The sequence below is a fragment of the Trifolium pratense genome, linkage group LG4, assembly GCF_020283565.1.
Source record: "Trifolium pratense cultivar HEN17-A07 linkage group LG4, ARS_RC_1.1, whole genome shotgun sequence".
NCBI classification, from domain to species: domain Eukaryota; kingdom Viridiplantae; phylum Streptophyta; class Magnoliopsida; order Fabales; family Fabaceae; genus Trifolium; species Trifolium pratense.
Genome location: NC_060062.1, coordinates 26,862,418 through 26,934,506, shown reverse-complemented (window position 1 = coordinate 26,934,506; position 72,089 = coordinate 26,862,418). Strand labels below are relative to the sequence as shown.

Sequence of the window (72,089 nt, the reverse complement as noted above, 5' to 3'; positions counted from 1 at the left end):
CCTAACAAGCGGTTGCGCTCATGTTAGGTTTACTCTCAAACACATGAATCTCAATAACTCCTAGAACCTCAATAGGCTTCTTATAAACTGATAAGATAAAAAAAATAAGAGAATAATAACAATAAGTTTTCTACTTTAAAAAAAATAATGAGTTTTCTTATAGAATCACCTAACCAATAATTTCAACTTTCAATTAAGTAGTACAAACCTAAAAATATTGATAAATAAAGAGCTATATAATCTCCCCATGTGATAACAAGCTGCAGAGTATAATGTTATGTTATAGATGCACCCTTGTTGAACCCTTCAGTCCTAACTTTCATTGTCACATAATGAAGAAAACAACTCATCATTCAAAAAGGAGATCTATAAAATTGGAACCCTAAGCAATGGAACCACAAAAATTGAATAACAAAATTCTGAAATTCAGATATTCCATAAAAACGTGAAAGTTTAGGTCATCGGGATAGAGTTTAATATCTTCACAATAGAAAGAAAAAACACTGAAACAAAAATAGATACAAAATGCAAAGAAACAAGTCTTTGAACAAATAGATACATAAGTGGCCAATAACTAAACAAAATCCAAAAACACCAAACCACAAAACACCCCAACAAGAACCACACCAGTGCAGAACTATAAATCAAACTACAAAACTACCAACAACACAACAGAACTACAACAAAAATTGTCCCTAAGAAGCAAAGAAACAATCTAGAAAAAACACAACAGATCGAGGACCACAATGAAACAGTTCCAACAACGATTTGAAAGCATGCTCAAAGGGAAGGAAGAAGAAGGGGAAAACAAACCTGAACGTGTATCAGGACGGCAACGATTTCTCCACGACAACAATTTTTGGAATTGGAACGATAATGATGTTCAAGAGAATGGTTTCTCTTTGGAGACATCGGTGAAGAGGTTGGAGAGAACGAGATCGCCGAGAGTGATTTAGGGATTTACGGTGAAGAGAACGATTGAAGACACTGGAGATCATGTTTTAGGGATTTAGGGATTTGTGATAGTGTGAGTGAGTTTTGATAAATCGTGTTAGGTAGTGATTTTTTTTTTCTTCTTTTTTTTGCAAAAGCCAAAACATTGCAACTGTTCACTTAACTGTCGCAAAATTCCCAAATTAAGCCAAAACATTACAACGGTTGACAAAACCGTCGCATCTACCGTTGCAAAATTTCAAAATTAAGCACACTGCAACGGTTCTAGCCAAATGGTCGCAATGCAAGTGTCGCAAAGTGACAATTTTCTTGTAGTGACAGTTTGTGCATCTCAACCTTGGGAAGAGCAAGGCTGCAAATTTGGTTTACAATGTCATGAGACATAGAGGAGAAGGAGTTGGCTATGAATATGGTAGAACATATTCAAAGCTAAAAACTTATCCCAAAAAGGTTAGAAAATCTTGGGTTTACTATGTTGTACCCCAAAGTGAAGAGGGGAAGAATTTTGGTGCTCTGGGGAATGAGGATGATGAACTGAGAAACCTGGAAGCTGATAGCTCAGAGGAACCAAGTTCCTCAGGATCTGGAAAGAAAAGCTCAGAAGATAGAAGCTGTTCAGAACCTGAGAATATTAAATCAGATGTTCTGAACACTTTAAAATCTGTAGCCTCAACTTCTGGAACCAAAGGAACTTCAGTACCTGAAGCAAATCAGCCTAAGAGCTCAAAAGTTGTTAAAAGAAAAGAGTCAAATCTCAGACCTCAGAAGCAACAGAAAACTAAGGTTATTTATGATTCTAGAATTAGAAGATACAACCAATCAAATCAATGGATTGGTAATCAATATAAGTTCTGGAATCATAAACAATCTAAGTCTTGGAATAATAACAATTCTCAAACAAAGAAAAAATTTCAAAAAGGTTATTATTCCAAACCAAAGTCCTTCTCTAATGATCAACAACATGGCAAGCATTTAAGGACTAACAAATATGGACCCAGAAGCAAATGGGTACCAAAAGCTGAAATCATGTATCATTCAGATTTACCAACTAGGAAAGGCTATGTCCTACCTAGAATGTGGAAACAAGTCCAATGCAGAGGAAGAAAAGCATATGTCTTAGACAAATGGCTTACAGGTTCTCAAGCCTGCAATCAGAACTTGAGAAATGAAGAAGAAGAGTACTGGGATGATTTTATCATTAACTGTGATGAAGAATTTTACCGCAATGATTAAAGTTGTTTATTGTAACGACCCGATTTTTAGTAAATCGATATTTTATATATTTGCATATATTTTGGGTTAGTGTTAAATATTTATTTACGCGACCTATAATTATTTATCGCGAACATAAGTTTGTGAGCGAAACCTTTGTCGTGTTAGTGGGCTTGGGCGTGTGATAGGGCTTAATGGGCCTAAGCCATTGGGCTTGGTTCATGACAATAGAGAGTGGTATAAGTAGCAAGTCAAACTAAGGAATAGTATCACAATTCATTTTTCATGAGAAGTTTGAAGTTTGTGAGCTTAGAAGCAAGAGCAAAGCTAAGCTAGGGTTTTGGCTAGGAGAGCAAGTAGAAGAACTCGAGCAAGGAGAAGAGATTTAGAGGCCAAGAATCATCATTCAATCTAAGGTGAGAGTGGTTAAGCATAAGCTTGGGTGATCCAAGAGAGGGGAGGTGTCTAGCCTCCATTCCTAAACTCTCTCATCCAATTTCTTTGGGGTTTGGGTGAAGTTTCTTTATCATAAACATGTCTTTTCATCTTAGTATGCTTAATGAACATCTAGGAGGGAATATGTATATGTTTGATGATGGTTTTGCATGTTTATGCAACTTTGCTTATTTTGCAAGAAATTGACATGATTTTGATTGTTTGATGTATTTGGATGTTTGGAAGGGATGATTAATGTTCCTTGATACCATATATGCTTGAATTAGCTGTTTACAAGAATTTATAACATGTCTAGATGGATTTTTGAGTGGATTCCATGTTAAACCGCCTTTGGAAAACTCAAGAACAGATATTTTTCTGGTATAGTTCGCTTAGCGACCAGGAGTTCGCTGCAGCGAACATGTTCGCTACAAGCTCGCTACCTGTTCGCCATGTACCTGTAATCCTCTGATGTAGTTCGCTACAGCGAACTGAGCTTCGCTTAGCGAATAAGTTCGCTACCTGTTCGCTACGGCTTCGCTTAGCGAATAGTACTGAACCTGCAACTTTTGTTATTGGTTGTAAGTGTAATTAGGCACTTGTATCATGGTTTAAGGGTATCCTTACATGATTGTTGATACATGTTTAATATTTGTGTTGTGTGATGGCATTTATATAAAATGTCAAAGAAGTATATGTATGTTTGTATATCGGGTTGTCCGATAAAGAAGAATATCAGTTTGTCTGATAAAGAAGTTTAATGGATTATGTTATCCATGTAGTGAGCAGTAGCTTCGTGCTAAGTGATTATCATATGTTTGGTAAATGCATGGCATTCATAAACTCATGCATTATTTAGGGATATCAGACTTGTCTGATAAAGAAGGATATTGGACTTGTCCAATAAAGAAGGATATCAATGGTAAGTTCCTTGATAAAGAAGATGGTACCACATGCATTAGTCGTGTCTAGGTTGGCATGACATTGAATGTTTGGCATTAGTCGCATTTGAGTAAATGTGCAATTATGTGTTATGTGTTACGTGAGTTCTTTGTATTGTCCGAAACGACGTGAAACTATCTGGTTGTGTATTTGTGAGTATGTGTTATCTGGTGTATTGCTTATTGAGGCATGTGTGTGAGTTAGTAATACGTGATAGGTTGAATATAGGTGCGTTTCTATATTCGTATGTATGTGATTATGTTTACTAACTCTCTACCTAATTGTTATGTGCTGGACCTTTGGGGGTTCAGGTATTCAGGTCGAGGTCTCGACGAGTTTTAGCTGCAGATCGTTTTGGTGTGGAGCACTTTTGGTGAGGAGCTAGTGTAGGCTACCTTTGTATAGTTTTGTTAAGTTTAGTTGGGTTGTGATGTGTATTAGTGCTCTGGTATGTTGTAACATCGAGTCGGGGATCGTTTGTATTCCGTCGTATATCGATGCGAACATCTTAACTTATGTTTTATGTAGATGATTTATCTTTTGAACTATTTTGTTCATTGCTTTGAAAATCCTTTATTTTAATGTTTTCCGCTGCGACGTTTCGTGTCATGTGCACGATCGTTTTATAAAATGTTTTCCCGTAGCGCTCCGGCTACTTATCTTTAAAAAGTTTTTAAGATCACGTTTTTAAGGGTAGTTAGTTCGGGGTGTTACAATAAGTGGTATCAGAGCAGGTCGGTTCATGTGAGCCATTAGGATTTTCTTTCTCTTGTATGAAGCATGTGTTGGGTACACTGTTAATACATTCTAACGTCGAGTTGTGATTCGTTCAGGAATCATGGCTGCTGCTAGGACCAACGCTCAGATTGCACAAGCTTTGACTGCTTTGACTACATTGGTGGTAAGGGATAATGACCCGGGAAGGGATAGTGAGAAAAGATTGGAAAGGTTTATGTCGCATAAACCGACTCTGTTTACCGGAGGCTATAACCCGGAGGGGGCTATCAAGTGGTTAGATGAGGTTGAGATCATCTTTGAAGCAATGAGTTGTTCTGAGGAGAACAAGACTACTTTGGGAACTTATGCCCTTAGAGAGGAAGCAATCGTTTGGTGGAGGAATGTGAGACTCAGGATAGGAGTGGACGGTGTTGCTATCGTTTGGGAAACTTTCAAAAGGGAATTTTTAAGGAAGTACTTTCCGGCTGATGTGAAGAATAAGAAAGTGATCGAGTTCATGGAGCTCAAGCAAGGAAATTTATCGGTCGCCGAGTATACGGCTAAGTTTGAAGCTTTGTGTGTGTTTAGTCCACACTACAACACGGTGGAAGCCGAAGAGGATAAGTGTGTCAAGTTCGAGAGTGGACTTCGTCCGGATATCAAGCTTTTGATTGGATTTTCTGAAATCATGGATTTTCCGACCCTTATGACCAAGGCAAGGATTTGTGATGAAGATAGCAAAGCCAAGACCAACTACTATAAGGTTCTGAATGATAGGAAAGGAAAAGGTTTGGATCGCGGTAAGCCGTATGAGAACAAGGGTAATGGAAGTGGAAAGAAGAAGCAAGGAAGTGGAAGTTGTTACAAATGTGGAGAGCGGGGTCATATGTCATATGATTGCCCGAGGAAAAGCGACAAGTGTTTCAATTGTGGACAGTTTGGGCACAAGGCCGATGCTTGTCGGGTGAAAGTGTTTTGTTTCAATTGTGGCGAGGAAGGTCACAAGAGTCCGGTATGCAAGAAACCGAAGATGCCGCGTTGAGGGTTCGTTCTCTGTTTTATCTCTTAGGAAATTTCGAGGGCGAAATTCTTTTAAGGGGGGTAGAGTTGTAACGACCCGATTTTTAGTAAATCGATATTTTATATATTTGCATATATTTTGGGTTAGTGTTAAATATTTATTTACGCGACCTATAATTATTTATCGCGAACATAAGTTTGTGAGCGAAACCTTTGTCGTGTTAGTGGGCTTGGGCGTGTGATAGGGCTTAATGGGCCTAAGCCATTGGGCTTGGTTCATGACAATAGAGAGTGGTATAAGTAGCAAGTCAAACTAAGGAATAGTATCACAATTCATTTTTCATGAGAAGTTTGAAGTTTGTGAGCTTAGAAGCAAGAGCAAAGCTAAGCTAGGGTTTTGGCTAGGAGAGCAAGTAGAAGAACTCGAGCAAGGAGAAGAGATTTAGAGGCCAAGAATCATCATTCAATCTAAGGTGAGAGTGGTTAAGCATAAGCTTGGGTGATCCAAGAGAGGGGAGCTGTCTAGCCTCCATTCCTAAACTCTCTCATCCAATTTCTTTGGGGTTTGGGTGAAGTTTCTTTATCATAAACATGTCTTTTCATCTTAGTATGCTTAATGAACATCTAGGAGGGAATATGTATATGTTTGATGATGGTTTTGCATGTTTATGCAACTTTGCTTATTTTGCAAGAAATTGACATGATTTTGATTGTTTGATGTATTTGGATGTTTGGAAGGGATGATTAATGTTCCTTGATACCATATATGCTTGAATTAGCTGTTTACAAGAATTTATAACATGTCTAGATGGATTTTTGAGTGGATTCCATGTTAAACCGCCTTTGGAAAACTCAAGAACAGATATTTTTCTGGTATAGTTCGCTTAGCGACCAGGAGTTCGCTGCAGCGAACATGTTCGCTACAAGCTCGCTACCTGTTCGCCATGTACCTGTAATCCTCTGATGTAGTTCGCTACAGCGAACTGAGCTTCGCTTAGCGAATAAGTTCGCTACCTGTTCGCTACGGCTTCGCTTAGCGAATAGTACTGAACCTGCAACTTTTGTTATTGGTTGTAAGTGTAATTAGGCACTTGTATCATGGTTTAAGGGTATCCTTACATGATTGTTGATACATGTTTAATATTTGTGTTGTGTGATGGCATTTATATAAAATGTCAAAGAAGTATATGTATGTTTGTATATCGGGTTGTCCGATAAAGAAGAATATCAGTTTGTCTGATAAAGAAGTTTAATGGATTATGTTATCCATGTAGTGAGCAGTAGCTTCGTGCTAAGTGATTATCATATGTTTGGTAAATGCATGGCATTCATAAACTCATGCATTATTTAGGGATATCAGACTTGTCTGATAAAGAAGGATATTGGACTTGTCCAATAAAGAAGGATATCAATGGTAAGTTCCTTGATAAAGAAGATGGTACCACATGCATTAGTCGTGTCTAGGTTGGCATGACATTGAATGTTTGGCATTAGTCGCATTTGAGTAAATGTGCAATTATGTGTTATGTGTTACGTGAGTTCTTTGTATTGTCCGAAACGACGTGAAACTATCTGGTTGTGTATTTGTGAGTATGTGTTATCTGGTGTATTGCTTATTGAGGCATGTGTGTGAGTTAGTAATACGTGATAGGTTGAATATAGGTGCGTTTCTATATTCGTATGTATGTGATTATGTTTACTAACTCTCTACCTAATTGTTATGTGCTGGACCTTTGGGGGTTCAGGTATTCAGGTCGAGGTCTCGACGAGTTTTAGCTGCAGATCGTTTTGGTGTGGAGCACTTTTGGTGAGGAGCTAGTGTAGGCTACCTTTGTATAGTTTTGTTAAGTTTAGTTGGGTTGTGATGTGTATTAGTGCTCTGGTATGTTGTAACATCGAGTCGGGGATCGTTTGTATTCCGTCGTATATCGATGCGAACATCTTAACTTATGTTTTATGTAGATGATTTATCTTTTGAACTATTTTGTTCATTGCTTTGAAAATCCTTTATTTTAATGTTTTCCGCTGCGACGTTTCGTGTCATGTGCACGATCGTTTTATAAAATGTTTTCCCGTAGCGCTCCGGCTACTTATCTTTAAAAAGTTTTTAAGATCACGTTTTTAAGGGTAGTTAGTTCGGGGTGTTACATTTATCATACAGCTCACCACTCAAGGATGAATCATGAATCATTCATGGTATCTGGACAGTGGATGCTCAAGGCATATGAATGGTGAAAAACGACTATTTTCAAAGCTAACTCTTAAAGAGGGAGGCTCTGTTGGCTTTGGTGGAAACCAAAAAGGGAAAATCATAAGTACAGGTACAATAGGTAATTCTTCCTTATCTATTAATGATGTTTGGTTAGTAGATGGACTTAAACATAACCTATTGAGCATAAGTCAATTTTGCGACAATGGTTATGTAGTTGTCTTTGATAAGGAATCATGTATTGTGTCTAAACAATCTGACAACTCCATTGTATTCAAAGGAATGAGAAAGAACAATGTTTATAAAATTAATCTTTCTGACTTGAATGAACAAAAAGTGGTTTGTCTTCTGACATTGAGTGAAGAAAAATGGATCTTGCATAAGAGGTTAGGCCATGCTAACTGGAGGTTAATCTCTAAGCTTAGCAACCTTGACCTTGTCAGAGGTTTACCAAAAATTAAATATCACTCAAACACACTTTGTGGTCCATGCCAAAAAGGAAAGATTACTAAATCATCTTTTAAACCTAAGAACATTGTCTCTACCTCAAGACCTTTGGAACTTCTTCACATTGATCTGTTTGGGCCAGTTAACACTGCCTCTATCAATGGTAAGAAGTATGGATTAGTAATTGTGGATGATTACATAGATGGACTTGGGTGAAATTCCTAAGAACAAAAAATGAAGCTTATGATGAGTTTAGCATCTTCTGCAAACAAATTCAAAATGAAAAAGGCTACACCATTTTAAAAGTTAGAAGTGATCATGGCGGGGAGTTTGAAAATGAACCCTTTGAAACCTTTTGTGAAAATTATGGCATATTGCATGAATTCTCTTCTCCTAGAATTCCTCAACAAAATGGGGTTGTTGAGAGGAAGAATAGAACTCTGCAAGAAATGGCCAGAACCATGATGCACGAAACAAAAGTAGCAAAGTTTTTATGGGCAGAAGCTGTAAACACAGCATGTTATGTTCAAAATAGAATCTATATCAGATCTAAGTTGAACAAAACAGCTTATGAATTGTTCAAGGGAAGAAAACCTGACATTTCTTATTTTCATCAGTTTGGATGTACTTGTTACATTCTAAACAATAAAGTCCATCTAAAGAAATTTGATGCTAGAGGTTATAAGGGTATCTTTATAGGATACTCTGAACGCTCAAAAGCATACAGACTGTATATTTCTGAAACACATACTGTGGAAGAAACTATGCATGTCAAATTTGATGACAAAGAGCCTGACCAAGTGTCAAAGCTTGTGGAAGGTTTTTCTAAATTTCAGCTATCAGAGGATTAGTATTCAGACATACCAAACTACTCAGAACATCCACTCTTTGAAGAACCTCTGAACATGATAGTTCCAACAGACTCTGAACATCAAAGTAATGAAACAGCTTCTGAACCTGCTGTTGATGAGTCTGAAGATGATGAACCCCCAAGAAACACCTTCAAATACAAATCATCTCATCCATAGGAACTGATCTTAGGAAACAAAGATAGTCCAAGAAAAACAAGATCTCAACTAAGAAGTGAGGAATCCTTGGTTGGTCTTATCTCAATGATGGAACCTTCAAAAGTTGATGAAGCTCTGAAAGATGATGCTTGGATAGTGGCAATGCAAGAAGAGCTGAATCAATTTCAAAGAAATGATGTATGGACAATGGTGCCCAAACCTTAAAACAAGAACATTATTGGAACAAAATGGGTATTCAGAAACAAGCTGAATGAGCAAGGTGAAGTGGTAAGAAACAAGGCTAGACTGGTTGCACAAGGGTATATTCAGCAAGAGGGGATTGACTACACTGAAACTTTTGCACCAGTAGCTAGACTTGAAGCTATCAGGTTACTTCTATCTTATGCTGTTAATCATGGAATAACTCTGTATCAGATGGATGTTAAAAGTGCCTTCTTAAATGGTTTTATTTCTGAAGAAGTGTATGTCAAACAACCTCCTGGTTTTGAAGATATCTCAAACCCAGAACATGTTTATAGACTGAAGAAATCACTGTATGGTCTGAAACAAACTCCAATAGCTTGGTATGATAGACTCAGTAATTTCCTTCTTGAAAAAGGTTTTGAGAAAGGGAAAGTTGACTGCACACTCTTCAGAAAAACAACCAAAGAAGATATTTTTAATCATTCAAATATATGTTGATGATATTATCTTTGGTTCTACTAATGCCTCTTTGTGCAAGAAATTTTCTAAGATAATGCAGGATGAATTTGAAATGAGCATGATGGGAGAATTGAAGTTCTTTCTTGGAATTCAAATTAATCAGAAGAAGGAAGGAACTTATGTTCATCAATCTAAATATACCAAGGAACTCTAAAGAAGTTCAATCTAGATGATTGCAAGATAATGAACACTCCTATGCATTCAACAACCAACATGAGCAAAACAGAAGATGAAGGAAAAGTAGATCAAAAGGTCTACAGAGGTATGATTGGTTCTTTACTCTATCTGACAGCCTCTAGGCCTGATATTTTATTCAGTGTCTGTTTATGTGCAAGATTCCAGTCAGATCCTAGAGAATCTCATCTTACTACTGTAAAGAGAATCTTTAGATATCTGAAAGGAACAACTAATCTTGGACTTCTCTATAAGAAATCCAATGATTATGTGCTAAATGGATTATGTGATGCTGACTATGCTGGAGATAAAAAAAAAAATTTGAACAAGCTGCTGGAGATAAAATTGAAAGAAAATCCACAAGTGGCAATTGTCAATTTGTTGGTGAAAACCTTATCTCCTGGGCTAGTAAAAGACAAACTACTATAGCATTGTCTACAGCAGAAGCAGAATACATTTCAGCAGCTAAGTGTTGCACACAACTACTCTGGTTAAAATATCAGTTAGAAGATTATCAAGTAAGCAGTCACAATATTCCTTTATATTGTGATAATACTGCAGCCATTCATTTATCTAAAAATCTTATCCTTCACTCTAGAGCCAAACATATTGAAATTAAACATCATTTCATCAGAGATTATGTTCAGAGAGGTATAATAGATATTAAGTTTGTTGATACTGAAAATCAATGGGCTGACATATTTACTAAAGCCTTACCTGTTGAAAGATTTGATTTTATAAAGAAACATCTGAACATGTTTTCAATCTCTGAATAAATTTTTTTTTGGCATCTAAGGTGTATGAGGTTATGTGTATCAGAACTTCTGCTTCAGAACATCTGAATGCAAAAGCTCTGAAGTACTTAACCCTGATAGAATCTTTTCAACTCAGAGGCTCTGACCTATCTAAGTGGAAAACGTTTAACATTCACTGCTGAACAGTTGTCCACTAAGATGGCAGTTACCAAATAATCCTTTACACGTGGCTTATGTATGTCCGGTAGTGGGTGGTTTATGATGACTTTTTGTATTCAAATTTTTGTCAATAAGCGTAACTTCCCAAATTTGCCATTTTTGTGTTAACTGTACGCATTTAAATAAAATTACACAATACACTTTCACACTTCTCACTCTCACAACATACACTTTTCATCTCTCTAAACCTCCAACAAAACTTTCTTTCTCTCTCGTTAGCATTAACCCTAACCTAAACCTTCATCATGTCTGCGTCAACTTCAACTAATCCAATCGCTATTCCTCCATTTATCTTCAAGAACATGGAATTTGTTGGGAACGAGATGGAATTCCAAGAATCCTTGTTAACTCTTTTGCCTGAGAAGATGGTCGACTTCAATAGCTTAAAAGTAAATGGATATGATGTGGAACCGTACTTTACTTCACAAGGTTGGAATAGGTACTTCGAGATGTTGAACAGTTCAATCTACCCAGATCTCCTTAAGCATTTCTGGATGAAAGCTAAGGTCTTCTCCAAGTACGAAGCAAAGCAAGAAGAACTTCTAGCTATTGAAAGAAATCCAAGTCTGAAAGGAAAATCTCGGAAGGAGATGGGTCTTCTTGAGTTTACTGGTACTCAGATTAGGTCAAATGTCTGCGGCATAAATCTCACTTTCTCAAAGGTTCACTTCAACGCTCTACTTGGGTTAACAAACTCTGGTATGATTTTGGACAATTTTGAAAAGGACACAAGATTCAGAGAAGATCTTCTGCACAGGATGTTTACAGATTTAAAACTGAAGGGTAAGGTCAAGGGAATGACTGGTGAGTGCAGAGTGCTGTTTAAGATTATCATATCATCTATTTGTCCAAGATTAGGTGGTACTGATACAATCTCCTGGCCTCATCGTCATCTGATTTATTTTCTTTTGACTCAAAGAAAGGTTAATCTGGGAGATTACCTCTTTGAACGAGTATGTGAAGCGATTTTCTTCAGCAAGTCTCAGAGGAGAACAACCATTGTTCATCCTAGATTATTGTCTGATCTACTCTTTCAAGGGAGGATAGTGAAGCAGCTTAAGAAGTTTCATCCAGAACTTGTTGAGAATCAGATTACTCAAGAGGTTCTATCTGCAAACTTCCTATCCAAAATGCATCTCATCAACACCAAAGTGGTTCAACCTGCACAAGACTTTCAAGTTCGAACAGGTGATCCATTTTATGTGGATGGGTATCCTATAGTCTCTGAATTGGATTGTGAAGAGGTTATTCAGAACTATTTGAAAGCGCTTAAGGGAGAAGGTTATGTGGTCTCTAGGGATATGGTACCAAAGGAGCCAACTTTCAGCATATACAACCCTAGAAAAAGGAAGTCCAAAAGAAAGGCTGAAACTCAAGAGGAACAAGTTCAGCCAGATCTTCTGACTCAGAAGAAGATCAAGGTAGAACAAGTTGTTGTTGAACAAAGGACAAAGCAGAAGCATGAAGCACCTGCTGAAAAGGTTGTTGAGGAATCCTCTAGAGCTCCTAAGAGGAAACTAAAGCTGGACGATGATGAAGCTGACTCAGAAGAGACACACTCTGATGAGGAAACTCTTGCTGATAGGCTTCGGAAGAAACAAGTTCCTGTATCTAAAGGTAAGGCTCCTAAGATCTCTTTTAATGAAGCTGAAATTGGAATAGGTTTCACAAAACCTCTTAGAACCATTCACCTGACCCCATTAATATTTCAGACTCGGAAGAACAAAGTTGTTCAACTGATGAGTTGATCAAAGAAGGTAAGAAAAGTCTTTCAAAACTTACCTCCTCTGATAAGTCTCAGCAGAAGGACAAACAAGTTCTCTCTGAAGATCCTATAACTGAACTAGAAAAACATCTGAGCCCAGATACTCTGAACAATCATCCTTTCTCTCACGAAACTACCAAACCCAAATCACCTACCAAACCAAAATCTCCTGTTAAACCAAAATCACCACAAACTCAACCACAACAAGAAACATCTACCAAACAAACATCTGATCCAACTTCTGAACCCACAAACTCTGAACAAATTTCTGAACCTAACCCAACCCCAAGTGCTGAACATGTATCTCCTGAACGTGTTCACACTTGTGCTCCTTGTCCCTCAGAAGTAGATGTTGTTCATAATACCAACTCTGCTCCTGAATCACCCAAGCCTTACACAATTCCTTTTACCTATCCCAAGACATCTGACCCTTTTGGAAGCCTATCCAATCAGCTTTATGATGATCTTTTAAGGTTGTCTGAACTTAAGAACAGGTTCTTGGTTTGTCCTTCTGATGTGGACGTTGAGGTTTCTGCTCTCAAGGCCAAGATTTGTGATACGCTGGATATGGTTGGTGAGGACATCAAAGCTGAGATTGGTAAACGGAACTTGGAGGTTGTCAGTCTGCTAAGGGAAGCTATTGCAAGAGCAAGTCTGAAGAGATTAACCATGTTTAACCATGAAGAAGCTGAGACCTCTATGGCTGCAGCTGTATCTGCAAGGAAAGCGGTTGATGATATGTTACTGCATGTGTTTAACAACTGCTTGGTGGACTCTAAATTGTTCAAGTGTTTAGAGGATCAGAGGATTGAGACTGAGAGGATTGCTCAAGAGGCTGCATTGCTCAATCAAGGACAAGTGCTTATGATTGATTACCCAGAGGATAGTGGATCTTCCTCTGATAAAGGAAAAGCCCCCATGGAAGCAGATGTGGATCATCTAAGGGTTTTGGAGCAAGCTATTGAAGAACAAAGGTCAGATCACCAAGTTCTTGCAAGCAAGGTGGATAAGTTGGATTCCAAAGTGGATACTCTGAATAACAAATTTGATATTATCATCGCCCTCCTCCAAAAACCCTAGGCTTCTATGCACATTTTTTTGTTTTGTTAAAGATTTTATGTTTTATCTTGTTAACTTTCGAACACTTGGTTCTTTATTTATTATGTTCTTGATTATATTGTTTGCATGATTTGGTTCGTTTTTATTTTTATAATTTTTTTTACAAGTATCAAAAGACGGAGACAAAGAAACACCAGCAGAATTTATTTAAACTTTTTCATTAAATTGGCTAACAATGCCTTGAGTACATTAGCATAAGAAAAAGAAACCTAATCCTAATCAGATAAAGTCTCAGAGGAAATCTCAGATTTCTTCTCAGATTCATCTGAGGATATTTCAATTGGCTCTGGGTCTTCTTCTTCTTCTTCGTCTTGTTCCTCCTCAGGAACATAGCCTGCTAAGAACTCAGCATAGTCAGCGTCTATTTCATCCTCTTCTGACTCAGACTCTGAAGAGATGATGATTATCTCTGCCTCCTGTTTCTTCTTGTCTTCCTCTTCTTGATTTTTCTTGTTTTCTCTTTCACGTTCATCTTCCTTCCTTCTACGAAATTCTGCGATGCGAGCGCTGAATCTTTTCATTATTCCTTTTTTTTCTTTGAATACTACGTTTGATTTTTTTGTGAAGAATGTGTGTTCGATGATAATGTATTTATAGCTACTTTGGCGCTTTGATTTTTATCTTTTGAAATTAATTTCCCCTCCGTAACCACCAATTCCTATCTTTGACTGTCTTGGTTTTCTAATTTTTTTTTACTTTTGACCATTACTTTTTGATAATGACAAAAGGGGGAGTAGTTACGCATTAATTGATAAGTTTCAAAATTCTGAAACCACGCTTAAAGTTTGTTATGTTATTAAAGTTTGTTACAAATGTTTGACTTAATTATTTTATGCGGAGACTAAGTTTTTTAATTGAAAATAAATTTCATAAGTAAGGATAAGTTAAGAGTGCAATTTTAACTTAACCTTATGAGACTTAGGGGGAGAGATTGCAAACCTCTCGTCCTGAAGAAAAATATGGAATTTAATTTCATTCTAAAAATTACTTAATCTTATACTAAATTAAAATATCATGGATAAAACTTAAAGCTAAGGCTTTATGGAGTATCAATCTTAGGGGGAGCTTGCAAACCTCACAAACCTAAGAGAAACATGATAAGTTAATTTAACAACAATTGTCAATTAATACTTATGTTTATCATCATCAAAAAGGGGGAGATTGTTGGAACAAAATTGATTTAAAAATGTTTGCCCCTAAATCTATTAAGGTTTTGATGATAACAAAGTATTAATATACAATTGGAGATACTAAAAATTTATTTTAAGTGTGCAGAACTTAGTTTCAGACAAGCTCTGAAGAAGACTCAGAAGTTAAGCTCTCAGAGTTTCGCAAGAACTCAGAAGATAAGAATCTTCAGAAGTTACATGCATCAGAGGATGAAGACATCAGAACTTGCTAAAGTCTGAAGTTAGTCAAACTCTGAAGTTTATCTTGGACTGTGTGAAGATTCGCTTTGAAGGTCAACTCTCCTACCAATGAAGAAAAGGGCCTCTCAACCTTGATAGAACAGCTACTTACATTTTGTCTGTCCACAATGGAGAACGTGGGTTATCAGATTTCTTAGCTGAATAAGGAAAGTCTTCTCTGCACATGGTCAAAGTTACTGAAACTCTTACTCTGTTTTGGAAACGACCAAACTGCATCAAGACAACTTGCTTGAAGACAAAAGGTTATCTTCAACAACGGTCATCTTTGCAACGACTCTTTCTTAGTCCTATATATACTAGAAGAATCAGTTTGCAAGAAATTATCAAGTATTACACACACGCTCGAACATTTTCACATTTTCGAATACAAACTCTGAACCTCTGAACAAGTGTTTTTCACTCTTAGTCCAAATACTTTGTACTCACTGTATTTGATCTTTAAGGTTCTCTCAAGAGCAGTTGTATTACAATCAACGAATCTTATTTACTCTGTTTGTTGGTGAAGTCTCTTGCTTGTGTGCTTGAGCAATTGTAATCTTGTGTGATTATAGTGAAATCCCTTGGAAGTGCAAGGGGACTGGACTACTCTCGTTTTGTGAGAGGAACCAGTATAAATTGGTTGTGTGCTTTTCTCTCTCTCTGATCTTGTTATTATTTGTGTTGTTTATCCGCTGCTAACTTAGTTAAGTTAAGAACTTTGAAAAAGTTTTAACTTGACTAAAACACAATTCAACCCCCCCCCCCCCCCCCCCCCTTCTTGTGTTTTCACACCTTCATAACATAGTCTGAAAATCCATAATGAATGTAATGACTTAAATCAACTAGAGTTCCCCTAAAAGACATTCTAGCAGAGCGGCGACTCCAATGACTCGAAAGCAACAAAAAAAAATGACCTCCTAATGTCATTTTCGAACTGAGTAGCTATGACTCATCATCTACCTGGAAATCTACTATTGTCATCTCCGATATTTTTATGATATTTAACTTTATTATAGAGATTGATAAAAAATAAAAAAAAATAAAAAACTAATACCATGGAGACATTATTAATGTCAAACCTTAAATACACCGGTTAGCATTTTACAAATTATAATTATTAGTATATTCTTTCTTCAAAAATAAAATTGTTGTAAAACAAAGTTAAAAGAGCAAGAAAACAAGTAGAGAGAAAGAGGAAAGTAAGTTGTAGTATTTCTTTCTTGTGTGTCTTTACATGAAAATGAGAGTGCTATTTATAGGACATATGTAGGGGATAAGAAAACCTACACCATAATGGACATTCATCACATATTATTCATAATACTCCCCCTTGAATGTTCATTAAGGATATGCCTCGTTAAAACCTTACTAGTAAAAACCCAGTGGGAAAAAATTCTAGTGAAGGAAAAAGAGTACAATATCCTTTTGAGAAAATTACAAGATATAGTTATTTCTCCCCCTCTTCTAGACAATTATCTTTGATACGACGAAGACCAATCTTCTTTACTAGTTTCTCAAAAACTTTACTTGGGAGTGACTTCGTGAAAAGGTCTGCAAGATTGTCACACGAACGAATTTGTTGAATGTTTATATCACCACTTTTCTGAAGATCGTGTGTAAAAAAGAATTTTGGAGAAATATGTTTTGTTCGGTCTCCTTTGATATATCCCTCCTTTAATTGAGCAATGCATGCAGTGTTATCTTCATAAATGATGGTTGCGCTCATTCTTCCGGAAGATAAGCCACAATTCTTTTGTATAAGTTGAATCAAGGATCTTAACCAAACACATTCTCTGCTTGCCTCGTGAAGTGCTAAAAGTTCTGCATGGTTTGATGATGTTGCTGTTATGGTTTGTTTCACATATCTCCATGAAATGGCTGTATCTCCACTTGTAAATAAGTAACCTTGACAATAGATTGACAGAAAATGATATATCAGGACGTGTATAATTAGCAAGGTACATCAATGCTCCAATTGCACTGAGATATGGTACTTCAGGACCAAGTAGTTCTTCATCCTCTTCTCGAGGTCTGAAAGGATCTTTCTTCACATCAAGTGATCTAACCACCATTGGAGTAGACAAAGGATGTGATTTGTCCATATAGAATCGTTTTAGCATTTTTGCTATGTAAGCTTCTTGATGCACAAGAATTCCATTATTCAAATGCTCAATTTGTAATCCGAGACAAAACTTTGTTTTTCCCAAGTCTTTCATCTCGAATTCTTTCTTTAAGCAATTTATGGCTTTTGGAAGTTCCTCGGGAGTTCCAATAATATTTATGTCATCAACATAGACTGCAATTATAGCAAATTCATTTCCCGATCTTTCCATGAAAATACATGGACAAATGGAATCATTTTTAAACCCCTCTTTTAGTAAATATTCACTGAGACGATTATACCACATGCGTCCTGATTGTTTTAGTCCATAAAGGGACTTGTTCAATTTGATGGAGTGGTTTTCTCGAGATCCTGAACTATATTCATCAGGCAAATTAAATCCTTCAAGGAGTTTCATGTAAATATTACTATCAAGTGAGCCATATAAATAAGCTGTAACGACATCCATCATATGCAGGTTTAGCCCTTCATGTGTTACAAGGCTAATTAAATAGCGAAAAGTAGTTGCATCAACTACAGGCGAATATGTCTCATTAAAATCAATCCCAGGTCTCTGAGAGAATCCTTGAGCGACGAGCCTTGCTTTGTATCTCGCAATTTCACCATTCTCATTTCGCTTTCGCACAAAAACCCATTTGTATCTGACTGGTTTCACACCTTCAGGTGTTCGGACTACAGGTCCAAACACATTTCTCTTGGAAAGAGAGTTTAATTCCGCTTCAATTGCATCTTTCCATTTTGGCCAATTCTTACTTTGTCTACAATCTTTGATAGACTTTGGTTCATGATCCTCGTAATCATTTATCACATTTAGCGCTATATTATATGCAAAAACATCATCAACGTTGACTTCATGTCGGTTCCATTGTATTCCATTTGTGACATAATTTATCGAGATCTCTTTATTTTCATGATTTTCAGGTACCTGATCAGTCTCTTCTAGAGCTGAAATATTAATCATGTATGAAGGCTCTTTTAGAGCTTCTATATCCTCGCTTGGGTCATCTTTATTTTTAGCTCCTTTTTTTATTCGAGGATTTTTATCTTTTGAACCGACTGGTCTACCACGCTTCAAGCGCGGTTGAGACTCGTTTGCAATAATAGATTTTCCAACAGGGATATCTATTTTAATTGGAGCATTAGCAGCTGGTATATAAGATTTAGTCACACCTTTAGGATAAGTAAATGCATTTGGTAATTGATTTGCCAAGCTTTGTAAATGAATTATCTTTTGAACTTCTAGTTCACATTGTTTAGTTCGAGGATCAAGATGAGACAGTGATAATTCATTCCAACTGATCTCTTTTCCCAACCGCATGTTATCTCCCCCTAAAGTTGGGAAATTTGATTCATCAAAATGGCAATCAGCAAATCGAGCTGTAAATAAATCTCCAGTTGTTGGTTCAAGATACTTTATAATAGATGGAGATTCATATCCAATATATATTCCCAACTTTCTTTGAGGACCCATCTTAGTGCGGTGTGGTTGAGAAATTGGAACATATGCCGCACATCCGAAAATTCTTATATGAGAAATATTAGGTTCTTGACCAAAAACTAATTTTAAAGGGGAAGAGTTATGATAACTAGTTGGCCTGATGCGAATTAATGTTGCAGCATGTAGAATTGCATGTCCCCAAGTGGATATTGGAAGTTTGCTTCTCATGAGAAGTGGCCTTGCAATTAATTTTATACGCTTAATAAAAGATTCTGCAAGTCCATTTTGTGTATGAACATGTGCTACAGGATGCTCAGTTTCAATTCCAATGGACATACAATAATCATTAAATGCTTGAGATGAAAATTCAGCAGCATTATCAAGACGTATTTTCTTGATGGGTTAATCAGGGAAGTGAGCTCTTATTCGAATTAGTTGAGCTAGCAATCTCGCAAACGCCTGGTTACGAGTTGACAACAAACAAACATGTGACAATCTGGTTGATGCATCAATTAAAATCATAAAATATCTAAATGGTCCACATGGTGGGTGTATTGGCCCATGATCAGTGCATTTTGGCACATATTTTCTAGTATTATAATTTAGCATATTAGTAGTCTTTCTACAATAATATCGAGTTTTTATTATGTTTCTAAGTTTTGGGTCACAATTGAGCCTTAATGAATTTATTTGACCAATTTTCGTATTTAATGACATATTGATCCTTCTCAGTCTGCAGGTCATAACTTGAGCTACGAGTATCGGATTGAGGTGTGCGAATATGCGTTGGAAAGACAAGAGAAAGAGCTACAACTTTCATGTTAAGGACAGAACCCAGTTCGGAGCGCAACGCAGTCAAATATTTACGTTTATGTTCCAGACTTTATGAAAATAATGTAATTTCGGGTCAAACTTATGTTTTTCGACCCGTAGCTTTTTAAGCCCAATTTTCTATGAGTACTTAAGCAAAAACACAGCTAGGGTTTGATTATTCTGATTTCACGCAAAAAAATAGAAAAGAAAGGCTGCTACATTCTCATGGAGAACTAGCAACCCTAGGTTGATCCATTGGTATACGGGAACATCGTTCATGACTTCTTGAGGTTCAATTCTTAATAGTAATTCAGTTTATTTATTTATTGTCTTCTCTTATCAATTCATGCTCTTTATTCATTTATGAAACTCGAATATAGTGATGCTTAATCTCTATTTTGAGTTATATATTGTGAGACTTTTCGGATTGATTCATCGCTTGTATGACTAGTTCGAATAGGAATTGATATAGGTTTTTTCGCGCTTAGCAAAAAAGGGTTGGTCGAAATTTGTCATGATACAAACCGTGTTCTAAGTGACGCTTGTTCACTACTCATGGTTAGTTGAACACATTCTTTGCTTAATCGAATGAATTCGTATAAACTGTTTATCGCTTGTATAATCGGTCTTATAAACCAACCAAGACATGAATATATAAACAATATTTTATGTGAACCGAGGATAGAATCATAACGAAGTTTGCCTAAAACCAATGGATTGATCGTCTTTTTTTATCAATTGAATTTCAAATACTCTTTCAATCTAAAAACCAAAACCCCATCTAATTGTGTTATTCATTGTTCTTATTTTTACTAATTATTAAATTAGAGATCCTTGTGAGACGACCAAGGTTAACTCCCTTGTACTATATTTTATAAAACTTATTTTTGACCGCGTACGACAGCGATCAAATTGGCGCCGTTGCCGGGGATCTCTGATTAGGATTAGTAAAATTGAGAACTAACTAACATTACTAACAATTTTGTTTTGTGAGTTTTAGTTGTGTTTCAGGTTCTGACGTTGAATTTTGTAGTGAAGCTGAAAAATAATTAATTTTCGGTTCATATCTTGGATTGATCCGAAATTTGGTCCACAAATCCGAAAAAAATCAAGGAACAAAACTTTCGTATCTTTGATACGAAAATTCAGGCTGAGATTGCGAAATTCCTTCGTTTAGACCACTTTTTATTTTTTTTGAATTTTCCATATATTTAAAAAAATCCAAAAAAATTCTATATAGATTTGTTTGATTTTTAGAGATTTTAGGTGGTATTTTTATTTTTTTTAGATTTTATTTGACTCAATTTTTTATTTTTCTCTTCATTTCATTTAGACAAAAAAAAAAAAAAACCTATAAAAAAAATGGAAGATTCATTGGACCAGTTGACTTATATAATTAATTGCTTGGATGCAAGAAAACAACAAGCATGCTATCAAAATCATATTCCAACTGTGATGTGTAATATTTGTTCTTCGAGTTTTCATATTAGTGATGCATGTCCTATATTGTTAGATACTGCTCTTTGTGGTGAGACCCAATTTGTAGGTAATTTTCAAGGACAATACTATCAAGAACAAAATTCATATCTTGAAGAACAGCCTATTTGGTCACATCCACAGTTTCAGCAAATTGATTCATTGGTAGTTGAACCACAACCTAGTTTGGAAGAAATGATAATGCAGATGGCTGAAAATAATAAGAGAATGGCTGAAGATCATTTGCAATTTCTTCAACATATGCAAGTTATGAAAGTCCAAACTGATCAAGTTGAACAAATAATCTCCACCGTCCATCGAATTCAAGAGGAGAAGATGTCTCATGTTGATGTACAACCTGCTGCACTATTAGAGGTAATGCAATGTGATACAAGTCTTGATGAAACTCCAAGTGAGCCCATTGAAACAATACTTGTTTCCGTTGATGAACACAAAATAAGCAACATAAATTCAAGTGAATGCATGGAAGAGATTACACCACAAAATTTATTGAAATCTGATTTAGATGAATTATATACTTCTCTTGAAGTAGATAAATCTTTTGAAATTTTTGCTTGTGAATGTGGTGTTTGTAATATTTGTCATGAGATCAATGCAGCTATTTTAGGTGAAGACATTTTGATTCCGGCAACCAGTTGTGCAGAAATCCCAACAAATTCAATAACTCTTGAAGTTAACACAAAAAGTGTGGATTTTAGTCGGAAGCAACCATTGTCTATAGCAAAAAGATTGTTGGTGGAACCTCTGATTAAGCCGCACAACAAGCAGCCATCCTTCATCATTTGTGCATCTCTTCCACCCAATTTATCTGACTCACAAGCTAAATGTGGATTTTCTGATATTCATGCTTTTGTTATTGCAGGTCCACCATATACATTGGCTATTCCTCCTAAGCCACCAGAATTTTTACTAAAGGGCAAGTCCACTTGCCACTTGCTTCTTCCTGTTACGTGTATTCGTAGTGTGGAACGACCTCCTCCAAAACCACCAGACATGAAAGCTACACCTTAGCCCTCGGGTGTGTTCCTTCCTTTTCTTTATGCTTATTGTTATACATTGCGGACAATGTCTGTTTTAAGTGTGGGGGGGACATTTATTTATTTTATTTTTTTGTCAATTAAAAAAAATAGTAATAATAAAATAAAAAATAAATTTAGCATGCATGCAATTGTTATGAGTAGTTACATGTTTTAAGACTAGAGCAATATAGCTGTAGGATTGGTGAAATTTTTGGAAATTCTTGTTTTCATGCTTGATATGATGATCTTTGCACCTTAATGCACAACTGCTGAAAAACATGCAAACTTAGTAGTGGCTTGATAAATCTTTAAAATACACAGTCATTATCCTAAGTTGTCTGAGTATAGAATATGATAAAGAGGTATGATTAGGACTAAGTTTGAGGGAAAGCTGGATTACTTGATTGTAGGATCATGGCTAGATTAAATGATGGGATACTACACAATAAAAAAAAAAATTAAAAAAATTCATTATAGAATAAGTTCCTGTGCCCGAAACTGGAGGAACAATAATGAATATGTTGAGTTCCTGTGCCCGAAACTGGAGGAACAAATGCTGTGTAGGGTGCTCTATTCGGAGTAACAGGTTGGACTCATTACAAGTGAGATCCCGTCAGGTGAAAAGGTAGAGTAGCACCTAAAGCATAACTAAAATGAACTTAAGTAGTATCCTTGCGTATAAAAATCAAAAAGCCTGTGAGAACAAGAAAAGCGTAGCTTCCCCTGAAGCTGAAATCCGAACTCAAACTCTGAGTTGTAGGAAAGAAAAGACAGCTTAGTATCCTGACTGTGTAGTTTTCAAGAAGGATCATGTCATGACTCTGGTTGACAGTAATAGGCAGTACACACACACACGCAGGGTTATCGTTGACAGCTGATATACAAGAGTTATGTCAATCTTTGAAATACAGTCCACGGTTGGAAGCTTGAATCCTAGAATTTGTTGATTGCTTGTGATGATTGTAGCATGCTTTGTTCTTGAGTTTTGCTCAGGAGAGCAAAAGAATAAGTGTGGGGGAATTTGATCAGTGCATTTTGGCACATATTTTCTAGTATTATAATTTAGCATATTAGTAGTCTTTCTACAATAATATCGAGTTTTTATTATGTTTCTAAGTTTTGGGTCACAATTGAGCCTTAATGAATTTATTTGACCAATTTTCGTATTTAATGACATATTGATCCTTCTCAGTCTGCAGGTCATAACTTGAGCTACGAGTATCGGATTGAGGTGTGCGAATATGCGTTGGAAAGACAAGAGAAAGAGCTACAACTTTCATGTTAAGGACAGAACCCAGTTCGGAGCGCAACGCAGTCAAATATTTACGTTTATGTTCCAGACTTTATGAAAATAATGTAATTTCGGGTCAAACTTATGTTTTTCGACCCGTAGCTTTTTAAGCCCAATTTTCTATGAGTACTTAAGCAAAAACACAGCTAGGGTTTGATTATTCTGATTTCACGCAAAAAAATAGAAAAGAAAGGCTGCTACATTCTCATGGAGAACTAGCAACCCTAGGTTGATCCATTGGTATACGGGAACATCGTTCATGACTTCTTGAGGTTCAATTCTTAATAGTAATTCAGTTTATTTATTTATTGTCTTCTCTTATCAATTCATGCTCTTTATTCATTTATGAAACTCGAATATAGTGATGCTTAATCTCTATTTTGAGTTATATATTGTGAGACTTTTCGGATTGATTCATCGCTTGTATGACTAGTTCGAATAGGAATTGATATAGGTTTTTTCGCGCTTAGCAAAAAAGGGTTGGTCGAAATTTGTCATGATACAAACCGTGTTCTAAGTGACGCTTGTTCACTACTCATGGTTAGTTGAACACATTCTTTGCTTAATCGAATGAATTCGTATAAACTGTTTATCGCTTGTATAATCGGTCTTATAAACCAACCAAGACATGAATATATAAACAATATTTTATGTGAACCGAGGATAGAATCATAACGAAGTTTGCCTAAAACCAATGGATTGATCGTCTTTTTTTATCAATTGAATTTCAAATACTCTTTCAATCTAAAAACCAAAACCCCATCTAATTGTGTTATTCATTGTTCTTATTTTTACTAATTATTAAATTAGAGATCCTTGTGAGACGACCAAGGTTAACTCCCTTGTACTATATTTTATAAAACTTATTTTTGACCGCGTACGACAGCGATCAGCCCACAAATATCACCATGTATCCGTTCTAAAAAATTTATAGACTCATTTCTAATTTTTATTGGTGATGGTCGAATTATTAACTTCCCTTGTGAACAAGATGTACATGAAAACTTGTTGGACTGAAGAATCTCATGGTTCTTCAATTGATGACCACATGAATTTTCAACTATTTTTCGCATCATTATAGATCCGGGATGACCCAACCGGTCGTGCCAAACAACAAATTTATTATGATTCGCAAACTTCTGATTTACGGTTATATGTGTTTCGATTGTACTAATATAAGTGTAGTACAAACCACATGAGAAGGCGGGTAATTTTTCCAATATAGATATTTTATTTAAATCACGTTTTGTGATACAAAGGTATTCAATATACCTTCTTCTTTCCTTGTTTCAAGATGGTACCCATTTAGGAGGATATCCTTGAAACTCAATAAATTTCTTTGAGACTTTGAGGAATATAAATCATTTTCAATACATAAATTTGTTCCTCCATATAATGATACATTAGCTCTTCCGGAGCCTTCAATTATTTTTGTAGTTCCAGATATGGTATTAACATTGGTTTCTCGCTTTACTAAGTAAGAAAAATATTTCTTTTCTTTGAGAATTGTGTGGGTAGTTGCAGTATCAGCAAGACACATATCTCCTTTGATGCTAGTATCGATACTCATTCTCAGTTGGCTAGAGCGTTCGTGCTGATAACGTGTTGTAAAACAAAGTTAAAAGAGCAAGAAAACAAGTAGAGAGAAAGAGGAAAGTGTGTGTCTTTACATGAAAATGAGAGTGCTATTTATAGGACATATGTAGGGGACAAGAAAACCTACACCATAATGAGCATTCATCATGAAATTCCTGGCACACAGTGGACAGGTGTTGATCAAGGTGTATCAACACTTGTCTGTTGTAGACAGATGTTGTTACCGGTGTGCCAACACTTGTCTATAAACAGAGCACTTAACATAAAACAATAAAAACAGTAAAGTAAATAACACACAAGAGTTGTTAACCCAGTTCAGCCTAAAGCCTACTCTGGGGGATACCAATCCAGGAATGAAGTCCACTATCAGCAGTATTACTTCGAAGCTAAACTCACCCGTTTACAACTTCTCACTTAATCACTACCCAATGATACTTCTACCTAGGAACTCCTAGATATGAGACCCCGTCCCAATTCCCACCTTAGCAACACAGACAGCGTTGCTACTCAATTCCACAAACACAACAGGTGGAGACACACTCCTAAGAAACTAGGATTCACTCTTGCTTAAAAGCTTGCGAGTAAACCACACAACACAATAGAACAATCTCCGTACTTCAAAGCTTAGGAGAAGTTCACACATACAACTCAATAAACTCAGGTCCTAAGCTTGCATCAATGAGACACAAGAAAGACTCACAATTAACACTCTAAAATCCCTAAAACACACGCTTTGTAAGAACACGATTTTAGATACTTGAAACCATATGCTTGCCTTCGTATTTATAGTAGTAGAACGACTTGGGCTTCAAGACAAAATTAGGGCTTCTAGAATTGCGGCAGCAGTGATATATTTTTGAAAACAATAGTTATATTTTTGAAACCGCAAAAATATATTTTCCAAAAATATAATTCCTTTGGAAAATAAAACTAGGGTTTGGCTGCCTCATGAAACACATTAAACACGTGCGCCTTCCTCTGTAAGAAACCTTGAAACAATTCTTCAAACAGATCTTCAAAAGATTGAGTAGAAAATAATAACATCCAGCTGGCGCGCGCAGATGCAGAGTCAGGTGTTGTTCCAAAGTGTCCCAACATTTGTCACAACACTTGGGGTCAGCACATTCGTCTCAACACTTGGCTAAAATATGTTTTTGCAAAATGTAGCCAATATACAAAAACCCAACAATCTCCCCCTTTGGCAAATTTTGGCTAAAACAATATTAGACCAGTATATAGAGATATAGTATTACCTTTCCTTCAAGTCAACATGATCACACAACTAGGAAAGAAAGTAACACATAATAAAAACTACTTCCAAAAGAGATAAGTAGTATCAGAGGCAATGCAACAGCGGAACAACACATCTAGCCTCATGGAACAACACAAGGGAGAAATAAACTCCCATAGTAGATACTAAGAAGTAGGAGAAATAAACTCCTAATAGTTTAACGTGCATCCATTCATCATAAGAACAACAGGGAAAAATAAATTCCCATAAACATCTGAGAAAAATAAATTCTCAGTCATAATAGATAGTGGACTCAATAGTCAGGTGCCATAACACTTGGCACAACATTTGTCATCAAACATATTCAGGCGATCAAGAGATAATATCACTCACACTCCCCCTGAATTCATGCATACACACACCAGATAGAGAAAGAATATTCACTACTCCCCCTCAGTATATGCATATTACTCACACTCCCCCTCAATACGAGCATACGAACACTAGCACAAAAACAGTCACCAGATGTGGGAACATCTGTCCACACACTTGGCACACACGCACACACACGCACACTACTCCCCCTTTTTAGCCACAATTTAGACAAACATCATGCATATCAAAACATAGAGTAGCAGACAAAGAAATATCAGAGTGCACATATGACAGACCATAGGCACACACAGGTGCTAGAAATCCAGGGCCTAGCCCACAAAAGATACGGAGAACAAAAGTAGTGGAAAGAGAACATGCGCGCTTTCATCCACAATACCATGACCAAACTCCAACAGTATAGCATGAAGATCATAAGTAACAAGCCATAAACCTATACTATCTTCATCACATCAACCACATAGTGCACAGAGCTACTACAACCAAATATAACACCATGGGATACATAGTTCATCATATATAAATCAGTAGTGGAGGAACCATATCATATCCACCACATCAAACATTTCCCCCTTGTTTGCACATCATGAAAGAGACATCATCTAAGAAGGAACACTTACATGTCATATTTCTTCCTGTCAGGTGACATAATTTCCAGGACATCTAGCTCAGAGTTACACACACACAGATGAAGATTAACCAGTTTCAACTTCAAGAGGCATATACCAAATCCATCTTCAACAATCATATAAGAACTTCAAACCAGAAGTTTCAGAAACAGGTCTGAAATAGTCACATATACTAGTAGTAATCACCTCTGAATGTCACATATATGAGCACACAATATCAGAAACACATTCAGAACATAAGAATTTTCATCTGCTTCCTAGTGAGAGTACCAACCATTGGCTGAGCAGATGTACCTACACATGGTACAACATTTGTCTCCAGTGTCATAGATGTATCAACATCTGACACAACATACGTCTTAGGGATGAGTTCCACGAGTGAATCAGCAGTAACTCACTTGTGGTTTTAGTGGAAGCACCAACATCATAATTAACAATAGCAGGGGGACACAAGAGAATCAACCATCAGTAGTTGATCAGCTTTCAATAACAAAGAACAATAATCATTTGCTCCCAACTAAAATGCTCATCCTAGGTGATTTGGATGACGCTCCAAAGTACAGATAACAATTAACCATTGAACATAAGTTGAAACAGCTCCAATGTTCATAATCCCTTGAAGTGCTTTTTACTACAGCAGAACAAGAGTTCCATGCTCTCATAGACTTGATGATATCAAGTTAGAGTAAACAACCTTCATCCCGTTTCAGAGAAATACCACCATTCATATTGAGAAAAATAAATTCTCAATATAAAGATGTCAAGACATTAAGTCTGACATGTCTTCAAGGTCTTCCAGCTTCAGATTAAGGACTCCCCCTTAATAACTGCATAATCTGCTGGTCAGATGTTCCAACATTTGGGAGGACATCAGTCTCCTTCTCAAGGAATACACAAAGAGATCCTTTATCAAAGCCACTGGAGGTTGACTTTTAGGATTAGAAGCAAAAATAAATTGCTCATAAGTTCATTCAGATCTCTCTTCAACAAACTTCATATATGAGTGCCTTTATGAGTGGACTTGAGATCACCCTCAAGTATCTTTGGCATCTCTAACAAGTTAGTTGGATCTCTCATCGAGTATCACCTCACCAAGGGATACATCTTTAAAGAACAACATAGTTTTGCATACTCAGCACCCAAAACCACCATGAGTTTTCCATCAGATATATATGCAGCGGAATTCGAACTAGAAAACTCATCAACAAACTTCAGGCACAACATAATGACCTTTGCACACACTCCACATTCTAGGTCCAACAGGTTAATATAGGTTTGAAAATAAATCAAACCATACAACAAATCATCACCAAAGCTACACGCCTGAATAATAATGGACAGGTCTATTACACGCCCTGTCATGAATAGTCCATCCTCCACTTCTAGGGACCATTCAACCAATATGAACTTCTTCAAGTTCAAACAACTTTTCTCATTAGATGGGGAATTAACATCAGTGTGTTCGTCAGACACTTCTTCTTTATTATCAGTCATCACCTGACCATTTTCATTTCCAGGAACAATCACATGTTCGGGGATTTCAGGAACAGTTTCACCTTGTTTATTCTCTCGGGCCAAAGATGTGTCAACATCTTGCACAACATTAGTCTCAAGAACGATTTTCTTGAACCAATCAATCACATAGTCAATCATGACTTTACCAGAAGTACCAACATTAACATTAACTTTAGAGGAAGAATTCATATCACATTTCCCTTGATTAGCGTGCACCATACAATGGAGAGAGGGAAAAGAGGCGGTTGCACGCGTTACATGCAGTAACTGCTACAATTCTTTAAATAGGCAAATACTTAGCTTGCCCCTTAACTTTCCAGATTGAGCTTCTTCTTTCAAATTCTTGAGAATTACATATGTAGATATTCTTATGGTAACTCCTTGGTCAGGATTTCTAATAGAGATTTCCTTTGAGTGGTTCTTCTGAACTCTGATTGATGGACCTTTGTTTGGTCTCAAATTCTCTGTATTAGGCTCAAAGTCTTGAATAGAATCATATTCAGCTTGATCATCATCTGGTGTTGGGACAGGTGTGACTACATCTGTCTCTTCAGCTGAATCTATACTTGTCAAATCAGTATCATCAATTACGACATTGATTGATTCCATCATGGTTTTCGTTCTAGAATTGAAAACTCTATAGGCTCTGTTGTTGGTTGAATAACCTAGAAATATTCCCTCATCACTTTTGGGATCCAATTTCCTCCTAGGTTCTCTATCGGCCAAGATGTAACATTTTGATCTGAACACATGGAAATATTTTACAGTAGGCTTTCTGTTCTTCCATAGTTCACACAGTGTTGTTGCAGTATCTGTTCTTAATGTTACTCTATTATGGATGTAACATGACGTATTCATAGCTTCAGCCCAAAATTTATAAGGAAGGTTTTTGGCATGTAACATAACCCTAACAGATTCTTGTAAAGTTCTGTTCTTTCTTTCAACCACACCATTTTGTTGAGGTGTAATAGGTGAAGAGAATTCATGAGCTATTCCTTCAGCAGCACAAAACTCAGCAAATTTAGAGTTTTCAAACTCCTTTCCATGGTCACTTCTAATTCTTAAAATACCACAGTCGTTTTCTTTTTGAAGTTGTAAGCAAAGATCTTTGAATTCATCAAAGGTTTCAGATTTTTGCCTAATGAAGTTAACCCAAGTGTATCTAGAGAAATCATCAACAACAACAAAAGCATATTTCTTACCTCCAAGGCTTTCAACTTGCATAGGACCCATCAATTCCATGTGTAGTAGCTCAAGAACTCTAGAAGTGGACAAGTGTTGCAACTTTTGGTGCGACACTTTGGTTTGCTTGCCAATCTGACATTCGCCACAGATGTTGTCTTCCTGTATTTGTAAGTTTGGTAAGCCTCTGATAGCTTCCTCAGATATAGCTCTTTTCATACTCTTCAGGTTAAGATGTCCTAGTTTTTGGTGCCACAACTTAACCTCATCTTCTTTTGTTAAGAGACATGTAGATACATTAGCTTCTTCTAGAGGAACCCACAAGTAACAATTATCCTTCGATCTAACACCCTTCATCAGGATGTCACCTTCATCATTGGTAACAAGACATTCATTTTTTGTAAAGTTGACTTGCATGCCTTGATCACATAGTTGGCGTATACTAATTAGATTAGCAGTTAGCCCTTTTACAATAAGAACATTTTCAAGTTTAGGTAGACCATTGTCAATCAGCCTTCCTATACCTTTAATTTCTCCTTTAGCTCCATCTCCGAATGTTACAAAACTTGTTGCATAGGATTTTATATCCATCAAATATTTTTCAACACCGGTCATATGTTTAGAACAACCACTATCAAAGTACCAATCTTCTTTTGATGAGGCTCTAAGAGAAGTGTGAGCAATCAAGCTTTTCTCACAACTTTCAGCTGCACAACCCTTGGTGTTGGTTACATCAACCTTTTGTTTCCACTCCTTCTTTGCATTAGTTATGGATGGATCAAGTTTCTCTTGAATAGTTTCATTTGGATACCCATATAACTTATAGCAGTAAGGTCTTATGTGCCCCTTTCTTCCACAGTGATGACATCTCCATGAACGATATTTGCTTTTATGCCTTGGTATAAATCTAGGATTCTGCCTTCTTTGACGATGTGGAGCCATATGTGGTAACACTTGTCTGTGTGTAGTATGATGTCCGGTGGACAAGTGCGGTGACATTTTTCCATACATTGTTGGAGAGGGTTGGTTACTTATCTCAGGCATATATTTTCCATCTTTGTTGTAATCTTTAATTCTATTAACGCTTTTATACTCATACTCAATGCCTGTTTTGGCTCTACTAGGGGTAGGTAGTTTTTCTAGGATTTCATCTAGGTCAGTTCCTTTAAATAACATAACAACATGCTTCTTTAGATTCTCAAGATGAGAGTTCAATTCAGTTACCTCTTCATTCAGCTTAGATATTTCTGTTAGTTGCTCAAGCTTATCTGTTTCCAGATTGGCGATGATTGCCTTTTGCTCCTCAATTGTTTTCAACCCTTCTTCACACTTAACACCAATCTCAGAGATTTTTGTTAGATTGACAATTCTTTCAGTTTGCAACTTTGAGATTGTCTCCTTTTGTTTTTCTGAGATTCTGCAAACTTCTTCACTCCTTAGACACAGCTCCTTGTATGATTCAGCAAGTTCATCAAAGGTCAGCTCTTCATCACATGATTCAGTGTCAGATGTGCATACACCTGTCAGTGCATGAATAGACTTTGCAGTATCAGGTTCTCCTTCAGAATCCTCATCTGACCATGAAATAGTTAACCCCTTCTTCTGTTTCTTCAAGAAGGTTGCACATTCAGTTCTAATGTGTCCATACCCTTCACATTCAAGACATTGAACACTTTTATTAAGAGCTGTCTTCTCATCTGACATAGGTTTTCTAAAATTTCTGTAAGTGTTGCGACCAGTGTCAGCTGCACTTGTCTTTGGACGTTTGTCCATTATTTTTAGCACCTTATTAAATTGTTTTCCTAGAAGAACCATTGCATCAGAGATGCTATTCTCAGACTCCGTGTCACTCTGTTGATCTTCTTCCTCAGCATTTGAGACAAAGGCAATGCTCTTGGTTTTCTTATCCATCCTTTCATTTGTAGCCACCTCGTAAGTTTGTAATGAACCAACCAGTTCATCCAACTTCATTTCTGTGATATCTTTGGCTTCTTCTATAGCTGTGACCTTCATATCAAACTTCTTAGGTAAAGACCTAAGCATCTTCCTTACCAGCTTTTCTTCAGGTATCTTTTCACCCAAGGCATCAAACTGATTATCATAGTCAAGTATGGTCATGTGAAATTCCTGAATGGTTTCATCATCATTCATTCTTAGATTCTCAAACTTAGTGGTTAGGAGTTGTAGCCTTGACATCTTCACTTTAGAGGTACCTTCATGAACAGTTTCAAGGATGTTCCAAGCTTCCTTAGCAGAGACACACTTTTTGATGAGTCTGAATATGTGCTTGTCAACACCATTATACAATGCGTATAGTGCTTTTGAGTTTGCAAGAGCAAGCGCATCCTCTTCTTTGGACCATTCTTCATCAGGTTTCAACTCAAGAGTTGGTTTACCATCTTTGTCCATTTTCACAGGTGGTGTCCACCCTCTCAGAACTGCTTTCCATGTCTTGCTATCAATTTGTTTTAGGAAAGCCATCATACGAGACTTCCAATAGTCATAATTTGAAGCACCAACCAGAAGAGGTGGTCTGGTGACAAGCCCTCCTTCTTTGTCCATACCTGCCAGAAAAAGTTTCCCTGGAGCTCACCCTAAAATTCAGAACAGGGTGCCTGCTCTGATACCAATTGAAATTCCTGGCACACAGTGGACAGGTGTTGATCAAGGTGTATCAACACTTGTCTGTTGTAGACAGATGTTGTTACCGGTGTGCCAACACTTGTCTATAAACAGAGCACTTAACATAAAACAATAAAAACAGTAAAGTAAATAACACACAAGAGTTGTTAACCCAGTTCAGCCTAAAGCCTACTCTGGGGGATACCAATCCAGGAATGAAGTCCACTATCAGCAGTATTACTTCGAAGCTAAACTCACCCGTTTACAACTTCTCACTTAATCACTACCCAATGATACTTCTACCTAGGAACTCCTAGATATGAGACCCCGTCCCAATTCCCACCTTAGCAACACAGACAGCGTTGCTACTCAATTCCACAAACACAACAGGTGGAGACACACTCCTAAGAAACTAGGATTCACTCTTGCTTAAAAGCTTGCGAGTAAACCACACAACACAATAGAACAATCTCCGTACTTCAAAGCTTAGGAGAAGTTCACACATACAACTCAATAAACTCAGGTCCTAAGCTTGCATCAATGAGACACAAGAAAGGCTCACAATTAACACTCTAAAATCCCTAAAACACACGCTTTGTAAGAACACGATTTTAGATACTTGAAACCATATGCTTGCCTTCGTATTTATAGTAGTAGAACGACTTGGGCTTCAAGACAAAATTAGGGCTTCTAGAATTGCGGCAGCAGTGATATATTTTTGAAAACAATAGTTATATTTTTGAAACCGCAAAAATATATTTTCCAAAAATATAATTCCTTTGGAAAATAAAACTAGGGTTTGGCTGCCTCATGAAACACATTAAACACGTGCGCCTTCCTCTGTAAGAAACCTTGAAACAATTCTTCAAACAGATCTTCAAAAGATTGAGTAGAAAATAATAACATCCAGCTGGCGCGCGCAGATGCAGAGTCAGGTGTTGTTCCAAAGTGTCCCAACATTTGTCACAACACTTGGGGTCAGCACATTCGTCTCAACACTTGGCTAAAATATATTTTTGCAAAATGTAGCCAATATACAAAAACCCAACACATCACATATTATTCATAACAAAAATAAAATTATTAGCATATTCCATCAACTTTTTTTGACAAAAAGTATATTCCATTAACTTAACCATTGAGGCTTAGGCTACTGTGGTTCATGATTGTACACTTAATAGCTTGCGTGCACTCCTGGCCTCACGCACGGGCACGTATGAATCATGAATCAACCTTCCACAACAACACTCACTCAATTCTTTTTATTTATTTACTTACTCCTTTTTTTTTATCTCAAATATTTTTGAAAATGATATTTTTTATCTCAGAACAAAAAATATTTTTAAAAATGATATTTTTAACTATTTTTCCCATCAGAACTATTTTTATTTTATTTAATAATTTTATTCTTATATATTGTTTAAATCCATAAATTTTATTTTCCCAGGTTTTTTTAAATAAATATTTTACTAAATAAATTAATGGCCATTTTATTTTATTTTTTTGAAGAGGAATGGCCATTTTATTCTTATGGACAACTTAAGAATAATAATTTTTTATGATCGAAATGAAAAATAATTTTGATAATATACATATTATACGGTTAAGAAAATTAATTATAGGTTGTCAAAAAAAATTATAGTTAATACTTTTTTGGTAAAATCACAGTCGTGGTTTTTTTTTTATACTAAAAATAATATATTCATTCTAATAATTGATAGAACACATCAGATACAATACAAATGCAAATTAAACTTTGCTAAAAGCGAAACTTATGTGAATAAAATTCATCATACAAGTTAATAGCATACTTCATTTGTTGGATATTTTATAGAATAATTTATTTTAAAGTTAATTATTGTATAATGATTAAATTAATAAATTTATTTGTGACCAAATCATAACATATTATTAAGTAAACGTTTATCTTTTAATTCTTATTAATTGGTTTTCAATACTAATTACTAGGATTTTATGGTTGGAAGGTTAATATTTTTTTAGAGGATCCAATGTATTGTGCTTATAAGAAAGATACCAAGAAAAAAATAAAAAGGACGAGAATGAGAAAATACTCATGGAAGAGATTGCTTCCTCTTCCTTTGTTTTATATGGGCTTAATTAGTCTTTTGGTCCCTTAAATATATTTTAGGTTTCACAATGGTCCCTTAAAGAAAAAAAGGTCAGGATTGGTCCCTTAAAGACACATCAGTTCCTCAATTGGTCCTTTCTGTCAATTTTTTACAAAAAACGTTAGTTTTAGTAGACTGAATTGTGGATGTCATTAAGTGTAAGTGGTCTACCAAAAACCTTATTAATTTTTAAAATTTTAACCATTGGAATTTTTTGTTATATTTGGAGTTAAAATTTAACCGAAAGGACTAATAAGGCAAAAATATATGTTTTTAAAGGACCAATCCGGACCTTTTTTTCTTTAAGGGACCAATCCGGATCTTTTTTTCTTTAAGGGACCATTGTAAAATCTAAAATGTCTTTAAGGGACCAATAAACTAATTAAGCCTTTTATATGAGATCAAAAATCAAACTATTAAAATAGAAAATTATTTTCCTCTTCACATACAATTGAGTTATCTTCCTGTATTACATCACCGGTGTTTAATTATTTCTTGCTAGTTCTGTCACCTCGGATATGATTCATATTCGGGAAGGACCTATTGAATCCTGAGGTATTTGCGCTTATGAGGCAGATAAAGCCTTAAGGACAGTGCGATCAGCACGCCTCAGGTATTATTTCATGGTTTACTATTCTTCCTATTTGAGACTCGGTGGTTGCTTACTTCGCGGTAGTGCCGACAACGATATACAACAATCATAGATAAGTTCTATAATCTCTATTTTATTTTATTTTATTATCATTCATATTTGTTTAATTACATAAATTAATATGTTGTTTATTATTATGAATATTGTGATTAGGTCCAATTTTTACAACATCATTAACAACGGCAAACTCACGGTCGCGGTTTCTTAATTTATTTTTTTTATAATTATAGATTTAAAAATTAAAAAGTTATATATAGTCATTATAAATGCTTAAGTGAAGATGTAGTATCCAAATTCTTTATGTGATTATTTTTAGTCATTCAACTCAATTTTAATTAAATTATGTTTTGTAATTATTGTTATAAAATTAATTTATTCAAAATCTACCTTTGTCACTGCATATATAACATTTTGTAATTATATAGAGAATCATCATTAACAAAATAGCTTTGTATGATTAAGTTAAACCAAATCCAAATTATAAGAGGCACATTTTATATTTTGGTGAAGGTTAACATGCTGAACTCAATAATAACTATTAATCTATTAATATAAGAATGTAATAGGTTAATAACTTGATAAAACAATTCCTCTTCAAAAAAAAAACTTGATAAAACAATTTTATGAACTTATAGTTTATAAGTTATCTTATAGCGGATACGTTAGTCGATTCAATTTATAGTGTAGCGGTTGAATTAACTTATAAATGTAAAATCATATAAAAATGATATGTTTAATTAATATTTAAAGGTTTTCAAGTAAGTTAATAGGATAAACTTGTGAGAATAATAATAAACTATTAGCTAGTAAAATTAAACTATAAGCTCATTGAAAAAATTGTTACCGAACAATTTTTTTCTTTCTAATATGAACTTGTAAGTTATAAACCATCAGTTCAAAATTTGAAATTGCCAAAACAAAACTATAGTTATACAAAATAGTAACTTTTTTATTAGAGAAGTCGCCGTTCAAATTCTGAAATTCTTCTTCATTTGAAATTGCCAAAACAAAACTATAGTTATACAAAATAGTTATATAAATAAGATTAGATTAAATCTCCAATGACTCTATTTGTGCAAGGACACTTCAACAGATCTTTATTCAAGCCTATATAAGGAGTTGAAGACTCGAAGAAAAAATTAACATCTCTTCAAACAAAAACGTTGAAACTCCGTCAAAGCAAAAACACAAAGTTAACTCTCATCTTTGTGTTGTTTTATCCAATGCAAACACTTTGACAAACTTGTTAGATTCTGCACCTTGTTTCAGAATTTGACCATAATAACCAGTGTTTTAAAAACCGGACCGGTCATCGAACCGGCGAAGGTGCTGGTTTACTGGTTCGTTGGTCGAACCACTGTGTCACTGGTCGAACCGCATGACAAACCGGATTAAACCGAATTAAACCGATAGAATGAACCGGTGTCAACAATAAAACTATATAATTAATAAATCGGGCAAACTGAGTGACTTATCTCTAAAAAATTATGACACTTAAATTTTTTTAAAATACTACCAAAGCTCAAATAATAAGTAAATAAATATTTTTTAAGTATTTATAAGAGTAAATAAAAATTACACAGCCAATTATATTATTTTACTACTATTTTTAAAGGTCCCATACTTTTTTTTCAAAAAATCTTTAAAAGCCCAATATTTTTAATACTTCAAGCCCAATAATTTTGACATATAAAACTCATAAGATGAAACCCTAGATCTAATTGTACAGAGCAGCAGCCACAAGACTCTGTGTTCTTCTTCTTCTTTCTATGCAATTTCCAAATTAAGCAAATCATAGGTGCTTTCCAAATGCACAGATCTTATATTTTCTTGATTTTCAAACTTATATGTGTGTTGTTCTTTTCAAACTCTTCCTCCTCTTCTTCAACCTCCACCTTTTTTTCTACTTTTTTTTAATACCTTTGTTACATTGCAGAGAAAGAACTATGTTGTTCTTAAATTGAAATTGATGGTTGTGCAGCAAGAGAAAGTTTTAATAATTTTATACAAATAAATTTTTCTTTTTTAACTTGAAAACAAGATCTGATTTTTTTCAAAGCAACATCACAACTATTTCAATGGTAAATCATGAGTACTTCCAACAAAGATGCAACACAACTATAATTCGAGAAAAAAAGTTGGATTTACATTGTTTCAGAAAAATCAAAACAGAAAAAAAAAAAAAAAAAACGAAAAATACATTCAAACCGCCGGTTTTGAAAACCGACCGGTTCACCGGTTTTTCTGATTTTTCCGATTTTTCCCGGTTCACACCGGTTTGATAGCTTATCCGGTCCAGCAGTCAGACCAAACCGCTAATCCTCCGGTTCCCGGTCCGACCGGTCCGACCGGCCGGTCCGGCCCGGTTTTTAAAACACTGATAATAACGTTGTCTCTCTCAAGTATATGGTAGTTTTTAAAAAAATTGGTTTTACCATCCAGAAAGAATTAACGGCGCAACTTATTGTTCGTTTGTCTTTTATTTATGTGTAATTATTTTGGATATTATTTAATAATATTGTAAAAAGGAAGAAAAATCGATTCAATAATATTTTTTAGGCTTAAATATGAAAACGGTCCCTGCAATTATGGTTTGTTTTGATTTTAGCCCCTACAAAAAAAAAGTTTGATTTTAGTCCCTGCAAAATATCAAAACTTTTAAAAAGATCCTTGAGGTGAATTTTTGACTGACATGTAAAGTAGTTGATGATTTGGCAGATGTTGACTAGGATTTTTGACGACGTGAAATTAACATGTCATTTTCATTTAAAAGTAGAAAAATGAAAAATAACATGTCAGATTTTTTTTATATAAAAAAAATAGAAATAGAAACTTAATATACTTGCAAAAAAAAATTAATATATTAAATTTTAAAATATATTAGATTAAAAAAAATAATGATCAAATACTGTAGAAGAAATAAATCACGCAAAGAAGAAAAACACAAAGAAGAAAAGAGAAAAAATTAGGGTTCCTAAATCGAAGCTACGATTGAAGGACAAATCACACAAAGAAGAAAGAAGATGTCGAGTAGCAGAGGTGGTTCGTCTTTTTCAGTTTTCGTTGTAGTAAAGATTCATGTGTGTGAGTGTCATATATTCATGGTGATGTACAAAGCCAAGACGAATGAGAAACGAGTGACATGTTATCATGCTAACTCAATGGAAGCATCAATGGAAGAAAAAAGAGTGTTGCCGTTGGATGTGCTACCTGCAACACTGTAGCATAGAGAGACTGTGAATAACATTGAATTGAAGAGAAATGCTAAAATGAAGACTAAATATGAGAAGGAGAGAAACAAAGTGAAATTAGTGACAATGATGTTAATTTTTAGTTGGTTTTCTTTTTTTGTTTGGAAGATGAACAAAAACAAATAATAGAATCTTTTTGTTTAGAAGATGAAGAAAAGTAAACAGTAGAAGAATTCATGAAGTTCTTTGCGATTTGAAGAAGATGAACGAAAACTATGTTTTTCTTCTACAGTATTTTATTTTATTTTATTTTTTAAATATAATCTATTTTTAAATTTAATATATTGATTTTTTTTAAGTATATTAAGTTTCTATTTCTATTTTTTTAAAATCTGACATGTTATTTTATATTTTTTTATTTTTAAATGAAAATAACTTGTTAATTCCACGTCGTTAAAAATTCTAGTCAGTATCTGCCAAATCGCAGGGACTGTTTATATATTTAAGCATATTTTTTACTACCTCCGTCCCTAATTATAAGACCCTATTTGACAAAAATGTACTATTCATTTACTTTGTTTTGATCGTATTTTTTTAATAATATATAAAAGTAAATATTAGCACATAAGATCTTGTGCAATTGTCAAAAAAAAAAATATCTTGTGCAATTTATTTTGATGACTATTTTCAAAACATTAAATTTTCATTAATAAATAATTAAAAATATTAGTGATCAAAATTGTGAGTTGACTACGTGCAGTAGTCAACCAGTGTCTTATAATTATAATTAGGGACATATGTATTATATTTATTTGTTAAAATCAATAAATTATTATTTGCATCCACTTGAATCGAGGGTATATGTGTCAAAACCATTTTTGTCTCTATATAATTCAACTTCTCTTCTCTCTTCTTGGTTACACACACACTTTCCACTTTGACTGTACTCAAATCACGCTTGCTCCCCTCCTCAACTACTTTCTATTTCTCTTTCTCATCCTCAAGCTTTCTCTCTCTTCAAACACTTCTCTTTGTAAGTTCATGTTTCCTTAGCTTTGTGTTCTTCTTTTTATTAAACACATGTTATGTTTTCTCTCTATGTTCTTAATTTGTATTGATTTTGTTTCTAAATTTCTGGTAAAACTTCTTATTCTTACTTTGGTTTGGATAAATATTTTTGCATCTAAATCTAATTTATTGCTTGAGATCTAGACCGAAAATCTTGTTCCCTTTGAAATTTTCAAAATTCTTTCATTTTTGATTCGGTTTCTAGTTTCTTAGCTCTTCAATTTTCATGAATGATTTTCTTCAAAATAATAACTTATTTTTTCTTTGTCACATGTTTTTCTTTCTGAAGTTCACATATATATTTTTTACCTTAATTAATATATAGCCTAGATTTGAAATGAACCCTAGGTAGTTTGTTTTCTACCATGCTTAGAAAGATTTTGTTTTGCAAAAAGTAGATTTTGTGAGAGAAAAAGATAGTTTTTAGTTATTATTTTCATTTTGGTATAATTTCATGAACTGATATAGAAGCTCTTTATCTATGGAAATTATTAGATCTCTGATATAAAAATTTGATTGCAGGATTATTATAGGTTTGTTTGGCTGAAAAGAGTAGTGGCTGTCTGTGGCTTAATCTTTGTGGATAAGGATAAAACAGCATGCGGTGGTGGTTCAGTCTTTCTATTGATGTATACAGAAAAGTTATTTCTTTGAATCTCTATTGCAAAGTGATTCTGTAACTTCAAAATTTCAACCTTTTAATCAGAAAAGAACCCCCTTTCAATTTTCTCATTTTTCTTATAAATTCACAAATGGGATCCAATTTCTTTGTTGTTGTTCCCTGTTATGTTCGCCAGATCAGCTGAAAAATCAGCTATACTAATTTGCTTTAACCCTTTGTTTTCATTTCTCTAATCTTTTTAGTTACCCTTTTCAAGGATTAGTTTTCGGGGTTTTTGTGTGTTGTTGAATTCATTTCAAGATCTGTTTTCAATTGGTTAAGAGAGTTTTAAGATTTTAGTGAATCAGTTTTTGTATTTGCAACATTTGGAACATTTTGGTTGTTCTATATTGAAGGGTTGGAAAGTAGTTATGGTGTGCCAAGCAGCTTGTCAAACCAGATTTCGGGCTTTGAAACATGAAAATGGAATGGCAGGGTGCGCAACCATTATAGTTAGAGTTATAGCATGCTTTCAACCTCTCAGAGAATGCCAGGTTTGTCAATCAATCATTGAAGAAAAATGGCCCTTCTTTGTTTTGTAATGTTTGATGTTTATGTTGTTCTCATCAAATTTGTTTTTTAATGTTTTTCAGGCTGAATATTTCCGTCAGTTACTCAAACCTGTAACGTAATTGTTTAGTTTTCGTTTGCTCTTTTTGGGTTAATCCGGTGGTTTTAGTTGTTTTAATCATTGTTGGTGTAAGAGAAACCAATAGTAAGAGATAGCTCTTCGTGTTTGAATCAGTTATTCTGAAGGTATATATATGTGTTGCATTTGTTAATTTCTTATTATTTCATTGAAATGCGTTGATCTATAACTTTATTTTCATTGTGTAGGTGATTGTTGTGATTGAATGAGAGAAAATTGTGGAACCTGGACACCCCAGGTTCAATTTAATTTGCAATCACCCAATTTGAGTTCTTTTTGTGCTCGCTTTGATATGGGGAAGCAAAATGCTGTTGCATCTGCAGCGATGAACCCGGGTGTCAATATAAATACGATTTCAAGGAATGAGGCAGTACCAACTTATGAATCCTCTGCACTACCTCATATGCAGTTGGGAAACTCTAATGAACCTCATGGTTGGTTTTATTGTTTGCCTCGATTTCGACAAGGTTTTACGTGTCCTCCAAACTTCACTTCTGAGGAAAAACTTCCTCCTCCTAGTCATTTGAAGGGTTTTAAGGAGGAAATTGCACCCAATGGGGAATTAGGATATCCTCAGAAGCAGTTCCTCGTCATTGATCAAACGGGTGATCAAACAACTCTCATTTATAGTTCAAGATTTGGGAGCCCTGTTGAGTGCCTCGGTTCCTGGGATTCAAAATTGCATGGTTGTAACAATTTTAATGGGAATAATGAACCTTCTTTAAGAAGAGACGTGAATCATGTGGTTGGACATGGATTTGGACCGACTTTTGATTATAAAGTTGATGAAAATGATAATCAAGGAACTGAGATTGAAAGCGAGATGCACGAAGACACAGAGGAGATCAATGCATTGCTTTACTCAGACAGCAATGCCGATGGTTATACTACCGAGGATGATGAAGTTACCAGCACTGGGCATTCACCCAGTACAATGACCACTCATGATAACCAGGAACCTTTCCGAATTGGAGGAATCGCCGAAGTAGTTGCTAGCTCCTCCCCTGGAAAAACAAAGAAACGTAAGCTATTCAATGTGGCTTATGATCATGATGATGTGCAGTTTATAGACACTGCAAATTCTCTAAAACAAAAGCGACACTTCGACCCCATGGGATATGATGACGATGCAGAATCCAGATGCTCTGGTAGCAATTGCGGTCGAAGGTCATGTGAAATGGGTTCCTTAACAGGCACTAAGAAGATGAGAAAGGAAAAGATTCATGATGTTCTAAGCATTTTGCAGTGCATAGTTCCTAATGGGAAGGACAAGGAACCAGTCCAGCTTCTTGATGAAGCCATACATTGCTTGAAATCTTTGAAACTCAAGGCTAGAGCTCTTGGTCTCAATGCCATGTAAATTGCGGAGAATCTCAAGATTCAAGCGATCTACATTATTACTTATTATTACTTATATGTTCATGTTTTTGCAGAATAAAAGCAGCTATGTTCAAATTTAATCAGAGGAAGCATTCTGCAATTTTTATTTGCATTGTGGTGTATGAAATCCAAATATTAGAGCCTGAAACTGTGAATTCTACAAACACCCTTTTGAGATCTTCCTCAGCTGTTTTTTTTTTATGCAACTTGTGTGTTAAGTGTGAAGAAAGAGGGAAAAGCATACTCACTATAGTCATTACTACTACTCAACAAATTATGGCACAGTAAAGGGAAAAAAATGAATGATTAAGTCCATAACTTAGGGGTTAGAGAAAGTAGCACTAACGGAATAGCGTGGGATATGAGCTGTTTTGAATGAGAAGACTAGTTGTTAAAAAAGGGTAATCCCTCAAAAAAACAAGAGTGCACGCCTCTTGGCTGTCATGGGACCCAACTTCACTACCTCTTTTTGTATCCTTGTCATGTTCAATCCTTTTGTGAGTTTACCTTTTTCCCTCATGTGTACAATTTTATCACTACCTAATGCTATTTAGCACACCACACCTTATTCCCCCCCTTTTGTGAGAAGAAGACTGAGACAGACAACTTTGTGTTGATGATGAGGGGGACCCTTTTCATTCACTTCATGGATATGGTTATTGGTGCAGTTATGTAACTCTGCCTTGTTTTGGAAAAGCACTTATTATTATTATTGTTTTGTTTAGTGTGTATGTATTGTAATTGCTGTATGGGCTACACTAGTACTCTTATGATATCTTTGTTGGATGTAATTTAATGTGGTTGGTGTTAGTGTTGTCTTTTTACTTATGTATTTATATCGCATGCACGCATTTATTACATGAGAAAATGATGTATGGTTAAATATTTTAGTTCCACATTTTAATATCTAGATGATTTTAATATTTATATTTGTGTGTATGAAAAGTACCATCTTGTGCTAGATGGATGGTGTGGTGATAACTGATAAAGACATAAAGGGACCACGTCGTTGAATTATTAGTGAGGAACAAATATATATGACATTTGTGTGTGCAGAGAGAGAGAGAGAGAGAAAGTCATGAAGCGTGGTTGTGGTGAGTAGTCAATAGTCACGGTAGGTAGGTATCAAAGAAAAGAAAGAATCTTGTACAGTGTGGTTTAATGAATTGAAACTCAATTCAGACTTTCTCTACAGTGCTTGTTGGTATATGTTTGCTTTATTCTCTTTTTTGTTAGACCTTTTATTCATTCTTTAATTTTATTTTTATTTCTTTTATACATTTGGTCAACTGAATTTTAGTTCACAAAATATATGAATAAAAATTTAAGTGTTTGAAAATTTTTATTCAGCATTTTTGTACTTTTCTTGTGCTATTTTTTAGTTTCTAGTAATAATCATTTCAAATGAATGAATAGATTTTAAGGTAATAAATATTCTTAATTTTATAAAAAATATAGTATATATTTATAAATCTATATTCTATTTTTTTTAATGGTAAATATATTATTATTAGTAACCGATCTCTGCACAAGACGAACATAGGTCGTGAAAAGCGGAACTACAAAACAAAAACGCCGTATATAAGCAGGACACCAATGAATAAAGTCAAAAACAGACATCACCTAATAAAGGTTCACTTCTAATCTCATTTTTAGAAGGATACTCACTAGCCTCCAAACAACCAAAAAAGACTATAAACCCGACCAATAAAGATGCTACCAGACTCTAACTCCCATTCTCGAATCAAAAGTAATCGGCCCATCAGGATCCAAAAAATAGCTCTGCGGGCCAAAAATTGATGGACAACGATAGAATGAAAACCTAGGCAGATAAGTCCCAGCTTGCAGTACGCCCCAAAAATAGTCAACATTGATGCGAAAGAGGTCAACTAGATACAAAGAAACTTGCAAATCTCAGCAGATTTGAGATTTAGAAACCATCAAAGACTCAAAGAAGAATCCTGTAAATCGCAACAGATTTGTAAGCGGTTAGAGATCCCGTATTAAAGAAAGTCAATCATACACGACATCAACCACACACCAGCGGAGCCAGATCCAACACCTCTACATCAGCACCTCACCACCACACCTCGCATCACCTCCATCTCAGATCCGTCGCAGCCACCACCACCCCATCTTGGATCCATCGCAACCACCACACCCGCTCATCACCTCCATCTCAGATCGGTCGCAATCACCACCACCAAGAATAACACGCACCATACAAACAAACTGTCGGGAAAAACACGACCACAAATCGAAAGAACACGACCACAAACCGCCAGCCACAAACTCTCTAGCGATTTATAATCTATAATCTATAAATATTAATAAGTCAGGACGATTTATCTTTTTCTCTCATCTAGATAACCTCCTGTTAGAGCATCTCCAATAAAAGTATCAAAGAGGGTTTTATGGGCTAATGATCCGTACCTTTTTTTTTTGTTGGAATTAATTTAATGTTAACAATAGGCATGCTCTCAAAAATACTGATTAAACATATAATCTTATAACCGAAGTGCAAAAGCTACAAACATATATGAGTAGGTATATATACACAGGATCTACGACATGTTGATTTGTCAAGGATTATAGGAATACATGAATGATGAACCGTGAAATAGAAGTAGAACAAACCAATTCTGAAACGTAAAGAGAGAGGCGGACGACAAGTATCCGTTGGCTTGTGGTTCTTCCTCAACGAGACTCCTTATGCCCTTAGCACACTTCAAATGGGGAGAAGAGGCGATATGCAGTGTGTCTGATATATTGAGGACCATAACCTATATATAATGTGATGACCTATTAGGGTTCCCAATATTTTCAAATGGGTCATCTTGACATTCACTCATATTGAACTCATATCAATTAATATATATATATATAAAGGCTAGTGCAGTGCAAATGCTCTTTATTGATAAATACCTAATATAATTATATAAAGATATTTAGCCACATGATATTATTGAAATATACTAAAATATTCAAACAATCTCCCACTTGGACTATATATCATAATAATTATATCATTATTCTTTGCGCGTCCGAATGATATTTATCTTTAAATTTCAACTGTACAACCTGATCCACCTCATACATCAATAATGAGATTATCGCGGCTGTCGTCACTGGCGTATAACGTGACGAAACCCCGACGATCACCACATCAATGTACTTGATGACATAGATCGATATGGATGAGTGACTTAGAAATTTCATGCAATGTGATCTTTAAATCATGTTTATTTCCAACTGGTCCAACCGAAGTCTTTAGTGAGATCAAACTGAAACTTGCAAATTTAATATTTACACAAAAGATACATAACCAATTATAACAATAATAACCTCAAAAATAAAATAATGATTGAATTAATGAAAAAAAAGTATCAAAATTAATTGGTGAGTGGAAATAATTAATCTACCTAAAGACTTGTCGGCAACAAAGATGAGAGAGATGAATAGTTGAGTTGTTGTTGAACATACATGAAATTTTATATTTAACCGTAGCTAATTCGTTACCGGAAATTATTTTATAATTGTTCCGGCTTGTATTTGTTTACCGGAAAACTTGTTTGAATATGCTGAAATTATTCTGGTTTAACCGTTAAATGTCCGGAACTCTTTTTTTTTTAACTTTTCATGTTTGTAACTTTAATTAAATGTAGAAGTGAAGTGAAATAATAAAAGGGGTAAATGTATTGTCAAAAAAAGAAAACTTTAATTAAATGTAGAAGTGAAATGAAATAATAAAAGGGGTAAAATGAGAATATTGGGTTAAATGTTGTGGTAGAAAAAAAAATTCCACTTGAATACTAAAAAGCACAAAATTTATAAGCCCAATAACACTTATCAAAACCTTCCCTTTAGATAATCACACAGGTTTTAACTTCTATCAAAAGAATGATATCAAATTATCCAAACACAACGGATTCTTAATTCAGCAAAACCAAACCAAAGTTGAATTTGACATCTTTAACTCCCTTTAGCTACTTCAAATGTCTTTCAATGGATTTTAAATCCTCCTGCCATCATGTCAAAGGAGTCATAAATTACAATTCAGCTCACAAAACATATTATAAAAAACCTCTAAAATGAGTCTAATAGACTATAATAATATGAACAAGACTTATGGCAAGTGTAAGAATATCGAACAACAGAATAAATGCTCAAAAAGAAACAATAGAATTCTCTAACAGTTAGTAATGCAATCTGTTAAGCTTATACAGTTGGATTATGAGTTTGTGACCTTCCTGATTGAATTGTTAAAAAAGACTAAAAAGTTGAAAAATATACATATACATGACAAATAGCACAATTCAGGCTGCATATAAAAAAGGTTCATCATTTGTAGCTGCCTTTGTTCCATCAGTTTGCAGCAACAAAGTTAAATCAAAATCTAAGCATGTCTATTTTTCATTGAGTGTTGAGATGTGAGAGTTGTTAAGACTAATCACAGTTTTAACTTTTACTACACAAAATCAGACTAAGAGTGTCTATTTTGGTGTTATACACAGTTCTTATTGTGCTTCCAATACATCTTACTGCAAATTAAGTACAGTGTCCATCTTACCCCATGCACAAGAAAGTATGTATTTCCAATAAGAAAAAAATGTAATTTTAAACTTTGTATAACACCAAAGTGCTTGCATTACATTGTGCCATTATATAGAAATCTAACTGTTCACAAAGTCATAAGCGAATGCAAAAAATGTAAGTTGACAATTTAAAAGAAAAAAATCTCACAAAAGTAACTTCTAACACTTTCCCCGAGTTATAACAAAGCATCCATGGCATAAAAATTGTTTCATCCTGCTTTCACTAAACTGATAATTAGGAGGAGTCGTTATCTTTCTCAATGAAGGCCTTGTAAATACCATTAAATCAACAACATCAGCAGCCACTTTAATGCAACCTTGCAAATTTATCTCTCTCAGTTGTGTGCAGTTTTCAACTACTTGCATCACTCCCTTCTCTGTGACATCTAAACAATTTCTCAAGTCAAGTTGCAGCAGCCCAAAACAACATTTTGAAATCATGTAGAGTGAACTGTCGTCAATTCCAGAACTTGTCAAGTTCAACACCTCCAACGTCAAAGCAAAGTTAATTCTAGGTGGCTTCAGTTCTGATAACCTCAAATGTCTAATTTTACAGCATCTCCTTAAAACTTGACCTATACCTTCTTCAGATATGCCAGTGCAAGAGTTCAAATCCAATCCAAGAGTTGTAAATTGGGGAATATAGAAGTAAAGGTATTGATGTTTTCATCCGTCAACCATGAGTTTCAAGCTAAATGGAGTGAATTTAATCGAGGGTAGACACCAAAATCCATCATAGAATCAGAATTCTCTACAATCTCACTCCCAATATTTAGCATTTTAATCTCACTAAGTAAAGGACATTTCGTAACGAGTGCAAACAAGGCTAATTTTGTGAGCATATTACAATGACTAAGGTTTATGGACACCAAATTACCCATAAACAAAGACAATTGTACAACATGTTGATCATTCAAAAAATCAGTTCGACGAAGATCCAAATGTTGTATATGTTGACACTTGGATAACAAAGAAAGGATTCCAGCATAACTATAGCCGGTGCAATATTGAAGGACAAGCCTTCTGAAAGGAATCGTCTTCCGTTGCAATAGAGGAAAGTAACTCATTTGAAATTTGCCAATACTACAAATCAAGACAAGTTAAGCCCTTCAAACTCACCGAGTCAATGAAGTGTGAATTGATGTTGTTCTGATTTCCATTGGGCGTAACGGAGAGAGATGTCAAAGATGGTCTCTCACGGATGGCAGAAGCAATGCCATCTTGAGTTAATAATGGACAGGTCATAAATAATCATTGACAATTTCTTCAAGAAACTCACAATTCTTAAACAAGTTGTTAAAAAGAAACAAGTCGTTTATTTTGGAATAATAACCATAATAGCAAGAGAGATTAATCTTGCCAAGTTTAGGAAGCTGCCATTAACATAGCTATTACCCCATCTTGAAGATTGTCAATACACAAGTTTTGCTGCAGATGAAATTCTTCGAGTAAAGGGAAACAATTGGAGATAAGAACAAAATGTTTGTTATTGAGATAATCAATGTTGGAACATGTGAGAGAGGTTAAAGTTGTAATCTTTTTTGACAAAACTCGTAACCCTTTTGCAGGGAATTTGTTAATGTTGGAGAGTTTAAGCGATTTGAGGTTAAATCGGAATTTTGAAATTTGGCAGATAAGTTCGTTAAGGTCACCTAGGATGATATATTATGTGATATGGATGGAGGTGAGGTTGGGGAACATGTATGTAGCATAGGGTTTGGATGTAAAAGAGCGTTGGGGTGCAGATAGTTAAAGAAGATCGAAGACGGTTGGTGATGGAGAGGAACTTTTTGGAAACAAGAGAAAGAGGTTTCCAGTGGCGGTGGTGGTTGTCGTCATAATTGTCGATGAGGAATTTGCAGATTGATTCCCAACCCAACAATCATCTGGTAAATGTAAAGTTGCTGTTGTTGCGATTACTTTATTTATTAGTTTCAGAAATTGGTTGTTATTGTTGTTGTGAAGAAAAGGAAAAAGAAGATTTGAGAGAATTTCTTGTTGTTCTCTTCCTTTTCATTGTGGAGAATTATCGCACAGGAAGGATTTGAGAAGGAGAAACAGAGAAAGGTATTTCAATGTTTAGGTTTGATTGATTGGCTGCGAAACAGAGAAAGGTATCTAAACTGCCAGAAATATTTATAATTTATAATTAATCTATGAGGAGGATTATATCGACTCCTCTTTAGCCTTCATTCATCTTGTGCTCGTATTTATACAAGAACATGTACCCATTTTTTTTCCTGGTCCCCTAAACCCTAAACCCTAACCAATTATTTGTTTTTATGCAATTGTATATTATTTCTTGCTGTTAATTTTTTATGCATAAAAAAAAAACAAGAGAGAGGAATTATTGTTTTCACAATTAATGATTATAATTAATCCATTCTCTTCTATTTAAAGTATGTTTTGATAATTTTTCAATACAATAAAAAAATAAGACTCACTTTGTGTTTTATGATCAATCAATCTTAGCCATTAACAAATATTAAAATCAAAGGTCATGATTTGGAGTAGCTTTTATAACTTACTCCTTGGAATCAATATAACTCTTCTATTAGTCAAAAAAATATTAAAATTAATCTACTAACTTTGTAAAAAAGTTAAATTAATCTACTAACTGAGTCAAAAAAAAAATATCTACTAACAATATATTAAAAAAAAGTAATTACTACTAAAAGCGTATTTCTATCATGTGCAAATTTGCACATATTAAAAAATTTAAAATACTCCCTCCGTTTATTTAAGTATTTTTAATTTCGGATTTAACGTTCCTATTTAACTGTCTTCTCAATATTTTAATAGTATTATTTATCAATTATACACATTGTCAATTACTCTTATATTAAAAGTGTGTGAAAAAAATAGGAATATTAAAATAATGGTATAGTAACAAGATAAGGTACAAAAATTTAATTGGTGTTACTATTCTAAAATAACACTTAAAAAAATAAAATAGGGGGTAGTAGTTTGTATTGAAACTTGTGCATTCTATTTTATATTAAATGTATAATTTTTTAATAAATAATTTTTTTTTGATAAAATGTTATTTTTAATTATTTTAACTTGTGCAGAATTGCATGTTAGACAAGCTCCTACTAAAATACTTAATCTATCCTCGTCAATTTTAATAATGTTTTAAATATTCTACTATTAAATGTAATTTTAACTCTAAAGATATAAAATATAACATATAACAACTTTTTTTATTAAAAAAAAAAAATCAAAGAAGATTCCAATGATCAAAGATTAGTTTGAAAAAAATAGGAACAAAAATGACGATGAAAAATACGCGTCGAAGTAGCAACCCAATCTAACATATAACGATATCTTTTACTACTAAAAGTACCTAAGTTTTCCTCATCAATTTTAATAATATTTCAAATATTCTATCTCTAAAATATGAAAAATAACATATAACAACTTTTTTTTGAAAAAAATACATCAAAGAAAATTATGCCAACAATCTAAGATTAATAGGGAAAAAAAAAAGATTAATATGTGGAACAGAAAAATAGGATAGAAGCCACACACACATCAAAGTAGGTGACAAGCATATTATATGCCTATTTTTCTTCTAATCTTAATCGAGTTGGTATCAGAATCTGCATCAGTGATGAATATGGAATTTATGTGATGGCTAAATATGATCAATACTCACCTATTTGTGATATTCAGATCAGCGAGGCTCTTGGTTTACTATCGACACTCAAGTGGGTCTATGAATTGAATCTAGGTCTGTGGATTTTTAGATGGACTCTAAATTAGTGGTGGACACCTTCCATTCGAATAAAGATGATGTTTTCGAGTTCGGTGAAATTATTTTTCATTGTAGAAGACTTTTCTCTCTTTTTTACAATAATTCCAATGTTGAGTTCATTAGGCGACAAACAATTGAGGATACTCATAGGCTATCTAAAGCGGCCAGTAGCCAGTCCCCGAATATTGGTTAACATGCCAAATTTATTAATTAATGAAATGCTATAAATATGTTTTCTTAAAAAAATAAAAAAGTATTTTGGACTAGTTTACTATCTTTTTGTTTTATTTCTACCTAATAGGTGGGGATAGGACCAAGTGAAGGAAATTGGATGAAAAGTGATGATTATTAGGGCAATTAAGGCAATTTGATCAGGCATAAACTTTATTTCGACAGTTTTTCTTTTGTAATTTGATTAGCCAGACTTTATGTGATCATTGGAGCCTCTTGTACTATATATAGGACTCGAATTTCTGATCATAGGGAGGCTCTTGACTTGTAACAATATATTTCTATCTTTCAATAAAATAGTTTCTTAGTTTTATAATTTTTTAATGATTGAAGAAAAAAAATCATTTCAAAAAACACTCATTTAACTAATAATTTAAAAAGTTAATGTACTGGAACATTCGAAGAATGTACCTTAGAAATTCTTTTAAAATAATAATTCTTTTGGTGGATCACAACAAGATTTTGATTATGAAGTGCAATGTGCAAAAGTTTCAATACGGTGGAGGGAAGTTCAAGGGTCGACGAATATTGACTTTTAATATTGGGAAAAAACAATACAGAGAGAGTAAGAATACAATTAGAATATGAGAGTTGTCCCAAATTAGTTGGACAAATATCATTTCTCATCGAATAAGCCTAAAGACAGAACAAAAACTAAAAGAGCAATTTAGCTAAATTATTTCTTTATCATTTGTACTATAAATAATAATAAATCTATCACATTTAAAAACGATGAAGAGAAATTGAGATCATAAGCATTTCATTTCAAAAAAAATATGCTGCCACTTTCTCCCCATATTTATAGGTTTACATGCAAAATTAAGTTAAGATATATTCTGTCATCCTCTACACTTCTCTCATATGCAGTGGAAGAATTAGTGTTACGTTCTGTACTTCTCTATGAAGCCAGAAAGGGAAATATCTTCCTTTACAATGGAATCTACATTGTACAAACCCAGATGGTTATATGTTAACTTCTATATATACATGGGACTGATCGTGAATCAGACCCATCAATCATATCACATTCGCTTCAAAAAACTTACCAATTTTCTGTATCTCAAAAGACTTCCACGATTTTTCCTTCTTAAACTTCCTTGCATCAATGAGAAGAATGCAAAAATTGAAAAGAAAGTAGTCTTCTTTGTTTATATCATCGCAACAGCTGCTTACCTATACCAATCAGGAGAAAGCCCACCCCTCTTGGCTATTTCTCTATTTTGTACCTCTCCCATCCTAATTTCTCAAAACTTACAGGCATAAATGCTACATTTTTCAATAACAAAATTCTATTTTTCATTCCTGAAGTAGTGTATGCCACTTTATATCTCAGCAAGGTTTATGCATGTATATAATTCGTTGAATAGTGATATTTGGTCGTATTTGTAGGTGTACTCGTTGTTGAGGGTCCTGGTGGTTTGATCTTTGCTGGTTTTGTAGCTACAGACCTGTTTTTATTGACCGGGGTGGCTTGGTGTTCTGGTGTATTGAGGATAATTTTTGTGTTAACTCCTGTCTGGTTTGGTGATCGGTGCTTTTGTTTGTCTCTCTGTTGGCAGATTTTGGGTCACTTTTTATTGATTTTGATTTCTTTGAAACTGGTGTGTTATGGGAATGCCTATGTTCCCTCTGTTAGTGTTTTTTCGATTGGGTGTGTTTTGTTCGTTGTTTCTTTTGGTCCTTTCCCTGAGCTAGCAGGTGTTTAGTGTTTGTAACCTTTAAACCTTTGTACCTCTTGTTTAATAAATTTGATAATTCGGAAAAGAAAAAAGTGATATTTTTCTGCAAGGTAGATGAAAGTCACGGAGGGGAGGTTGCCTCATTCTGAAGTTACAACGGATGCATAAAAGGGACCACTAGCAAAAACGAAACCCTAGACCTTCAGTGCAGTTTGATCCTACTGGAGCTAGCCTCATTAGTAGATTGCATAATGCTAGTTATGACAGGTAGATGAGAAAACCTCAAAATCATGGATAATATAGAGAGCATTACAAGCTGATGCAAATACCCCCAAGTTCTAAGAAAAGTGAAAGTGAATATGATATAATCCAATCGAATAAAGAGTGGTACTTTGAATTTCTAAATATCTCATAGTCACATGAAAGAACAAGAATTCAATTTTTAAATAAATAAAATCCAAATCCCCCACACTACCAAAAAAAATAATCCAAACCCTCCGAGTGCATTTCCTTATCAGTACCACTTGAGCAGACCCAAGTGGCTGGTGAAGGGATGGAGGAAGTGATAATGTGTAAATTGAAAATCGATAATATGCAACTCACTCAAGACAATATATGTAAAGACCATAGAGAGTTAGACACAAAACATACCTTAAATTACATGTTCGAATTCTACGAAACTCTGCTGCAACTTTATAGATACTTGTTTATTTCCAGCCCTCTGCAATATTGCACCAATGATTTAGACATGAAATATAAGTAAAACTTAACTTAAGAAGTGCATGGGAATTGAAAGGACAATTGACCTTTTGACTCCTATACAATGAAACTTCTGATGTGCAGGATTGCAGTGACAGACTCCTGAATGAGCCTAAATCAACTAAATCCCCCTCTTCAAAAATAAACATAGACATCAGTGCCATGATTACAGAGATACACCCCTTTGCTAACACATCATAACCATTGTAAAAACTTAAAGATAGCAAGCCTGAAAAGTGCACAAGCATTGACTTGGAAACTTTGTAATTTGATTGCTGATTCATCATATCATATAATGAAGTCTGAATGGGTAAACAAAATTTAAGTTGTTGAAAAGGTTTGATGATGCTGATCAAGAAATCATAATCATCCAGCACAGAGGAATTTCTCATGGTTTTCAGACAAACTGAATCACCACTGTTGCTTATACATTTAATTGGTTTTAACAGCAAAACACTCATTAACTTCAATATGGATGCAAGAAGAGAAATATCTTCAGCACTAGTATTTTGCTTTACATACAGTACATCTCCAGCTGCATCTTGAGAGAAAGTTTGATTAATTATGTACTCTAAGATTGAGGCAGCCTTACCGCGGCGTGAATCAGCAAATATGTACTGCCTTGCTTTCATGTATTCGATGTACTCGGCCAAAAGATCAGCTTTTGTTTTGGATGAGATTTTGCACTGATAAGAGTCCAATGAATTATTTGGTTGTGATAAAACTTGATTCAATTTGTTACTTGTTCTTTCCTGGATATAAGATTCAAAAGTTGGATGACATCTCTCATACAGAGATCTGTTATAGGCAGAATTCAATTCAATGTTAAAACTATCCATTTGCAAGCTAGACACAGATTTTTGAAATGCCATTAAGTATAAAGCCAAAATCTGGAGCCAAATTATCTGAAGATAAGCCAGACCCAATGGCTTCAGAAACCAATGAAAGCACATGTGCCTGGAACATCTTTGGTGCAGAATACACGACAGGGTCAAGCAGCAATGTCATGGCAGGTCCAAGCCCAAGTTTAGGAAATGTAACATCTTCATCACAATGTAAACATAATCTGCTGATGAAATTCTCAAATGCTTTCTCATTAGAAACCGACAGAATAAAATGTGCAGATATCACCTCCAGGACACAGACAATATCATCATCGGTGGATCGGCACACAAATAACTTTTCACAGTTGGAAGATATTGTATCAGCCCTCAGAAGATACCTTCTCGATGATTGATGTGTTAAAAGTTCATCAGCAAATACCTTGAATAACATTTTCAAGTTTAGATGAATAAATACAACTCAGTAAGAATCCTATTCACATTTCTACAAGGAAAATCATATAAAATAACATAAAACTAAGCATACTTACAAATCTCAGAATATCATGTCACTCAATTAACAAAAAAAAAACAGATAAGTCGTTAACAATCACTAACACCAGTATCACATAGATGTCCAGTCAAACTGAACAAAAAAATTCAGGAGCAGATGAAATAAAACTAACTTCTAGATGAAGCGGAAAGTACCACCACAAAAACTCACACAACTCCAGGTGGCGTCCAACCTAGCAATCTCAGCATAGTCGTTACGGGGACCATAATTACTTACTCGTATTTAATGTACTACTTGTTAACAAAAGAGGAATACAAAGAGATGAGACAAATGGAGGCTAGGGTTTCCTAACATTCACATTGATATTAAGTTAATAAAATAGAGTTACAAGGGATTATATAGCAAACCTAATGGGTCCAATAGCAAGCCCAATAACTTATTATCTAACACCTGCCCTCAAACTCACGATGCATTAACAAGAAGCATTGTGAGTTTGTCAAACAAAACAAAATACGAAAAACATACTAAATAATATAAACTCAACATTTTATCTTAATACTACCCCTCAAGCTAAAGCTTACTAAGCTTTTAAGCTTGTTACAAGTTAACCCTGAAAATAAATCAACCAACTATTAGCGTAACCAACCGAGCTAATAACTAACCAATTGAGAGAAGCAACCAAAGTGAGCAATCTTCCGAGAGAGAAGTAGCCTCCAAAGAGAGAAACCATCAGATAGAAGAACCAATCTCAAACCAATTCAACATCCAATTCATTCCAAGCTTACCAAACCCAAACCATTCAAACAAAACCAATTCAATTCAAACCAACAGAGAGAAGAATCAAACCAATACTGAGAGAATAATCAATCGGGGGAGAAGCGGCCAATCAAAAGAATCAATCAAGGGAGAGTAGACCAATCAAACAAAAGAACCAATAGGGAGAAGTGCAATGCAATCAGGAGAGAAGTGCAATAGGGAGAAGTGTCATCAATCAAAAGAACCAATAGAGAGAGAAGTGCAATCAGAAGAAACAATAGAGGGAGAAGTGCAATGCAATCAGAAGAAACCAAATTGAAACCAAATTGTGAGCACTTAACTCACCAAATGTGAGCACTCGACTCACCAAACAACCAAATTTGTAGTAGACGATCAATAAGAAGAATCAACAGAAAGAAGCAAGCAATCAATCAGAAGAAATCAGCATGGAGAAACAATCAGACTGAAGAGAGACGGAGCAAAACCAAACCGAAGAGTCAACATCAGAGAGAAACAACCATTCAGAAGAATCAATAGAGAGAGGACAATCAATCAGAAGAAACCAAAGAGAGGAAGACAATCAAAGAAGAGAAACAAACATACCAACAAAGAGAGGATCAACCAAAGAAGAGACAATTAAAGAGAAGAATTGAGACCAAAAAATTCAAATTTATCTTTAATGAGAACTTTTCACAAACACCTTGTGAGCACTATCTTAACTCACCAACTAAAATCAAACCAAACGAAGTCACACAAAACCAATTGAACAACCACCAACTAAACCAAAAAAATTCACCAATAGAAGTAAAAAGCCAAACATACCAAGACATAACGAAACACCAATAAAATTCCAATACAGAGACACAAAACAAAGCAACCATACCCTAAAGAAATTGAAACTCACCCAACCTCCAGCAATTCCATGAAGAAGCAAAGTCATCAACTTAGATAAACAAGCAGCAACTCCCACACAAACAACAAACCCAAAACAAACTCAACATTCCAACGAGCTTTCAAATGTCAAACGATTTTGCCAAATTAATCTATCTTGCAAATTGCTTTTACCGAAAAGCAAGAAAAAGAATAATCCTCCACTGAACAAATAATAATATGGAGCCCATAAACCAATCAAACAATAGTTAGCTATTAAACTTCCAAATTGACTTCAATTGCATAAACCACCCAAACTTAACTCAAAATCCACAACTCGGACAGGATTTTGTTCCCAAACATTTGGGAATTCTGACAGCGGAAGCAACAAATGATTCAAGGAGGATCGAACCATGCTCTCGATACCATATTAACAAAAGAGGAATACAAAGAGATGAGACAAAGGGAGGCTAGGGTTTCCTAACATTCACATTGATATTAAGTTAATAAAATAGAGTTACCAGGGATTATATAGCAAACCTAATGGGTCCAATCCCAATAACTTATTATCTAACACTACTAAAAGAAACCTAAGGCTCTGTTTAGAAAAAATAGCGGATAGCTGATAAGCTAGCTTATAGTGCATGAGCTTACGACGAATAAACTAGCCGATTGAATTTATAGTGTTTGGTAAAATTTGTGGTTGAACTAGCTTATAGATGGGGAATGAAATAAAAACTACATGTTTAATTAATATATTTAATTTTAAGCCACTGGGTTTGGTCTAGTGGTGAGGGGTTTGGGTAGTACTCTATAGGTCCTGGGTTCAACCCCCAGCTCATCGTAAACCAAAAAAAAAAATTAATATATTAATTTTTTTTTTCAAATAAGATGACAAGGGTACAATTGAAAGAAAGCATAATAAGCCATAAGCTATAAGCCTGTGAGAAAAAAAGTTATCAAACAGGTCTTTTTTTTTTTAAAATGACTTTATAAGCAATAAGTCATAAACTATAAGCCATAAGCTTAAATTTTGGCATTGCCAAACAGAGCCTAACTGAATACTACACGCTAACGTTTTGCAAACAATAACATTAACAAAATAAATTACTATTAAGCAATAAAGCTGAAAGCACAAGAAATAATCATAATCATAACGATGGAAACAAAAAGAAAAAGAGATAATAATAATAATAATAATAAAATAAGGGTAAATAGATTTTTACCCCTGCAAAATAAACGAGTTTTGCTTTGCCTCGCAAATCTTTTTTTTTTCGATTATCCTATGTAATGTGAAAATTTTCTGGTTTACCCCTCATGGACAATAATGGCCTAAGATTACACAAAAATGATGACGTAGCAAACCAAAACTCACTAACATTACATGGGGCAAACAGATGGAATCTTAAGTCAACATATTTTCATGAGGGGTTACACAATCAAAAAAATAAATTGCAGGGTAAACCAAAGCTCGCCTGAAGGAAGGGGGGGGGGGGTTTAAAAACCTATTTATCCTAGTCCTAATAATAATAATAAAACTACCTCAAGCATGACACAAAGAAAAGGACGACATCAATCAGATAGTTCGATGTGAACATCAGAGAGAAAGTTGTGAAAGTTCAAGACAGTGGTTCCGGTGACGGAGATAAAGGAGTTGAGGATGCGAAGAATGCGGTGGATTTTATTGATGAGAACTGCCTGGTCGGAATAGGGAAGTGTGAGAACAACTAGAGAGCAACGAAGAATGAGAGAAAGATGTTGAACAAGTGGCCAAAGCCTTGAATCCGAAGACGGAAGGGGCCTAGTTTCGGGCTCATGGTTGTGAAGAGGGAGAAGAGAGAAGAATTCAAGGAACTTGGTGTAGAGTTGGTCGAATAGGGCTTGACAGAGAGCGATTGTGTCTTTCAGAATTGGATCTTCAGCGGTGGTGGTTGTTGTTGTTGCGGTGGAGAGTGAGTGGTATAATTTTTTAATGTCCTCCATTAGGGTTGGTGCGTCGGATTGAGAGGCTTCAAGCCTTTTAATATTTAAAATAGAGACTAAAAATATTGATGGAAAAAATTTCATGACTAAAAAAGTGTGGAAAAAAATTTCAAGGACTAAAATGAAAATTATGGAAAACTATATGGACCAAAAACATAGTTAACCCATTTTTTTTATTAATAATATGAGCTATACGAATAAACTTATGCATGGTGCATAAACAAATCTCCACCATCAAATTGAATCTAACAAATCTCCAAACGCACCATTTCTCACCCCCAAATCAACAACAGCAACCCCTGAACGTCATCAGATTGTTTCGTAGTTAGTTTTAAACTAAAATCATGCCAAAACCATTTTTGCTGTGGAATGGTTTCACATTAGATGTACTTAATCATGCCAAAACCATTTTTGTTGTGGAATGGTTTCAGAGGGTTGTAATCCAAAACCATTTTGTTGTGGAATGGTTTTGTGTGTTATTTATGCATGGTGCATAAGAAATTCGCTTATGCACCATAACCACTCCCGTGAAAGACGATGAAGAATAATGATGCCATGATGCCAACTAAGTTGAGATGTCTGTCTCTACCTTGATTTTTAAATGCTCTTAATTTATTAAAAAAAATCACTATGGATTGTAATATTTAAAATTTGAGCGATTAATACATATTTTTTTTAGGTTTAGCTAACAAAATTTTATTTTTAAAAACTGGTTTGTAATTTATTTTATTTAGGTAACAAAGTTTTCCTCTTTTATGTTTGATGTAAAGTTTTCTCTTTTATTAGATTCAAGGGAATGAGACAGGAAATATAAAGGCAATTAATTATTATAAAGAAAAACATTGAAGTCTCTTATGTTGTGAACAATGTAATGGGTTAAGTCATGATGGTAGTGCAGTCTCATTTTTGAGATAGTTGTTATCGGTGAGTTTATTTTTGGTGTCAAATATGGACTCATATCTCACCAGTTGATTGAAATTCTGGTGTTTATGTATTGATGAAATGGATGTACATGTAAACAATCAAAAAAATTGACCATTAACTTAAAACCACACATTGCAACCATAACATGTAAACAATCATCTAGAAGCAATTACCTTCATACAGTAAACTATGAAGCAGCACACAACACATAAGCTGCAAAGAGGTACAAAGTATTATTTGCTCAATCTATATCATTTAACTGAACTCAATTACTCACACAACTTTTTATCTTTTCAAGATTAATTAGAACTTAGAAGCCTCAATCTGAAGATGGAAAAGTGAATGCCTACCAAAAAATTGGCGGAACAGATGAAATAATCAAAACATAGAGTACTTATTTCACAAATATGAATTACATGATACCCTTCAGTTCAACAAGTAAAATATGCATCCCAATTATTAACTTGCCACTAACCTCAAGAAACAGATATTAGATCCCTAAATTTCTTTAATCTCTTATTTTTGGCAACTGAAATCCAGTCCACATTTTGGCAACTGACAGAAGCATCAATTAAGGCCTGAAATCAAAATTAAGCATGTTACGAAGTTAGGTTAAGAGAAAAGCCATAAATAAATATTTCACTCTTTAACAAAAACCAGGAAACTATAATACTGATGCAGCAAAAGTTAAATCTACCTCCACCCACCTCTGGAACTGAGAAGTAGGAATCTGAAAGACATGTATATTTCCCGACTAACGCTATACGAACCTGTGATTTTCACGAAATTAAAATATAACTATTTCAAGTAATCAAGGATAATGATATGATTAAAATTTGCTTTTGACTACTCACTGGTTCGTGAAGTAAATCACAAGCTTCAGCTCTATAAGTCCATTCTTCTAAATCAGGCTCTTGAGCCATACTGTATATACAATAAACAACCACTTAAGTCATTTAACATAATATACCATTCTAGCATCAGTTGCAAGGATGAATGGTTCATCTATTGCATCCAAACCAGTGTGTATCAAGCGAGAAAAATGAGATTACATAACAACAGATTCCCCTTTATGATTCATTGCAACTGATGAAATTAATATTCACAAGTGTGAAAGAAGATTGAAGGCGTGAAATAAGATTGTTCTTCGGAAACATTACAGTGTGTATCAATTAACAATCAGGAAACTTTGACTGATTCCTCTTTTATTAATGGTAAATAGTTAATTCTGTTAAAGTTGCCGCATGTGGAATGTATTTCTTCAAATGGAACTTTAAAAAACTCCAAAGAAACATACATGTTCAACTCTAAACGCTAGACAAACATGATCCAATCAAACTGTACTGTGCACAAACAAACAAACAAGCGCAATAACTAGTGATTTGAACACCTGTAAGGCCAAACATAAAATAACCAAGTCTCAAATCTTAAACATAAGCTACTCAAAGTCTCATATCTAAAACATAAAACAGAGCAATAAGGAAGCAAACCAGAGCAAAATAACCATTTATTTGAACATGTGTAAAGCTCAATTAATCTTAAATATAAAAAGCACTAATAACTCTATTAGAACTTACACCAACCAGAGTAGTAGTATGCGTAAACACAAACCTTTCAGTCGCATCAACTGGACCCTCAACTCCTCTATTTCAGCTTCTACGGAAGAATGCATTTGTTCACAAGCAAAACTAACTTTATTAGTGCTTTTACTCTCAACTCTAGACTATTTCATCTAAAATATTTTTAAGCATTTCAGCTCGAGTGAAAGCTTTACATTCAGACTCTCTTAACAAAAAACAATCAGACTCTCTTAACAAAAAACAATAAATAATAAACATGATGTGAAAAACCAAAATAGAAAAGTAAAACAATGCAGAAGCAGAAAACAAATTAATAAGGGGACAATGTAAGTAAGAATTGAGGTACCATATTGACAAGTTAACTTCAAGAAATAATGGTAATTCCTCCATGATGCATAAAAGCTTTGTTAGTAGTATGGTTAGTCCTAATTATGTTTCTAGTTGCATCATAAACAAAACCAAACCTCTTATGAACAGCTTCATCCTCTACACCATAATGATTTATCTAGTATATATGGCTGATGCATCCAGTTTAGTGTTATTAATTTCTATTTACACAAGTTAGTGTGTGAATGTAAATTTAAATTATAATCATAATTCAATTTAGATTTCTATTAACATCTACCACTAGTTTAAGTTTGACATAGAAAGTCATCATGAAATTGTTAATTTGAAAACTCACTGAGGTATTGAATAACATTGAATTTGAGGAATAAAATTTACTAGCAACAAATTTCAAAACTCAAGCAAAACAACCTGATAAAAAATCCAAATTCCAAACTTGGTGCAAAAAAAAATCCAAATTCAATTCAACTGATAAGAAATTCCAAATTTCAAACAAATTCCAAACGCATTGCATATGAAGTTATACCATGACATGCAAACAATTGAACCTATGTCAAGGGAAAGGGGAAATTGGATTGAAACCTAATAGAAGAAGTAAAATTAGCGCAAAAAGAAGGAACAAATCAGAAAGCAGTAAAATTTGAGTAAAATTAGGGCACAAAAATGCAAAATCAGAAAACAAATCATGCATCTGCAAGGTGAACATTGAAAATTTATTATAGAACAACTCAACGAGTCTGTGAATCTTTGTGATGGCGAGGTGAAATTCGAACGACGAAAACGGTGGATCTGAAACGTTGGCCTCGATTGATGCGGCGGAGGAGGGAATTTCCGAGACGATGGAAGCGATAGATTTCATCGATATTTTTCGGCACGGAAAAGTGAAATATTGGGGAGATGAAAATTTGGGGAAATCGGGAAAGAGAGAGTGAAAAGAATAATTGCTCGGATTGATATGCAAAATATAAATATGAATAGTAGTACAACACAGAATAGTATTCAATCTATTGAACAAATTTTGCGTAAGATGTTTGGTGGACAAAAAGTTATTTTGGTATTTTAGACAAGTTATGCTGACGACAAAAAGTTGTTCCGTGGTTTTGTGGGTGAGAAGAATTTCAGTTTTTGTCGTGTCCTTGGCCCCAGTTTGTCCAATATCGGGAACAGATTTAAAATCAAACACAGTGCAACAAAAGTTGTCATGTCCAGTTGCTTATTTTTTAGCAGATCAAACGCACTTAATGAGGGAAAAGCAAAACAAATCGCGCGTGTCACTTGTTATGGGAAAACTCATATTATATTTTAACCGTGGCAAATGGAGTTCTTTACCCACGGTCTATATAACCGTGGCTAAATAGCGAATTTTTTGTAGTGTGTTGAGTTAAACCACTAAGTTTGGTCTAGTGGTGAGGGATTTGGATAGCACGCTATAGGTTTCGAGTTCGATTTTCAGCTTATTGTAAAAATAAAAAAATGGATGTTGAGTTCTTGAAGATTCTATAGTTTTTTTTATTATTATTTTACCATCTTAAATTTACAATTTTTTTGGTAACAGAGAGGGCATAAGCCCATAAATTTACAATTCTGCTTTCATTCAATACTAGTATAACTTACTCGTGCTATCGCCCGGGTTAATGTTTTATGAAAAATATAGATCATTTTTTTCACACATGAAAAATATGGATTATTAAAATTTTAATATTGTGATTTTTTAATTATTTGTAAAATTAATTTTATATTCAATGTAATAGTTTATTTAAATATGATAAAAGATCCAAATTTTGGAGATTTTAAGGAGAAATGGCATAATGGAGAGTGATACTCCACTCCCCGTTCCCAACTCACATGTTCATATATTTGTTCTTTTATTTTCATAAAAAAAATGTTATTATGCAAAAACTAATCTAACGGTTAATATATTTGTTCTTAATCGACATCTCTCTCCTTTAGATATTTGTTTTCTTCAGGAGTATTTTATCTCATGTCCCCGTGTGAAAACATTTCACATTTGAGAAGCAAAATGGGGCGATTTTAATTTTAATATTATTTATTTAAAAGTAATGAACAGTAGAATTGTTTGTCATTTGCTTGACACAAAAAAAAATTATATAATTTTTTTAAGCATATCTCATTTGTTAATGTGCAAATTTTAAAAAATATATCTATTTGTTTTTATTTTTATTTGTTTATTTTACAGTGATGTATGGAGAATAAAAATAAAGTAATACATGATATTATTGCTTTTAATTCTTTTTTTATATATATAAAATCATTGTTACTTTCCCTGCTTTCAATTGATATCGTATTTTTTATATAATAAAATCTACAAATGTATGTCTCACCCCGTGTAAGTTATTTTTTGCTTAATACCTCCATGTAGGTTATTTTTTTTATCAATACCCCCGTATTTTAATATTTTGTTTGGTACAAATCACTGTGTATTTTTTTTTATTAGAAAAATCACGTTATGGTAAACCATAATTAATAGAATAATAAAATGAAATAGAAAAATAATCTATGAAGTCAATTACTTCATTCCTTTTATATTTCAGACAATGACACCTTTTTCTCTACTCGATAAGTATGAAGTTTAAGAATAATTTTTTTAAGCATATCAATTTCTCAATTCCACATTTTTCCAATTCATTCTATAGTATAGTCATTCGAGGAGTTTCTATTATTTTATCAGTGTATTTGTTAAATATCACATGAAAAATTAGACAAATAAAAAAATAATGAGTAAAAAAATAGAGTACAACATTTATTTATAAATAATAGTAAAAAAACATTTATAAGCATGATTTAAATCCAATAAAAAATAATATGAACAACAATTCTTTTTTAATAAGTAAACATATGATTAAAAAAAATGACAATAAAATATAAAAAATATAAATAAATACTTAAAACTCTAACATCAATTGATAATACTTAATCCTAATTTGAATAACAAACAATGTTGTTCTTCCGTATATGGACCTGCAAATAAAGAATTATAACTCAAAATTAGTACAATTTTCTGATTGTATAATTAAACTTGAATATTTTATCCACTCCTCTGTTCCCAATCCAGATGTTATTTATCCCTCGTAGTCATCTTCATCAGTCTTTGCAAGAATCCAAATAGTAAATAAAAGTTACAAAGATAGATGAATAATATTTTGGCTTCTTAAAAAGAAGTTTACAATTTCTACCAAAAAAAAAAGTTTACAAAATATTATTGACTTTAGAGAAGAAAATGATTTCTCTTTTTTATGTTGAATCCTCTTATTGTAGCCTAACACAAGTAAACAAAATACCTGCAAAGAAAAACAAATAAAATTTAGATTTCATTCCACTTGAGAGCAACAAAAATTATATTGAACAAATAAATAAGAAATAACCAACAATAGCAATAGATTTTTTATTTAAAAAAAAAACAACAATAGCAATAGATAGAAAAAAAAAGTAGTGATTCTGTCAAAAAAAAGAAGAAGAGTAGTGAAGGTGAGAAGAGAATAGAAAATAAAGAAGGGGCGCTGAGACACTCAATGACCCTCACTCTTACATGTTGACCCGTATATATAGAAACTATAGTAGATTTTTGGTCCTTAATTTTTGAAATTTTCATCCATTTCAGCATTGATTTAATTTAATCAATATATATTCCAAAAATGAGTTGGTCAATAATCAAAAGTTTCCACATGTAAAATTTCAATTGTATCAAAATATTAATATATAGACATTTGTTCATAAAACCTGATTGAGCAATTTCTATATTTATAATTGAGCACTAATGACTAAAGGAAAAAACATAGAAGAATGACACATCAGCAAAATGAATTGAGAGATTGTCACGTGAGATTTTGACCAGTAAAAGAAATGAGAGGACGCCACCTAATGGGGAATGATTTGAATTTATTTTTTGGTAACAAATGATTTGAAATTTTGAATTCACATTAATTGAGAGATCGTGTATTAATGATTTTGAATTACTACTTAATTTGATTTAGTTGAAATCATTTGATTGATTTGTGGAATTGATTTTTTTTTTTTAATGTTTATTTATTTTACGGTGAAAGCAACATGTATGCATGTATTAATAATAATAATATGTTAACATTATTTCTCTAAAAAATATATATTTGAAGTTTATATTGATGGTTGTTATTTTTTTTATTTTATTTTGTGTCTTTCAAGTGTGCTTAATAATATGAAATGAGTTTTTTTTCTAAAAAAATAAAATGGATTGGTAAAAAAAAAATAATAAGAATTCATAATGATCGTAAAGAGAATTGGTAATGTTGTTAAAAAAAATTAAAACGTATTCGATTGTTTCATTTTGAATGATTATTTGTAAATTAGCATTAAATTTTGATTCAGAAAAACACTAAAGAAAAAATATTCCTTATATGAGTATCGCACATAAATTCTATTGAAGATGCTCTCTAAATTGCCATATAAAAAAGATATTCTCAATTGTTGCCACATAGATTATGATGAATGAGAGGATGTCACATTGAATTAATAGAAATTAAAGTTCATAAGAAAGTGACACGTAGATTTGTTTCCTTGAGAAAAAACTCTTAAACATATAAATAATAGATTCTTCGAGACACCAAATAATTTCTATATAATTTCTAAATAATAGAAATTTTTCCTAAATAGTTGTGGTATCACTAATCTAACCCTAATCCACATAAGCCACTTACATCCAATTAAATCACTCAACAATGCCACATCACTTTATTATATTATATCATTGTCATTATTATGTACTCTTCATATACTCACATCAATAACATTTATATAGATGACTTTTCGAGTTTTTTTTTTTTTTTTGTAAATTTTCAAGTTTTTACTGTAAATAATATTATTCACATTGTCTACTAAAATTTAATTAAGATTTTAGGTGAGTTTTTTTTTACTTTTCAAATTTTTTTCTATTTTTCTTTTTTTTTTTTGTAAATAATAACCCACATTAAAATCTCAGTCAATTTATTAATTGTCTAACTAATTATTATTTTTTGGCTAAAGAAATTTTCTAATTATTTTAGTCTTATTCTTGGATTCTTCGAGACACCAAGTAATTTCTATATAATTTCTAAATAATAGAAATTTTTCCTAAATAGTTGTGGTATCACTAATCTAACCCTAATCCACATAAGCCACTTACATCCAATTAAATCACTCAACAATGCCACATCACTTTATTATATTATATCATTGTCATTATTATGTACTCTTCATATACTCACATCAATAACATTTATATAGATGACTTTTCGAGTTTTTTTTTTTTTTTTGTAAATTTTCAAGTTTTTACTGTAAATAATATTATTCACATTGTCTACTAAAATTTAATTAAGATTTTAGGTGAGTTTTTTTTTACTTTTCAAATTTTTTTCTATTTTTCTTTTTTTTTTTTGTAAATAATAACCCACATTAAAATCTCAGTCAATTTATTAATTGTCTAACTAATTATTATTTTTTGGCTAAAGAAATTTTCTAATTATTTTAGTCTTATTCTTGGATTCTTTTTTCTTTTTTTTGGGTAGATACATATTCTTGCATTCTCTTACTTAGTGATTAGTATCAATTTTGTTGATAGTTTACTCTAGATTTCTTTAGTTGTTGGGTTATTGATTTGTTGTAATATACTAATGTAATTTCAAATATATGGTGGATAGAGAAGTTTTTCGAACGTTAAATGCGGAAAAATTATTATTTACCCGTGCGATGCACAGGTTTTATATGTTATTTTACATTATAATGCGGAAAAATTATTTGTATAAGTTGAAATAATAATTATTATCAAAATTATAATAATAATAATAATAATAATCTAAATATAATATATTGATGTAAATATGTGTTTAGACATTTCGAAAAACTTCTCTATGCACCATGTATTTGAAATTACATTAGTATATTACAACAAATCAATAACCCAACAACTAAAGAAATCTAGAGTAAACTATCAACCAAATTGATACTAATCACTAAGTAAGAGAATGCAAGAATATGTATGTACCAAAAAAAAATCCAAGAATAGGACTAAAATAATTAGAAAATTTCTTTAGCCAAAAAATAATAATTAGTTAGACAATTAATAAATTGACTGAGATTTTAATGTCATAATGTGAGTGATTATTTACAAAAAAAAAAATAGAAAAAAACATGAAAAGTAAAAAAAAAAGTCCACCTAAAATCTTAATCAAATTTTAGTCGACAATGTGAAGAATATTATTTACAATAAAAACTTGAAAATTTACAACAAAAAAAAAACTTGAAAAGTCATCTATATAAATGTTATTGATGTGAGTATATGAAGAGTACATAATAATGACAATGATATAATATAAGAAAGTAATGTGACATTGTTGAGTGATTTAATTGGATGTAAATGGCTTATGTGGATTAGGGTTAGATTAGTGGTTCCACCACTATTTAGAAATTATATATACTAGACCCTTACCCGTGCGATGCACGGGTGTGATGCAATTATTTTTATTTTACAATTGCATAAAACTGAAACATTACATATTATCAAAATAATAATAATAATAAAATAGAGAATCCGAAATTCAAAAGATTTATTATCTAAGGAGAAGTGGTGTGGCATTGTAAGTGAGTGGTTAAATGAAGAAATATTATTGGTTTAAGGATTATGGTTTACTTTACATGAGTAACAGAATGACTATCTAAAATTTATATATACATGAGTAATATGATATATCTCCGCACAACATATAAATCTATTTCAAAACACACAAAGGATTGAATGAAAAGATATGTGACAAAATCTAAGTCACACAATTGGCATATAAATAGTGACAGAATTAGAAAAACTCAAATAAAACAAATAAAATTAAAGGGTACATACCTTTTAAAAATATTCCAAAGGGACATATATGTGAAGAGCATCAACCTCACAGTTCAGTTCGTTTGAGTAAGAGATGATGACCCAAAGCCTAAAATAAAAAATTATAAAAATAAGTATATCAATAAAAAAATGAATAAATAAAAAAAATAAAGGAAAGGAAAGTAAAACAACTATTACATAATTCAATTAAAAATAAAGTATATATTATTTAATTTGTATCATAATAGAATATAAATACACATATACAGTAACAATTAACTAAACCTATAAATGATCTGCAACACAAAAGTTGAATGTATGATCTGCAACAAACAAAAAATGTCAAATTCTCTTAATTTTATTTGTTATGCAAAAAGTTAATTTTTGCAAAAAATAAAATAACTACAACAAATCATGGTTTTAGAAAATAACATAAGTATTTATACCTGATGCACAGAAGATGAAGAGGCAAGATAATGGAAAGAGAAATTACACATTATAAGATATGAAAAAATCTATTCTCACATTCAACCGGAAAAACAAATGGTAATCTTATTAAGCACATGACTGAGCACCAGGGGATGAAAATATTTGTTTCTAACATTCGTAATGGTTAGTTAGGAAAATATGAATAGGATACAAATTAAAATAGTTGTAAGCTATATATTAAAATATTGGTAGAAGAGTCCAATGGATGAAAATTGAATTGTGACTTAAGAGATGAAAAATATATTACCGAGAGTTACAAAGTTAATTAGTGTGTATTTTTGTATTCTCCTTATTATAATATAGTAAGCAAAAATTATTATATTCACCAAAAAAAGTAAAGGCTAAGTAAAAGCTTGAGTGAGTGTATATTAAAAAGCCATAAGTATATAAATGTAGAATATGAAAAGTATAGAGATGACAATAATAATAATAATAACTAATAATAATAATAATAATAATATAGATGATGTGGCTAAATGAAACAATTTGATTGGTCTAAATGGATTAGGGTTAGGAGAACTATTTAGGAATTATATAGATAGATAGATGTGGGTGATTATTTACAAAAAAAAAAAATAGAAAAAAACTTGAAAAGTAAAAAAAAAAAAGTCCACCTAAAATCTTAATCAAATTTTAGTAGACAATGTGAAGAATATTATTTACAATAAAAACTTGAAAATTTACAACAAAAAAAAAAAAAACTTGAAAAGTCATCTATATAAATGTTATTGATGTGAGTATATGAAGAGTACATAATAATGACAATGATATAATATAAGAAAGTAATGTGGCATTGTTGAGTGATTTAATTGGATGTAAATGGCTTATGTGGATTAGGGTTAGATTAGTGGTTCCACCACTATTTAGAAATTATATACCCGTGCGATGCACAGGTGTTATGTGATATTTTATATTATAATGTTGAAAAATTATTCGTATAAATTGTAATAATAAGTATTATAAAATGAAAATTATAATAATAATAATAATAATATAAAAGTGATGTACTTATCACTTCCTCCAACCAATATATATACCTATATGTAAAGAGAATGAGTACAGACCATCAAAATTGAATGAAATATTTTTTTTTTGGTGGGGTGTGCCAGCCAATGCAATAGTGCAACGCATATGCGACACACTAAAATTGGATGAAATATGATAATGATAATGGTTATTATATATTTCAATCCCATAACCTAACTTTTTGCATAACCTTCACTCTTCTCTAAAATTATAATGTAATTAAGTCAATAATGTATACACTCTTCGTATTTTTTTGTGTGACTAAATTATAAACTCTTTGTTGTTTCTATGAAAACGGTTGACATTTAAATGGGATAAATGTTGAAAGAGAATCCAACTATGTTCATCTTCATTGTCACTAAAAAATATTATAATAATGTAGAAAAGTGTAACATCTTGTGACATCAATTTTTGGATAATTGGAGAGGTATAATTCAATAATAATGTAGAAAATTGTAACATCTTGTGACATCAATTTTTGGATAATTGGAGAATCATAATTCTTTATTATTTATTATGAGATTGATATAATATAAAAACAAAAATAAAATAGAGATGAGAATGATATAATATAAGGAAGTGATGTGAAAACAAAAAAAAATAGAGATGAAAATGATATAATATAAGGAAGTGATGTGGCATTATTGTGTGATTTAATTGGATGTAAATGGGTGATGTGGATTAGGGTTAAGATGAATAGTAGGAGAACTATCTAGGAATAGATTGATATGTAACAGTAAAAAGTGCGTAAGAAAAAAAATTTGATCCAATGTGGCAGATCAAAAGGAAATCAGAATGGAAAAGGAGCTGACCTTGACCAACACTTTGTTTTTGCCCATAACTTTGACAACTTCGCCAACATATGAACCAGGCTCCTGAAGAAGCTGCAGTTCTTCCCGAAGCATCCTCACTGTCCAAATTGCAATTGAATTGAATCAGGGAAAGATCCAGAAATTTATTTCCAGGGGATACAAAAAGTTAACGAAAAAAGTTGTAAGCCCAGTCTAATTGAAAAGCCCATTAATATCCATTAATATATTTGAATGGAAAAATAAATAACAAATCAATTATCAAATCAAATAAAAAAAAAAAAATCAAATCAAATAATATATAATATATAATCAAATACCGACAATAGTAAATTTCACCCTCACAGAACAAAAACACCTCGTTGCTGAACGAGAGAAGAAGAATCAACAATTTTCATCGCTCTAAGATAAATTTCTAAAGGTAGATTCTCTCTTTTTCCTTATGCTTGTTTCGAAATTTGGTGGTTAATTAAAAATTTCACGTTTGTCTTTGTTTGGATGCAAAGAGACGAAGAACACTCTTTTATTATGGCTAAGGTGAGTTTCCGTGATAGATTTGAGCCAAATATATTGACCACATTTTTAGTTGGTACAAGATGTGCATAAACTACAGAGATAAAGTCTTTCGGTAAAGTTTCAAGAACTTATCTTAATTGGTAAAAACATTATATTATATATGTAGAGGTTCAAATTCGAACTCCAGACACTCTATTTATTTACTTCAAGAGTGAAATTTTTAGTCAATAAACTACTTAAACAAAAAAAGTCTTTGAGTGAATATAACAAAAAAAAATAATCCTTGAGTGAATAATGCTACATTTATGTTGTGATTATTGATTTTTGGACTTTAGTTATTGTTCAAACTTTGAATGAGTCTTGGTTATTTTTTCTAAAGAATGGAAGGATTAACCAAGTAACCATCAATGAATTCGTTTAAGTGGTAAAAAAATTTTAAAAATTTAACAGATTGTTAAAGGTATGATCTATGACTCATGTGTATGAATTGAAATAGGATGACTCTTTTAGCCTAAATCTATTGAAATTAAGCTTAAACGCAATTTTGTTTTCTCTATTTTGGTAAAATTGTAATTTTTTTGTCCCTCCCTTTTTAATTGTGGAATTTTGGTCTTTCATTTAGAATTTTTTATCAACCCATGATTTTGATCACCTGATTTGATGACATGCGAATAAATTAGATGAACTGACTTGAATATGAGATTTGGATCCTCTACAATTTTTTTTCATGTTTTCTCTCCTTTTGGTTAATCCAATGGTTGTTATATGAAGGAAGAGAGATAATCATGTAATAATTAACAATTTAGAGATCAAATATTATATGAAATTAGAACACACTTACTTGATAATCATAATTACAAACCATCGTTACCGGAAGCGCGCCAATATCGAAAACATCGATATATTTAGACAAGGTCTTCCTTTGCCTATCACATGCTCCGTCTTTGAGGTCTTAAAATGTTAATGTAAGAAGATTTTTCTTAAAATGTTAAATTACTATTTTTTTCCCATTCAAAAAACTAATTTATCTCTTACAATAAATATGACTATAATTTTTTTTGGTCATAATACGAATATAAAATAATTTAAGTCATCTCAAACGTTAGTTGGTTCAGTGGTGATTGACGCTGAACTTGGTAGGGAGGACCACGGTTCGATCTCCCGCAGCTGTATTTGGGAGGGGACTGGAACCAATTGATGTCAGAACTCGTCCCGAACTCTGAACTACTAAGACCTCCTTCCTCTAGGAACCAAAGGCTGAAAATAAAAAAAATAAACTAAGTCATCAGTTACGTACAAGACTACCCTTAATTAAGTCATCTCATACAAAATAATTTTATCTTTATGAGAAACGTCCGCAATAACATCTTCTGATGCAATAAAATAAAATACTAAAGTTTTACCTA

General features: G+C 33.5%; 1 protein-coding gene and 2 pseudogenes across 1 annotated transcript; 1 reads left to right on the top strand and 2 right to left on the bottom strand.

Moving 5' to 3' along the window:
- The first annotated feature begins 39,316 nt into the window (after positions 1–39,316).
- On the top strand, positions 39,317–42,995 carry LOC123920090 (transcription factor bHLH145-like). Its single transcript, XM_045972223.1, has 5 exons — positions 39,317–39,460; positions 40,018–40,650; positions 40,750–40,912; positions 40,994–42,161; positions 42,239–42,995. Exons 4-5 carry the CDS (start codon positions 41,011–41,013, stop codon positions 42,471–42,473), a joined length of 1,386 nt encoding a protein of 461 aa, XP_045828179.1. The 5' UTR covers positions 39,317–39,460; positions 40,018–40,650; positions 40,750–40,912; positions 40,994–41,010; the 3' UTR covers positions 42,474–42,995.
- Positions 42,996–45,906: 2,911 nt separating this feature from the next.
- On the bottom strand, positions 45,907–49,177 carry LOC123920088 (annotated as a pseudogene).
- A 2,326-nt stretch (positions 49,178–51,503) lies between these two features.
- Positions 51,504–61,961, bottom strand: LOC123920089 (annotated as a pseudogene).
- Positions 61,962–72,089: the final 10,128 nt, after the last annotated feature.

Bases quoted from the DNA above. Each gene is read 5' to 3' on its own strand.
- LOC123920090 (XM_045972223.1), top strand. From the start codon at position 41,011: ATGAGAGAAAATTGTGGAACCTGGACACCCCAGGTTCAATTTAATTTG. The intron at 42,162-42,238 runs GTAAATTGCGGA...ATGTTTTTGCAG, and splicing joins GCTCTTGGTCTCAATGCCAT to AATAAAAGCAGCTATGTTCA.